Here is a 60,695-nt window from a genome sequence, read left to right on the forward strand (position 1 = left end):
CAGATAATTTACATGTAGCTTACCGGAAAAACGAAATAATGATACCGTCGATGGATGAACCGAATTTTCATCTAGAACCTAGAATAACATGTTAAACAAAAAAAAACATGAAAATATAAAACTTCAAACAAATATAAAACAATCATTGTTATATGTATAACACATAACCGGCAATACTTACCGGAAAAACGTAAATACGTATAAATATTAGCTTCATCGCCGTTTTTGATTTAGAACCTAAACTGATTTAAAAAAAATCAGTTAACAATGAAAATAAAGATAAAAATGTTATATCTACAATAACCGGAAGAAAATATGATGTTGCCGGAAAAAGATATAACCTTGCCGGAAGGTCATATAACATTGTTGGCCAGTAGAGTATAATATATAATCTTACCGGAAAACGATTAATCTCGATCCATATTACCGGAATATAGAAAATGGTGGAGTTAGTAAGCGCTGAGAGAGAGAGAGATTAAATGATTATGGTGGAAAAATCTTAAGGTTTTTTTGGTGTGTGGTGAATGACACGTGGCAGCATAATAGACACCATGAGAATGGAAACATGATGAGTTGGAGGCCTATGTGCACAACCTAGCAGAAGGACATGTGGAAGAATTGTATTGATTTAATAGATTGGTAAGATTTGCTTAAAATTTAAATAACTTTTATTTGCTCTACTATTTTTTTTTAAATCATATAAACAGAGAAATTTGTTATCTTTAATTTGAGTATGATATTAATATACAATTAAAAAACAACATTTCTATAGATTTAGTATGCATTGGGCTTATAACGACGCTTCTAAGCTATTTAAACAATGAATCACTACAAAAAAAAAATAAAAAAAAAATACATACAATCACTACAAATACGTAAAAGACACTACAACAATACTAAAAACACTACAATAATTGTAATAACATCTAAAACATACTTAAAAGACGTATAAATGTAAATCTTATAATACACGTTTTGCAACCTAAATACTTCATACACTTTGCATTCATTTTCAACTTATAAATAAAACAACTCACACATAAATATATGTTATCTTAAAACATATAGCATGATTCGCAAAACTTACCCATTAGTATTACTTCTCCATGAAGGCATGAACAATAATATGTTATCTAGCTAGAGCATGTAACAAACAATAAAAGAAAAATTGCACGATTTTGTATAACTTCCCACGTGGTTAGTTTTGTCAGGTCTTGCATCATATAAATTGAAAATCAAACAAAAATAAATATTTTTAAACACAAAAATTCATGTAAATATTTTATTTTTCTTAAAAGGGTTTTTATAATTTATTTGATTATAGTTTTAATCAAAACACAAATAATGAATTCTCTCTACAAATAAATTTTGGCGATGTTTCTTTCTTTTAATTTATACTATATATAAAGCATGAGTGATGGACAAAGTTAAGAACATTATTTTAAGAGTTTTACAACTCATAAAGCATGTAATACAACTTTAAATAGGGGTATTTTAATTTTTACAAACATAACATAAGGTTAAGCAATTTAGTTTCAAAATATACTTACAATAATAGTCCTTTAACTTTAACCAATTTGTGTAAACTTATTGTAATGTTACAAATTTACCCATTCTTCTAAACCAACTACCCCACGATTTGTTAACGGTCGTAACTTTTTCACACAGTAATACTTTTTATAAAAAAATTATGCCATAAAAATGAGCATTTTATTCTCTTTAATATGAGTATGATATTATTGTACTTTTTTATTTTAAAATGTTAACATATTACGTGATACCGGTAATGACCAAAAAAGATCAGGTCATGTGAGCTCGGATCATGTGTCGGACCGGATTAGGGTCGGTACAAAAAAAAGTTAATTTGGTTCAAGTCGGGTCGATACAGGTTTCAGGTTGAAAGTGGTCAACTCATAACCGGTTCGGGTTTGAACGATGTCACGACGGAACGAGATTCAGCTTGAAATAGGTTGGTTTAAGAAATGATTTTTAAATTGAAATTTTTGTATATTTCAATTTTGCTTCTTGATTTTCGGCACTGGTTACGTGCATTCAGGCATTAGTTACTCGGATGACATTGTTTACACATGCCACGACCGATCAACGCGTGTATTGTGCAACATAACGAGAGTAAGGCAACCGGTTACGCATTCGATTGTTTTTGTGCATGCACCCCGCTGCATCGCGCGGGCACCCATCTAGTTTCAAATTATATATAAGATACACCTTTTCGATTCATGCCCCCTATCATTTAATTTTAATGACATTAGGTGATGATAGGAGGTTAACGGAGTAGGGGCCACTCATTGTTTGAATCATTAACTGAACAAGTTTTATTTCAACACAGTTGTGGGCGTTGGCCTTAGGTGAAGGTTTCCCCCAGATCGAAAGGTGAATGCATCCCGATGTGATTTCAGATAGCAGTCATGCATACCATTCAATCAGAAATCCTAAGGCCTTTAAGGCTATGTGTCGTGGGCTAAGTAAAAGGTGTATAACACCCGTCATATAGACAATAAGTTATAACTAACACACCTTTTAATGACCCTTTTGCTTGGAGCGAGATGGTGTTCAGGATTTAACATGACGTGAAACGTCTTCGGCGGGAAATGAGGCAACATGCTAAGTTAACTACTGAACGAAAACATCTAAGAATGGTGATGTAAGGAAAACAAGCTTGAGGACATGACATTAGAGATGGCCAAAAAAACCGGTTGGGGAACCGGTTTAAACCGGAAACCGGTTTTTACGAAAACCGGTTTTTAACCGGTTTGACCGGTTTAGAAACCGCCGGTTCGTCTTTCGGTTACAAGTTCTAGATCCAAAACCGGTTAACGAACCGGTTAATGGAAAAACCGGTTTTTTTTATTAACCGGTTATGGAAAAACCGGTTAACCGGTTTATAAAAAAACCGGTTAACCGGTTTATAAAAAAACCGGTTTATAACGGCTATATGCCCGTTTTTTTTGTTTTTGGACCGTTTTTTTTTTTTTACCATTTTACCCCCACAAACATCTATATATAGTTTAGGTTGGGTATTGGTTAGATCACACTCGATTATACAACTCCAAACGCTCTAAACGTTTATTTCATACGCGATTATTTTGTTATCTCACGCTCAATTATACCACATTACCACTCCATACGCTCTTATTTCGTAGTCGTTTATTTCATACTCGAGTATACCACTCTTATTTCGTAGTCGATTATCATGGCCTCCCAAAGTGCTGCTTCATCCGTCAACATGGGTGCCTCGAACACGGGAGAAACGGTCGTTCGGGTCATCCCCACGAAACGAAACCATGATGTTTGGCAACATTTCGACCTATGCGAAATGTCTAACGGTAGCCAAAAAGCTCGATGCAAACATTGTTTGAAGTTTTATGGCAAAGATGCAAACTCCACTTTAAAAGCGCATGTACAAAGGCCCTTTTGCAAGGCCTTGAAGGACGAATCGGGAGAAACGGTCGTTCGGGATCGGGTAGCGAAGAAAATTAGTTAAAGAAACAGCAAACATGGAGGCAAATCATGAGTAAGAAACAGCAAGTTGTTCATGTAATCGTGTCTAAGCATTCTTTTTCCTAATATGTGCTCTTATTTACTTGTTGATTTGGATTTTTCTAATTTAGTTAAAGAAACAGCAAACATGGAGGCAAATCATGAACAAACTGCGATTGGGAACAACAGGAGCATCTGCTAGTTCACGATTTAATGTTTGTATTTTTGAGTTAAATCATGAACAACAGTTCTTGGCAGAGATTTCTTCAGTGTTAATGATTTAATGTTTGTATTTTTGAGTTACGAATATGCGATAACGATTTAATGTTTGTATTTTTAATGTAAAAACTATAAATGAAAGTTATGTGTTTTTAATCTTTGGTTTGTTGAAAACACATTCACCAACACACACTCATACTCATCTTCCAAGCAAAGAACCCTAACAACGAAAGCAAAGAATGGCTTCGGTCAGTCCGTTTTGCCTTGTAGTTACCGTTTTGCCTTGTAGTTACCGGTTTGTTTATACTGTGAAAAAATAATGGTCTTCATTAAGTACAAAATATAAAAAACAAATATTCGTATTTGAAACCGCGAAATTTAAAAAAAAAAAAAAAAAAAAAAACCGGTTAATAAAAAAAACCGGTTAATAAAAAAACCGGTTTATTAACCGGTCCTAACCGGTTTCTAAACCGGTCCTAACCGGTTAGACCGGTTAGGGTTTTGACAGCAAAAAACCGGTTATTAACCGAACCGGTTTTTTTCCGGGCCAAAAAAAACCGGTTTGTGCACCTCTACATGACATGGGTGCTACTATGAAGTATGAAGCACACTCAACATTTTCTTTTACTTTGATTTTTGGTAAATTTCTTTAGTTTTTTTTCTAAATAAACCAACTGCAATATATAGAAACATAGATATTACATCAATATAGCAGGTAGGCGGGCAACAAGCTGCGCCGCCACCCCTTTCTGAATTGCAAACCCTAACCTGCTAAAGACATACCCTTGCCCCTTTGGAGTCGACACATTGCTATGCACAACCTGTTGGACCCTGGTTAGGAAACGGATAGCTTCCGGTGCCAAGGAGCCAAATGTATCTTTAGTTGAAAAAGATATATAAATTTAAATATACTAATATGTATTTAAAAACGTAACAAAAAACTTTTGGATTAGCGATAGAAGGCTTGGGTTCTCTTATGGAAACTCAAGTTCGATTCCCACTGGTTGCACTTTGAGCATATATTGACAATAAATGATTTGAGTTAGCTTGCGAGGTTGTTAGTTCAAATCCCGAGCCCACCCGAGTTTTAGTCTCACCATGTGTTACGCCAGAGAGTTTTGCTATTGTGGTGACACGATTGTCAAGTGACAACCCGCATTATGGTTTCCCAAGAACGCCAACACAAACTCTAAAACCAACCTAAGCTCGGTTAAGACAAGATAGTTGAACCCAACCCGACACTGATGGCAATTAACCCGACCCGGATGATCCAGCGTTCTGAAGCAACACCGACTCAAGTGAGTCTGTATGTATATGTATATGTATATAAAGAAAACCCAGTCTAGTATATTCTTGTAATAATAATAACTTATAAATAAAATCTTCATCTTCTTCTTCTTCTTCTTTCATTTTATACACACGAATTGTCGGATTCAATCCACAGATATAAGATCCGATCATGGGACACGGTATATATACACTCCCAATTTCATTAATTCAACACCCGATTATTATTATTATTATTATTATTATTATTATTGTGATGAAATTGCAAAACGAACGATTGATTGTTGACAGGTGAACACAGTGGGAGACCTAACAAGAGGAATAAATCATCATACAAGGTTATTATTATTATTATTATTCACAACAAACCCTAGCATGTTAAATTAGGTTAATTATTGTATACCATTGACTGTTAATTCAATTAGGCCAAACAATACCAATGTATTTAGTGTGTTTATTTAATTGTAGTTTCTCAAATTAGAGGATATGGATACAGAGATTAGGGTTTAAACAGAAATGTGCATACAAAACAGGATAAGTTTGATTTAATAGGGGTGGTAAATGGGTCGGTTCGGGTCGAAACGGGTCATGGGTCGGAACGGGTTGGTTTCGGGTCTGAACAGAAATTAGGGCTGTGTTGTTATGCAGGAGGACCATAGGGCTCAAGCTTTTGAGGATGAAGATGCGTATTATATTGAAGAAGGCTTCAATGACGATGACCGTGATGGTACTTGTTTAACTAATTAGGAAATAGTACAGGGCGTGCGTTAATAGGGTTGTAAACGAAACGAAATGAATCGAACAGAACGAAGAAGTCTTGTTCATGTCCGTTCGTTTAAAGTTAAACTTGCTCATGAACGCTAACCGAACGGAAAGTCTTGTTTGGGTTTGTTCGTTAAGGAATTGAACTTGTTCATGAACATCTTATGTTTAAGGGAAAAAACAACATTCTTAATCCAAAACATTAGACATAATCATTAATCACCTTATTTAAATATAAAGTTAACGCTTCAGATAATAATAATCATAAACATAATCATCCACCGATTGGCGGTTTTATTCTGATAAGATCAACGAAACACAAGTTAGATTTGGTTAAAGCAAAACTTTATAAAATAAACAATTAACGAAACGAACTGAACATAAACAATAAAATTATAAAATTTAAATATTAGGTTGGTAATTACAAATAAAATATTATAAAAATATAAAACAAACCTCTAACTAACGAACATAAACGAACAACAAATGAACAAATTACCAAACGTTCACAAACATAAATGAACGAACACAACCTGAGCTCATGTTTGTTCGTTTATTAAACGAACGAACGTAAACGGACTTCCCTGTGAATGGTTCATGAACTGTTCGCTGAACGGTCGTTCGGTTCGTGGTTCGTTTACAGCCCTACGTGTACATATATGTTTCTTAGTTTTGACTTTTGGGTTGACCGAATGAACATTTTTGGATTTATTTAAGGTGATGGAGAGGGAAAGAAGAGAGATTTTACTAAGCTGGAACTTAAACCTGACCACGCCAATCGACCATTATGGGCCTGTGCAGATGGTCGAATCTTTCTTGAAACTTTCTCGCCATTGTATAAACAAGCATATGATTTTCTTATTGCTATAGCAGAACCTGTCTGCAGGTATACATGAGCAGGCTGCTGTGCATCTTAATAGTAGTTAATAACGCAATATTGATTTTGTTATTATATATTTGAGATGTTTTGTACTTGCAGGCCTGAATCAATGCATGAATACAACCTCACTCCACATTCACTTTACGCTGCTGTTTCCGTGGGTCTCGAAACTGAAACAATCATTGCTGTTTTGAACAAGCTTTCAAAAACCAAGCTTCCAAAAGAGATGATTGATTTCATTCACGAGTCTACTGCAAATTATGGAAAAGTAAAACTTGTACTTAAGAAGAATCGGTATCTAGTTGAATCTCCTTTCCCCGAGGCAAGATAGCTCATCCTTTTTCCTTTTTGTATCGAAATAATAGATGTTGGTATCTGGTTATTAATTTTTCATTTGATTTTCTTTGCAGGTATTGAAGAGATTGTTAAGTGATGAAGTGATATCGCGAGCGAGGGTTTTTAACGAGGTTTGTCTTGATGTTTCAGGGGAATAACTTGCCAAATGCTAAAATGTTACCATATTTTTAGTTCGTTGTGTGTTTTATGGCGTTAATGTTGACCTAAGTTTTCACATTCAGGGAGGAGATGGATTCACTGTTAGTAGATCAACTGGTGAACTTGAAGGTACACATGATGAGTTGCTAAATGAAGCACAGCTGGCAGCTGTAGCTGAAGAGAAAGAAGCTCATTCGTTTGAAATTGATTCTGCTCAGGTATACTTTCTCATCTGTTTGACCTGTCTTTTAATGACATATATTTAATCTGGTAAATGTGAATTAACAAACTTACTTGACAGGTGGAAAATGTAAAGCAGAGATGCTTGCCAAATGCTCTAAACTATCCCATGTTGGAAGAATATGATTTTCGCAATGATACTGTAAGTCTTTATTTGAGCTGACTGCTGACATGGCTTTTTTATTGACATGCTACTGGTTGAACTTTGCCTTGCAGATCAATCCAGACCTTGAGATGGAATTAAAACCTCAAGCACAACCGCGACCTTATCAAGAAAAGAGTCTCAGCAAGATGTTTGGAAACGGTATTGCAATAATATCCAAACCTTTGAACCCGTTGGACCCTTTAACCCGTTAACTTGTTTGACCCATTTGCAGGCAGAGCAAGATCTGGCATCATTGTCTTACCCTGTGGTGCTGGAAAGTCGTTAGTGGGAGTTTCTGCAGCTTGCAGAATTAAGAAAAGTTGCCTCTGTTTAGCAACAAATGCTGTTTCAGTTGATCAATGGGCTTTTCAATTCAAGCTTTGGTCAAACATCCGGGATGAACACATTTGTCGGTTTACATCAGATAGCAAAGAAAGATTCCGTGGAAATGCTGGAGTCGTGGTAACAACTTACAACATGGTTGCTTTTGGCGGGAAACGATCAGAAGAATCTGAAAAGATCATTGAGGAAATAAGAAACCGGGAATGGGGTTTGCTACTCATGGACGAGGCATGAACATTTCATGTGTGCTTTATCAACTTAACTATGTGAAACCGGACTGCTAATTTTTTTGTGTCGGTTGTTCAGGTGCACGTGGTTCCTGCACACATGTTTCGTAAAGTTATTAGCATCACTAAATCTCATTGCAAGCTTGGGCTTACTGGTATGCTTTCCATTAATTTAATAAGGTGTATATATGGAATTCTTTTATTACTTTTTGCCTGATTTGGAAATTAATATTCTTTTTAATCTTTCAGCTACACTTGTTAGAGAGGATGAAAGAATTACAGATTTAAATTTTCTAATTGGTCCAAAGTTGTATGAAGCAAATTGGTTGGATTTGGTTAAAGGTGGATTCATTGCAAATGTACAATGTGCTGAAGTGTGGTGTCCAATGACCAAAGAGTTTTTTGCTGAATATTTAAAGAAGGAAAATTCTAAGAAGAAACAGGTATTATGTTTTAAAAAGTGTATTGTTATGTTTATGTTTGAATTCGATCCTATTTGGCAGTTTAAAATCGGTTTGAGATTGATCAAAATGAACCAGATTAAAACCGGTTTCAAAACGATGAGATTATTTTTCTTTAATGGCAGGTTTTTAATCCTTAACGTTTGGAATGATCCATTCTTCATTTTCTTTCACCCAAAATCCAGTTTTGTGCACCTCCAAGCTTAGATTATGTGTGTTCAATTCTTTGATATAGTCATAATTAAAGCTCCAAAACTATTGATTTTTTGATATGTGGGATATCTTTGTAGTCATGCTAAAAAAAATCTATGCTAGAGTAATAATACGTGCATGTGTGTACTTTACTTTGCTCATCGCACGTTTATGCGAAATCATACATACGTGACACATGTGTCAAGACTTTGTTTGTCATTTTCTTTACATGACACAAGTATAAAATTACTAGTCTGTAAGACAAGCCATTATATTAATATTGTTTTTTATTATCGACTAAATTTTTGCACTTCATAGGGTTTGAACTAGGGCTGTCACTTTTACCGGAAACCCGAAACCCAACCCGAGAAAACACGTACCCGAACCCGAACTAACCCGACCCGAAAAATCAGAACCCAAGAAAAGATCAATCCGAACCCGAACCGAAGTAATTTGGGTGGGTTCTCGGGTTTGATTTATTAGTTTTGGGTCAACCCGAATAACCCGAATAAACTTTTAGTTTTGAAATTAAATATATATTTATGTATAATAGGCTTAGTATTAGCGACTAACGTTATCAGAATCTGGTCCTAATCGATTGTTTTCATCACAGCTATTATTGATCGATTGTTTATTGATAGTTTATGTTTTTCGTTTGTTACTAATAGCAACTTTAATCGAACAACCAAATCACACCCAATTGAAGACGATTATGGTTCGAGTTAGTTTTACTCTTCTTTTGGATTGTTTTATCAAGTTATGTTAGTTTATTAATTGATTATTTGCTTACGAGCAAAGAATAATATGTTGTTTTAATTTTAGCGTTGTAGGTTTTAATTTTTTTTTTGTTTTTTGTTTTGTTTTCTAGGATACTCGAAACCCGATTAACCCAACCCGAAAAAACCCGAACTCGAATTACCCGAACCGGAAAAACCCGTGAGAGATTCGGGTTGGGTTTCGGGTCAAGATTTAAAACTTTGAAACCCGAAAAACCCGAAACCTGAAAAACGAACCCGAAGAACACCCCTAGTTTGAACCAATGACATTAATATGGCTTACTAAAATTCTCACTTTCCTTCTTTGCTCACATTTTTTATGGATAAAGTATATTAATTTCAAAAGAAACTTAAAACACATATCTCACTTTCCTTCTACAGACTAATAAGTAAAACACAATGTCCAAGTAAAACAAAACTTCCTTCACCATAAACCCGTCCGTGACTGCAAAAAGACCTCACAATTGTTTTTGTTTTTCCTTGACTGCAGGCATTATATGTGATGAACCCTAACAAGTTTAGAGCTTGCGAGTTTCTTATTCGGTTTCATGAGCAGCAACGTGGTGATAAGATTATTGTTTTTGCGGACAATCTTTTTGCACTCACTGAGTATGCAATGAAACTTCGCAAGCCGATGATTTATGGTGCCACAAGGTTCTTTCCGGCTTTTAGTCAAAACAATAAAAATAGTTATTCTTCTTGCGTGTGTTATAAGTACGTATTGTATTTTGTTTGCAGCCATGTTGAAAGAACAAAGATATTAGAGGCTTTCAAAACCAGCAAGGATGTCAATACTGTGTTCCTCTCAAAGGTACAACTTCTAATAAGCCATTTTGATAAAGAAATGCATTGTATTATAATATTATTTGCGTGTATTATTAAATGTTGTAGGTTGGTGATAATTCGATCGATATACCTGAAGCAAATGTGATTATTCAAATTTCGTCACATGCTGGTTCGAGGCGTCAAGAAGCCCAACGTCTTGGACGTATTCTCAGGGCAAAGGTACTTTTAAGTTTTTATCACGCCTAACAATTTAAATGTTTTTCTATTTTTTGGTGAAAAAATTAATAATAAATGACCTTTTTATTTTGTTGGAATATAGGGTCGTCTACAGGATAGAATAGCGGGAGGAAAAGAGGAATACAACGCCTTTTTCTACTCTCTAGTATCTACAGATACGCAGGTAATATTATATTATTAGTATATTATTATGAAGTGTAATCTACCAAACACCTACGGATGAGTATATGTATATGCTAGCTAGGTTAGATACCCGTGTGATACACGGGTTGGAAAATTATAATTTTGTAAGTAAACTCTATAAATAATAAAAGAGTGATAAAGAAAGTTGTGTATTACAGTTATAATTCACAAACTTGCAACGGTAAAAATATCATCTATCACATGTCTATATGATGATCTCATGTTGTACAATATAACTTAAAATGCATGTATGTGTTTATACATAAAATGGGGAAGAGGGTACCTCCATTTGTCTATATAGTTCTTTCTTCCCTTAATATGTTTTTAGTGACCAGTCGTGACCCGAACTCGTACCGACCAAACCCGTTCTCAGTTATTGCTGTGCCCGACACAAACCGACCTGAACTATTTTTTTGCCTGTTATAAGAGAACATAAGTATCAATTCGGACACATTTACTTATAAACAGGGCAAATATACATCTTTTTGCTAAAAGTAACAGGTAAAATGGGTAAAACGGGTTGTGAATAGCTAAAGTTTGTTATTAGTTAAAAAACTAATTTTCTAAATTGTTTTACACTTTCATGATTTGGAAAATTGTTATTAAAATATTTCTATATTAGTTTTCTAAATCGTTTTATGATCTAGTGTCGTAGGTAAGGTTATTGTGGCTGTGTAACATATGTTTGGAGTGGCATATTGTGGGTCACATATTGATTTATGTAAATATTTTTTACATGTCAAAACGAAAATCCCAACTTCAAAAACCAATACAATTAAATAAATTTGACATTATTACGTCTTTCAAATATCACTCAACTATTCATGTAAAGTGAAAAGTTATCGAAATGTCAAAATAGTAAATAAATTTTTTATCATTCAACAGTTTTTCTATCAAGATATAATTTTAAAGAAGTTTGTAATTCTTTAATATGGTAGGTTACTAATATTTATTATTGTTTTAATTAGTCAATTAGGAGTTTAAAAGGTGAACGATAATGGTGCCACTTGGCACAAAAATGGGCCAAGTAAGTGCACAACTATTGTTTTTGATTATTATATTAAGGATTAATTAACCTTGATAATGCAGGAAATGTATTACTCAACTAAGAGGCAGCAATTTCTAATCGATCAAGGTTATAGCTTTAAGGTAGTAATATTTCATAGTTTCCATTATGAATAGACCCACTAAATATCAATAGAAATGTGAGTTGATTGTTTTTTGTGATTAACAGGTGATTACAGGCTTGCCTCCACCAGATACAGGGTCAGAGTTGAGCTATCATCGTCTAGAAGATCAACTCTCTCTCCTCGGGAAGGTTTTGTGTCTTTTCTCTTTTTATTATAACAATGGGTACGGGTCAAAGCGGATATTGACTGGTTGGTTTTTATGACAGGTGTTAAGTGCTGGAGATGATGCAGTAGGTTTGGAAATACTTGAAGACGATACAGATGACATAGCCCTTCAAAAGGCCCAAGCACGTCGCCGCTTGGGGTCCATGAGTGCCATGTCCGGAGCTAAAGGGATGGTTTATCACGAGTTCAGGTATGTGACGTATGACTTCAAGTAGGGATTGACGATAACTTATTAGGGAAATTTAGCGTAGAAATGGTAACATTGTTGACGTGTTGTTTCTGACAGGACTGGACAAAAAGGAATGGCTGCAAGGAGCAAGCCTAAGGATCCAGCAAAACGACATCAACTGTTCAAGAAACGTTTTGTATGAACATGTTACAATCAAATATGTCACGAGACTTCTTGGCATGGCGTGTCTTCAAGAGTGTTATGTTCTACAAAGCCGGTTTATCTGAGTTCATACATACATAAATATGAAACTTATACGCATGTAATGGTTATGTGGTATTTTGGTTTCTGACACAAGTATGTAACAAGTCCAATTTGTACCCAGACTGGGATTTCAAAGAACTATAATTATCAAAAACTATATATTTGTATTATGGATTTATGGGTGTCAAAACATGATTCATGACCCAGATGATTTGGATAAAAAGGATTTTGCTATCGGTTTATCCCGGTTAACTCAAATTATACAATGGGTCAATTTGGGTCGTCTCAAATTATGCTTATACAATAGGTCAACACAGGTTACTCATAAAGCTTTTGCTATTTTAAAATGAGTTCAAACTGATCAAGTGATTGACACCACCCCCAAAGCCAAGACCGCCGCCACCCTACCATTATAATCGCCTCCACTGCCAACACCACGGCACGGCCACTGCCTTGCCTCAATGTCGCTGTCCCCACTATTCTTCACAGTTATCAATGCCTCCACGACCACCGAAACTAAACGTCAGTTACTTTCTTTATCGTTTTTATAAAAACACTACAGATATTCTTTACACACTTTTTATGAAAAGTGAATATACAAGCTAAAGAAATATTATTAAAGTGATTTTTGAATTTTTATAGAGCGCCTTTTAAAGTTGACAAGTTTTAATTTTATTTTATTGGGGCAACTTCATATACATAATAGTAACCAAATTTCAAAAGTAATCCAATTAGGTCATTAACTTTAAAAATTGTTCTAATTAAGTCATTCAATTTTCATATTTTTTTATTAAATTGAAGGTTTTAACATGTTTTTTAGCGTTTTTCCTTTTTGTTTCACATAGGAAATCTTTTTATCTTTTTTTTATGTTGACGTTGAGTGGCACATAGATTTTTTATTTATTTATGAATTTTATAATAATTAACGTTTTTCTAATTTTTTTAAGTATAACTACATATGTTGCAAATTCCGACCCCCACATCTTATCCTCCATTTTCTTTCTTGACGCACACAAAAATCGGTGAGACTCGATTGAAAATTTAGTGACCCAATTTGAGAAAAATATGCATGAGTGACCTAATCAAGAAGGTGTATATTATTAGCCTTACCCTTCTTAATTGTGTCGGTTTGAATCCTTCTGTTTTCTAAAGAAACACATTTATTATAAGATATCAAATGTTCATTCCTTTAGTGGCGCTATCACCACGGTCGCCGCGACCTCTCCTCCCTTTCCACCAATTGTTATCGTCTTTTCCACTGCCACCGTTCTCGCAACCCACTACTACCTCCCCTTTGTAACCGCAATGAAAAATAATATCGGACAAACTCATTTCAACCAAAGTCCATTCCGGTTATAACCCATTCTAACCTGAATCAAAATATTACTTGTTAATATATTTTCTTAAAAAAAAGAGACAGATTTTAAAAATATATACTATTATTTTGGTATCATCTAAAATACAATAGTGGGTGCCATTCCATCGGAGTGGTCATTTCACATGGCAAATGATGGATGACCCGGCCCTTGGCCTGGGTTTGAATCCGGATGCCGTCTGGATTTTACCGTTTGTTTCCAGACTCGCTCTGGTTAACTCGACTGTTGTGCCTTCGGGCGGGTTGTGGCTGTCGGGTTTTACCAAGAACGCCCAAGTCAAACTCGGATGCCAGCGTGGATCCGGATAAGACAACATAGTCTGGCCCGAATGGGATGAGGGGCTCCTCTATCAATCCCACCATATATTATTAATTAATATTAGTTTGTATAATACAATCTCCCGCCTATTTCTTTAACAACACAATCAATCACACATAATAATAACTAAATGGGACACGGTATCTATACTCTCAATTTGATTGAATAAATCAACTAATAATAATAATAATTATTATTATTATTCTGATCACAATTATTATTATTATTATTATTATTATTCTGATCACAATTGCCTCCCAATGGTGAATGATTCTGACTGTTCTCGCAGTTGCGGATACAAGCCATCAGGGAAGGCCACCCGCGCAGCAAGGCTACACGCACAAGACACTTAGCTCTCAATCACTCAGTGTCACCTGAAGGAATGAGCAAAGCCGGGAACAATCCCGCACAAGGGCGGGAGGGGGAATACTCCCGCCCAAATAAGCCAGTCCGTACGATACGGGAAGATCTTCTGTACTGTACCTGACGAGGTATGGGCAAAAGATCTGACTAAAGATACGACAGCTTATTGACAACAGTATGGCGAGCAGCATGCTCCTGTACTGTATGTCACTATTAGCCGCTGCCTACTCACCAACTCCTGTCATACCACGTGCATAGCCGGCAGTTGGTGGAAAAGGAATAGTACACAGCAGGCCTGGTCACTATCAGCCGCTGCCTACCCACCAACTACCAGCAGGGCACGTGCGTAGGCCACTGTTGGTGGAACAGGAATACTATTGCAGCCGGCCACACCTCCCTGGAAACCTACCTTCGGCTATAAATACCACAAATGGTATGACCATCATATCTTATCATATTATCATCATATTATACCTGATATCTGCTCTAGCAATCTCTTAATATACATTTATATTTAAAGAGCAATCTAGTCTGATTCTCACGCCGGAGGGTGGTCACAAGGAGGAACCCCCCCCCCCTTCTCAGTGACAAGCTCACGGTGTCTGTTTTGCAGGTTATCAGAAGAACCATCTTTACCGGGTCTAACCCCTCGTGGGAAACATCTATCTAACCCCCAGGTTACCCGTAATCTGCCCAGGGTTCACTTAGTGTTTCTTCATTGGCGCCATCCGTGGGACAAAGCTAGAACTTCATTTTTCTCCAGTTTTTTCAAACTTCTGGAAAGATGGTTAAAGAAACTCCGGTAACCACAACCCCAGCTACTGGGGGGAATACCGGCTACACAGTTTTTACAAACACTACCCCGGTTACCCAAGCCGGGGCAAGTGAAGTAAATTTTACGAACACTACCCCAGCTGGGGCAAGTGCAGTAAATAATCGCTCACTGGGATTCACCGATACCCAGTTAGAGAAACGAACAAGACTCCCCCGCCAAACACTCGATGAAGTTAAGGCATGGGCGGAGGCACGTCAGAAGGAATTCCAAGCTGAGTTGGACGAACGCTTGCGTTCCGTCCAACAGGCTGACGAATTCGAAGAATACTTGGATGATGACTCGGAGGAATCCGACTACGACGCGAACCCTCGCCATAGGGCAAAAGGGAAGCGTAAGGAAACGGACTCCCAACCGAGAAGGCATTTTGGAGAAGCCTTCAAACCAAAAAACACAGGTGGAAGTCCACGTGACTTCTCCAAAACATTCAGACCAAACGTTGCAAATGCGGGAACGTCCAAATTTGCAAGGGACATTGCGGAAGCAATTGCCCCAAAAAGTGCCAAACAAATGTCCAGCATAGGCACATATGATGGTATATCTGACCCAGATGATCATTTGAACAGATTCATAGCGGGGGCAACCATCAGTAGTTGGACGGAACCTACGTGGTGTTACATGTTCCAAATGACGCTTGTTGGGGCTGCTAGAGCGTGGTTCGATCGTCTACCGGTCAACCACATCTACGACTGGGCAGACTTCCAACAGAAGTTTAGCCAACACTTCAGCCAGCAAAGAAAGTATACCGAGGAGCAATGGACAATCCTCAATGCATTCGAGAGGAAGATGAATCTTTGCTAGACTTCATCACTCGCTTCAACTCGAAGAAGCTAAGTCTGGGTAACATTAGCGAAGATCTTGTTCGCGCTGCCTTTATCCAGGGCGCGAACGACCCAGAGCTCATCCGCACCTTAACGGGTAAAGATGGCATGCCATCCACATGGGATGCCATCATGACAGCAGCTAAACGCTTTGCGGAAACGGAGAAGCAACTGGGTAGAGATCTCCCACAGAGCACAAACCTCTACACCCAGAAAACAAGAGAAGACAACGTCCTTACCGCCCGATTAAACAAAAAGCGGAAGCTAGGCATTTGGCAGTCAAGGGTAAACTTTGACACCTCATCCGGCTTGCAACATCGGTTAGGCGGAAGGGATAATGTACAGTCAAACCAGAACTCCAGATGGACGCCGCTCACCAAAAGCGTCACCGAGATATTCGCCACTGAGGAGCTCCCATGGCCAAAGCCTCCAATAATCCGACATCGTCACAATGCCGATCGGAGCAAATACTGTGACTTTCACAGGACAAAAGGCCACAACACTGAAGAATGCATAGACGTAAAAGACATGGTCGAAGCATTTGTCAGAGATGGGACGCTCGCACACCTCGTGGCGCAATGAACGCTGAGCAGGCTGATGCGTGTAGAACCCCAGCTGGGGAAAACACGAATAAAAATTCCAGCTTCAATGTGGAGACTACATGCTGCGTAAAGAACGAGATCCCGAACCAGGTGCGTATCGGCTCGATGGCACTCCCATCCCAACAACATGGAAGGGAGCTCCATTACACAGTTTGCATGTAAATCAATTCCAAATTTGTAAAGAAAAGGCCAAGAGCCACTTCTAATGGAAATGATTCTCCTTAGAACATCGACGCTGATGATTTTACATTTATATTTATGAACTATCAACACTGATGCCGGTTTTCACCGCATACATAAGTGTGAGTCGTTGCATGGGGAAGGCGGCAAAACCCGCATAAACCCAAAAAACTGCAAACCTTCACGCAGGTCAGTTGAAGGGGAAAAGTTCAGTCATCCCACTAAATGAAAGTGCCGGTCTATCCGCATGAATCATGATAGAGGAAACTGAACACTAACCTATTAACAACCGCGCGTCGAACGGTTAATTTATTTAACACTAATATGCCGGTTTTCACCGCATAATTACGTGGAAAGTCGTTGCATGGGGAAGGCGGCAAAACCCGCATAAACCCAAAAAATGGCAAACCTTCACGCAGGTCAGTTGAAGGGGAAAAGTTCAGTCATCCCATTAAATGAAAGTGCCGGTCTATCCACATGAATCATGATAGAGGAAACTGAACACTAACCTATTAACAACCGCGCGTCGAACGGTTAATTTATTCAACACTAATATGCCGGTTTTCACCGCATAATTACGTGGAAAGTCGTTGGTTGGGGAAGGCGGCAAAACCCGCATAAACTCAAAAAACGGCAAACCTTCACGCAGGTCAGTTGAAGGGGAAAAGTTCAGTCATTCCACTAAATGAAAGTGCCGGTCTATCCGCATGAATCATGATAGAGGAAACTGAACACTAACCTATTGACAACCGCGCGTCGAACGGTTAACTTATTTAAGAGAATTTCTAACAAAAGGATGAGAAAACCTACACGCAGGTCAGATATAGGTAAAATTTAGCCATCCTACTAAGTGCAAGTGACGGTCCTACCCGCACAATCACGAAAGAGGAAGCAAAACTTCAACCTATTATCTACCACGTTCAAAGGTTAACTTATCCTAAATACTTAGAAATTTCAAAAAGATAAGGAAAACCTCCACGCAGGTCAGACGTAGGTAAAGTTTAGCCATCCTACTAAGTGCAAGTGACGGTCCTACCCGCACAATCACGAAAGAGGAAGCAAAACTTCAACCTATTATCTACCACGTTCAAAGGTTAACTTATTCTACACTTGGAAAATTGCTAATTTAAACTAAAGTATGCAAGTCATATAACGTTTATAAAGCAAGGAATCCAGAGAAAGTAGCGGTCTTACCCGCAGAAAGATTTATATTTCACAATGATTCATTACAAGAATGGCCGGGTAACTACCCGCCTACAAGAAAATAAATCTATACAAGCTAAATCTATCCTAGCAGTGGGAAGGGATCTTCAGGATCAGGCTTCAGGGCCACTTCCACTTGGACCCGCACCATCAGTAGAACGTGGCGGTTCAAGGAAAGCTTTAAGGATAGCTAGCCCATCATCAGCAGCAGCAACTTGGTTCACCTTCTCCACCACCGGATGCGGGAAGGCGGCATACTGATTCACTGCTTGGTCGTAAACAGCTTCAGTATCAACATTATACAAAAGGAAGTTGGAAGGCGGGATGCCTTTCTCAACGAACCCTAGACCAAGCAGGAAGCCGGCCTTTTCCCCATCCTCGTGAGAAGCGTTGAGGGCTGCGCTCATTGCATCATCATAAGACGTCTCTGAGAAGACCCGATGCACAACCTACAAGAAAATATACAAGTATCAGAACCTTTTCTATTTACAAAGAAAAGCGTAAAGAAATAAAAAGCATACCTGAGACAACGCTTCTCGAAGAAGCCATTCATTGGCAACCAGAGCTTATTGGAGGGCAGCTTGAGCTTCGTTACGGGCGCGTTCGGCTTCACTCTTGTTAAGGTTGGCAAGCAACACTTCTTTAGCCGCAGCCTCTTCGACGCCCTTTAGCTTCCGCTCAGTATGGTCAAGCACCCCCCTCTGGTCCAAGATCTCCTGGAGCTTTTTGGCGTCTTCCATCGCCAAGGCATCATGAGCCTGCTGGAGAGCCTCTAATTTGGCTTTAAGCTCTTCATTCTCCACGCGTAGAGGCTCAGCAACAGCTTCAGCCTTGGTGGCCCTCTCAGTTGCGTTCCTTGCAGTTTCCTTAGCCAGCCGAAGCTGTTCATTAACAGCTTGGGCAGCCTTGGAACGGGCCTCGAGCCGGGCCTGAACTTCAACCTCGAGGGCCTTGAAGGCCTTCTCCTTTTCCGCAGCAGCTGCGGTAAGCCTTTGGTTCTCCTCCCGGACAGCCCGCGCCTGAGCCACTTCTTTAATGCGAGCTGCTTTCAACTTGTCGTTTTCACGACAAAGCAGCTCGACGCGCGGCTGCATCCGGGCCAGGAGAACCCGAAGCTCATTGCTTAGCCTACTCTCTTGGTAGCTAGCCATGGCTTCCCCCAACGCACCACTAGGAGCAGCGTGACGAGCCCACTCCACGCACTCCACAGGGGTGCAAAGGGTTGTGCCTCGGCGAATGTTCCATCGTGGAACATACACTTCATTGGAATCCGACACTGCAAAAAACATAAAGCAGTTAGGAAAAGATGATAAAAAAAAATAATAATAATAATATATAAAATGGGCCAAAAGAACCCTACGCACCTGTAGGGTCAATAACAGGCCGATAGCCGCCAAACCCATCACCTGAACCCAAGGGAAATCCATCCAAAAGGTCAGGCAGATGGGAAGGAGGCAGAGGTTGGCGATAAGCCCCATTCATACCTGAAGGTTCGGCCGTCGTTGCCGATGACGGAGGCATGGTAGAAGCCGCCGCGGTCGCCGCCGCGGAATTCGCAGCAAAAGTAACCGCCGGCTCGGTGAAAGATGTGGTAAAAACAGCACTCACAGCCGGCGGTGACGTCATCACAGCTGGAACGGTCGGCTCAAAGGAGTGAGCAACTGAACCATCGGAGGCAGGCGCAGGCGCCTGGGTCGTCGCCTCAGGTAGGCTGACCAAGCCTACCGTCATTGGCGGAGAGGTACTCCTCTGCGCTCCACCCTGGAATGCGTCAACATCCACGCCTGCGTAAAGAAGATAAGTGTTAATGATAAGAGCTATGAAGTTAAAAGTAAAATTCGTACTTACGGGTTTTCTTGAGCCTGAAAGTACGGACGGGCGGGGATGAACCCGATGGAGCCGGCCTCTTCACGCCGGTCACCGTTGTCATCCTGGCCTCCCCGGAGGTGACAATCGTCGCAGCCTCCGGAGCGGTGGTCTTACCACCACCGGGATTCCCCGCCACCTCTTCGCTCTCGGTCTCCGAATCAGACCGAGGCACCGGATCGGCAGTGGAGGCCACCTTCTCCTTTCCCTTCCCGCCGACAGCCTTCTTCTTCCGCACCAACGGAGGACCATCTGCGGATTCCTCATCAGAACATACGATTAAAGGAATTCCAGCAGAGGTTTCAACATTGAGGGGTCGAGGGTTGAATAGCGCCTTACCTGGCCGCCTGGCGCTAAGGATCTCGTGGCCTAGCGGGTAGACCTCCACGAACCGATCCGCCGTTTGTTGTAGGATGGGCAACTCGTTCTCGTCTAGAGCACGAGTACCCATCCGAGCGGGACCGTCAGCCTCCCGCGGGTTCAGGAGCGACTGCAAGTCGTTCCCCTCTGAAATAAACAGGAAAAAAGTTAGAAGAGATTCTAAATCAACAAAAAGAAACAGAGCATACCGTAAGGAACAGAGTTCGAACCGTATTCAAGGACGATTGGGATCTTTTGCGCATCCGCCTCCTTCCACACCCGGCTCATCCCCAGCATCACCATCCCGGACACCGCAAACCGGCAAACCGGAGATTGGACTCGGGATATCTTCGAAAACCATTCCGCCTCCTCGTAGTTGGAGGCGTGAAGGCTGGGAAGTGCTTGCCCGTTCTTGAATTTCATGGCAAGGGGGATGGCGCGAGCGGAGATGAAGAAGAACTCCCGCTTCCATGAGCGAAGACTGCGCTCGGTTGCGCAGATCTTCAAACCCTTAATCCGGGTTATCAATGTATACCACCCCTGGATGCACCTCCAAGAGTAGAAGGTCATCAGGCGGTCAACATAGGGCTCAATGCCCAGGATCCGGCACACCCACTCGAAGTGCCGAATCTTGGCAATCGCCATCGGGTGCACCTCGGTCAGGTGCACACCGTGCCTCTCAAGGACACGGTAAACAAACTTTGTCAATGGGAACCTAAGATTCCCATAAACAAAGAATGCAGCATAAACCCCGATCTTGCCTCTGGGGGCATCATACACCGTCTGGTGGGGTTCAGGAAACTCAGGCTCGAGAGACTCGAGCATGAACTTCCTGACGATGTACTGATACAGATCACCGGGCAGAGCACACTGGCACTCGCCAGCAGTACTCTTGTCATCGGCTGTAGACTCAAGATCACGAGACGACATCTTGCAAAAGAAAGAAGAAAACGATTTCAAGAGAATGCTCGACTGAAAGATGAGTATTCGCCGGAAATCGTTCTAAAGATGAAGAGAAGAGTGAAAGTGTGGATTACAAAGAACCCTCTCCCCCTTTATATACTAATCGCAATTAATGCGATGAATTTAATGCGGAAGAGAGAGAAATCGAAGGTGCAATGAAACTATGACACGTGGCAAAAAGCAGGCTGTCAACAGCTGTTGACAGGACGCATACCATTAAATTCGCGGCCACGCGCCCGAAAAATCGCACCCACGCGCCTGAAAAAGCGTCTGGAATGACCATGTACTGTCACGTCACCATAACTTCCTTCACGTCCTGACACAGTCAGAAGAAACCGTCGCACGACGTTTCAGAGGTTTGGATTGTTCTTATCCTTTCACCAACCTTTCGAATTTCAAAATTCAAAAATATTCAAAAGTAAGCGGGAAAATACCCCTTACCTTGGCAACCAAGTAACCGTAAGACGGATGCGGGTACAGTGTTAAGGCAAAACCCTTCACATACCTAGCACCCGCAGGGAATTGAAGCCAAGAATAACTTGGCAACCAAGTAACCGTAAGACGGATGCGGGTACAGTGTTAAGGCAAAACCCTTCACATACCTAGCACCCGCAGGGAATTGAAGCCAAGAATATCCCGGCAACAAAGTAACTATAAGACGGGTGCGGGTACAGTGTTAAGGCAAAACCCTTCACATACCTAGCACCCGCAGGGAATTGACGCCAGGAATACCTTGGAAGTAAAGTAACCGTAAGACGAGCGCGGGTACAGTGTTAAGGCAAAACCCTTCACATACCTAGCGCTCCGCAGGGAATTGAAACCAAGAAGGATCTTCTGGGCAATGCTTACGGAAACGGAAATAACATCCCCGCATAGCGGGAACGTCGAGAACTACATTGTTTGAGGCTCCAGGATGGAATTGGTGGTTTTAACATAATTGATCACTATGTTCAAAACTACCAAAACCTCAGGGAGAATCCACACAAGTGGGACTCAACGCTCCTGACTTGCGAGGAGGTTACAGACCTACCCGCATCATACCCAAAGATCAAGCAGGAAAGTCGGGAATTTCTGCAAGTGACAAGGACTTCCGCGGGAAGAATCCCCATGGAAAACCTTAAAAAACCCTTTTCAAAACCCTTTGCTTAAGTCCAAAAGTTCACCTCACTTTATTAAACATTCATGAGAAGAACATTGGACTGGGGGGACTTGAAGAGGTAGGTCCCAGCAGAGCCCAGTTGGACCCGCAAGACTCACCTTGAAAAGGGATGTCTGCGCAGAAACCAACTGGATCGCAGGACCAACCATGCTCAGAGACGTGACGTCCTTACGCGCAGTACGCAAGCTGTTCCCGCAGGAAATGCCTCCCAATGGTGAAGGATTCTGCCTGTTCCCGCAGTTGCGGATACAAGCCATCAGGGAAGGCCACCCGCGCAGCAAGGCTACACGCACAAGGCATTTAGCTCTCAATCACTCAGTGTCACCTGAAGGAATGAGCAAAGCCGGGAACAATCCCGCACAAGGGCGGGAGGGGGAATACTCCCGCCCAAATAAGCCAGTCCGTACGATACGGGAAGATCTTCTGTACTGTACCTGACGAGGTATGGGCAAAAGATCTGACTAAAGATACGACAACTTATTGACAACAGTATGGCGAGCAGCATGCTCCTGTACTGTATGTCACTATTAGCCGCTGCCTACTCACCAACTCCTGTCATACCACGTGCATAGCCGGCAGTTGGTGGAAAATGAATAGTACACAGCAGGCCTGGTCACTATCAGCCGCTGCCTACCCACCAACTACCAGCAGGGCACGTGCGTAGGCCACTGTTGGTGGAACAGGAATACTATTGCAGCCGGCCACACCTCCTTGGAAACCTACCTTCGGCTATAAATACCACAAATGGTATGACCATCATATCTTATCATATTATCATCATATTATACCTGATATCTGCTCTAGCAATCTCTTAATATACATTTATATTTAAAGAGCAATCTAGTCTGATTCTCACGCCGGAGGGTGGTCACAAGGAGGAACCCCCCCTTCTCAGTGACAAGCTCACGGTGTCTGTTTTGCAGGTTATCAGAAGAACCATCTTTACCGGGTCTAACCCCTCGTGGGAAACATCTATCTAACCCCCAGGTTACCCGTAATCTGCCCAAGGTTCACTTAGTGTTTCTTCAAAAACAATTGTATTGTATGGAATGTAACTCGTTACGTCATTGATTGACAGGTGAGACCAGCAGTAGACCTAACAAGAGGATCAAATCCTCATCATCAAAGGTTATTATTATTTATTATTACTATTATTATTATTATTATTATTAAACCCTAGCATGCTAAATTAGGCGCCATTGTTTAATTGTTAATTGAATTAGGGCTAATAATAATAATATACATGAATGACGTCATTGTTTCAAATAGTTTTATTAACGTGCTAACTGTGCGTATCAAATTGCGTAATTATATTATATACTAGTGTCATTATGTAATTACATGGTAGTTTAATTTAATTACACCATGTTATATATATAATTAGACTATATGATACGTTTTCTTTAGTTTGTACGTTAACTTTCCCCTAAACTTAATAATGTTGTTATCATTATACAGGAGGACCGTAGGGCTCAATCTTTTGAGGATGAAGATGTATATTATGTTGAAAACCACTTCAATGATGATGATGACCGCGACGGTATATGCTTAACTAATTACTAAACAATATGGCCGTGTGTATTCAGTATATATATATAGGATTGATTTCTTTTGAGAACCACTTTGAGTTTTAAGAACTCGAAAGAACTCAATGTAACAATTTTTTTTTCGAATTTTTTTTTACACATGTGTAATACGTAAGTGTAAGTGATGTACAAAAAATTACGGTACTTTTTTACACACCGAATCGACTTTTTACACATGTGTAACTAACGTTTAAACTTGTGTAATTATCAAAAATACTTATTCTCTCTCCTGCTTCATGTTTTTATTAAATTTAATCTCAACCACATATTTCATATCATTTAATTAAATGTGTGGTTCAAAATTGAGTTCTTAAAGTTCATAAAACTCACCATGGTTCTCAAAATAACCCTCCCATATATATATATATATATATATGTTTCTTAGTTTTGACTTATGATTTGACCGAATGAATGTTTAAGGTGATGGAGAGGAAAAGAGAGATTTTACCAAACTGGAACTTAAACCGGACCACGCCAATCGACCGTTATGGGCCTGCGCAGACGGTCGCATCTTTCTAGAGACTTTCTCCCCATTGTATAAACAAGCATATGATTTTCTTATTGCTATTGCAGAACCGGTCTGCAGGTATACATGTTCACAAAACAATAATAATAATAGTTAATAACTTAGTATGGAGTATTTAATTTGTTGTTAATATAAGATTTGATATATTGTTTATACTTGCAGGCCTGCATCAATGCATGAATACGACCTTACTCCACATTCGCTTTACGCTGCTGTTTCCGTAGGTCTAGAAACTGAAACGATCATTTCGGTGTTGAATAAGCTTTCAAAAACCAAGCTTCCGAAAGAGATAATTGATTTTATTCACGAGTCTACTGCAAATTATGGGAAAGTAAAACTGGTACTTAAGAAGAATCGGTATCTGGTCGAATCTCCTTTCCCCAAGGCAAGATAGTTAAAATATTCTTTTGTCGAAGTAAAGGCATTCGTTGTTGATATATTTTATATTAATCTGTGTTTTTGAGGCTTGTTTCCAGGTATTGAAGAGATTGTTAAATGATCCAGTGATATCACGAGCGAGGATTTTTAACGAGGTATGTGTTTATGTTTCATGGTGGATTAATTGCCAAATGTTAGAATTATATGCATGATTATAAAGTTCCGTTTTTTATATCGTTCAGGGAGGAGACGGTTTCACTGTTAGTAGATCAGTTGGTGAGCTTGAAGGTACACATGATGAGTTGCTAAATGAAGCGCAGCTGGCGGCTGCAACCGAAGAGAAAGAAGCTCATTCGTTTGAAATTGATCCTGCAAGTATACTTTCTCTCATCTCTTTGACTTTAGAATTTTGATTTGACCCGTCTTTTAATAATATATGTTTAATCTGTAAAGTTGATTTAACAAACTTACTTGGCAGGAGGAAAATGTAAAGCAACAATGCTTGCCAAGAGCTCTAAACTATCCGATGTTGGAAGAATATGATTTTCGGAATGATACCGTAAGTCTTCATTTGTTTTGACTGCTGACATGGCTTTTCATTGACATATTATTGGTTGAATCTTACATTGCAGATCAATCCGGACCTTGAGATGGAATTAAAACCTCAAGCACAACCACGGCCTTATCAAGAGAAGAGTCTCAGCAAGATGTTTGGAAATGGTATTGCAATAATATCCAAACCTTTGAACCTGTTCGACCCTTTGACCCGTTAGCACATTTAACCCATTTGCAGGCAGAGCAAGATCTGGCATCATTGTCTTACCCTGTGGTGCTGGAAAGTCATTAGTGGGAGTTTCTGCAGCCTGCAGAATAAAGAAAAGTTGTCTCTGTTTAGCAACAAATGCTGTTTCGGTTGACCAGTGGGCTTTTCAGTTCAAACTATGGTCAAACATACGGGACGAGCATATTTGTCGGTTTACATCGAATAGCAAAGAAAGATTCCATGGAAACGCTGGAGTCGTTGTGACAACTTACAACATGATTGCTTTTAACGGGAAACGATCAGAAGAATCTGAAAAGATCATTGAGGAAATAAGAAACCGAGAATGGGGTTTGCTACTCATGGACGAGGCATGATAATTTCTTGTGTGTTTTTTTTTACCTAAAATGCGTGAAACCAGACCGTTAATTTGGTTGTGTGATCGGTTGTTCAGGTGCACGTGGTTCCTGCACAAATGTTTCGTAAAGTCATTAGCATCACTAAATCTCATTGCAAGCTTGGACTTACTGGTATGCTTTTCAATAGTTTAATAATCCGTATTATTTTTGTCTAATGCAGAAATTATTAATCTTTATAATCTTATAATCTTTCAGCTACACTTGTTAGCGAGGATGAAAAAATTTCAGATTTGAATTTTCTAATTGGTCCAAAGTTGTATGAAGCAAATTGGTTGGATTTGGTCAAAGGTGGATTTATTGCAAATGTCCAATGTGCTGAAGTGTGGTGTCCAATGACCAAAGAGTTTTTTGCTGAATATCTAAAGAAGGAAAATTCTAAGAAGAAACAGGTATTATGTTTTAGAAAGTTTATTATTGTTATTAAACCTATATTTAACAATTGTTGATGTGTTGCCTTGACTGCAGGCACTATATGCGATGAACCCTAATAAGTTTAGAGCTTGCGAGTTTCTTATTCGGTTTCATGAACAGCAACGTGGCGATAAGATAATTGTATTTGCTGATAATCTTTTTGCGCTCACTGAATATGCGATGAAACTTTGCAAGCCGATGATTTATGGTGCCACAAGGTTCTTTCCTGCTTTTAGAAAAAATAATAATCGTTTATTCGTCTTGCGCGTTTAAGTATTGTATTTTGTTTGCAGCCATGTTGAAAGAACAAAGATATTAGAGTCTTTCAAAACCAGCAAGACACTCAATACTGTGTTCCTCTCAAAGGTACAACTTCTAAAAAGCCATTTTGGTATACAAACGCGTTGTATTGTAATGTTATTTGCGTGTATTATTAAATGTTATAGGTTGGTGATAATTCGATCGATATACCTGAAGCATATGTGATTATTCAAATTTCGTCTCATGCTGGTTCGAGGCGTTAGGAAGCCCAACGTCTTGGACGTATTCTCAGGGCAAAGGTACTTTTTAAGTTATTATCGCGCTTAATAACTTACATGGTTTTCTATATTTTATGGAAAAAATCTTATAATTAGTGTCGTTTTCATCCTGTTATTTGAGTATAGGGTCGTCTACAGGATAGAATGGCGGGAGGAAAAGAGGAACACAACGCCTTTTTCTACTCTCTAGTATCTACAGATACACAGGTAATATTATATCATTAGTATTATCATTAAGTGTTAACTATCGAACACCGAGTATATGTATATGCTAATTAATTAACCTTGATAATGCAGGAAATGTATTACTCAACTAAGAGGCAGCAATTTCTAGTTGATCAAGGTTATAGCTTTAAGGTAATAATATTTCATAGTTTCCATTATGAATAGACCCACAAAATGTCAATAGAAATGGGAGTTGATCTTTTTTTGTGATTTAACAGGTGATTACGGGCCTGCCTCCACCGGATGCAGGGTCAGAGTTGAGCTATCATCGTCTAGAAGATCAACTTTCTCTCCTCGGGAAGGTTTTGTGTCTTTCTCTCTACGATAACGTTTGTGTGCAGTTAAAACGGGTGCTGACTGATTGGTTTTATGACAGGTGTTAAGTGCTGGAGATGATGCACTAGGTTTGGAAATACTGGAAGCCGATACAGATGATATAGCACTTCAAAAGGGTCAAGTAAGTTGCCGCGTGGGGTCCATGAGTGCCATGTCAGGAGCTAAAGAGATCGTTTATCACGAGTTTGGGACCGGACAAAAAGGAGGCGTTGCAAAGAGCAAGCCTAAGAATCCAGCAAAACGACATCAACTGTTCAAGCAACGTTATGTACGAACATAGTTATGACAGTTGGATATGTCCCGAGACTTGTACAGAAAAGTGAAAGTTCTAAGAATATAAATCCACAAATTATCAGCATACAAATTAATTCTTAATAACATCAATTCCATATTGAGAAACAATCAGCATAAGAATAGGTTTAAATATGACAATTCAGTCCATCAACGATCCCTAGCTACTCGCGTTTTGTGTTATAGTGGCATTGGATGAATCCTTCTTATCATCTCTCCAAACCGCCCACACTTCATCAGTCCTAAACCTCTGAGTAAAAGTCGATTCTTCAAACGGAGTCGTGTTTCCATGCGCATATTCAAGAAGACCCGTATACGCAATCATTGCCCCGTTATCAATACAGTACCTATCATCAGTGGCAAACAGTTTCCCGCCCCTTTCACCACACATAACTTTCATCATCTCTTGCAACCGCACATTGCACCCGACCCCACCAACAATCAACACATCTTTCTTGTCACAGTGAGCCATCGCTCGTTCGGTAATCTCAACAAGCATAGCAAATAACGTTTCCTAAAACCAAAAAAATGAAATTAGCTCATTAACATTTAAATATCATAGTTTGTGTAACCATATAGATTATTCGTTTACCTGCAACGAGTAGCATAAATCTGCAGGGGTACACTCGTCATTTTTAAGCTTTTGTTCAGCCTCTGCTTCAATATAGCTTAATATTCCACTAAAAGACACATCCATTCCTTTTACGACGTAAGGAAGATCTATAAACTTTTCTCCTTTTTTAGCAAGCTGAATAAAGTTAGATTTATCTTCAATACATAAATCTAAACAAGAGTATTGAAAACACAAATTCATACCTGCTCGATGTTGTACCCTGGACTTGGATCATTTGACAACATTAAAACCCTAGCAAATCGGTCCAAGCAGTTACCAATTGCTATATCAATCGTCTCACCGAAAATACGGTATCTGCCCTCGCTGTATGCAATTACCTAATAATAAAAAGCAAAACAAAAAAATCAATAATGATAATAAGTTAATAATAATAATACTGGTGAAGTTACCTGCGTGTTTCCACCACTAACGTAAAGAACAACAGGATCATCCGCACCGGTGACAACCCGTCCCATTTCAATATGAGCAACACAATGATTCACACCCACAATAGGAATCTTCCATAACTGCGAAAGAACGCGTACAACAATGGCGGCAACCTGCAACGGCGCACCCATTCCGGGACCTTTAGTGTAACAAAGACAGTTAACATCTTTCAACGTGATTTGAGCGGTTTCAAGAGCTTCTTTGACTAACGGAAGAACGTGTTCGAGATGGTGATGCGCGGTTTCCCGAGGGAGAAATCCTTGACCGGGAGGAGTGATGTAAGTATGACGTGGGTTCGATAAGATTGTACCGTCTAAAGTCACGACACCGACACCGATCTTGTTGGCTGATCCTTCAAACCCTAATGCTATCATTCTCTTCATCTCTATAAAAATAAAAAATAAATAATAAATAAATAAAAAAAACCTGGGTCAAATTCTATCAAAAAAAGCATAAAAATCAAGTCTTGTACATGTATGAGAAAACAGGTGTTTTCTCTAGGGGTGAGCACGGTTCGGTTATTAGGCAAAACCAAAACCAAAGTCATCGCTTTTTTGAATATACAAATAGTTCGGTTTTCAGATTTTCGGTTTCGGTTCGGTTATAGTCGGTTTTTTTTCAATTCTATTAGACATTGCAAAAATATTTTAAAAATAAAAATGATTAATTTAAGCTTGTAAAAGCGTATTAGAGTACCACATGTATATTGAATTAATAAAAACATAGGCTCGTGTTACGTTGAGCCATACCATAGTTACCTAATTCGCGGTTCGTTCCGGTACGGGTACGCAGTTCGGGTACGCAATTCGCTAAAGGTAACGTATTCGGTTCGAAAGGGGGTAGGCTCATTTCGGTACGAACCGGTACGGTGTACCATGTAGTTCGGTTCGATATACCCAAATCAAAAAATAGTTATTTATAATTTATACATATATAATGTTATAATTTTACACTTTTTAATAGTTCTTTTGTAAAAACTAAAAAATTATAAACTAGGACTAAATCAGAAAAGTGAAAGAGTGGGAGGGTTAAATATCAAAAACCCAAAGTTAATAAGCCCTAAAAAGCTAAAATAACAAAACGCACAGTCGCCATTTCTTCTTCTTCTTCCGTCTTTCCGGCCACTCTCTTCTTCTTCTTCGTATTTCCGGCATAAAATGAACCACCTTTTTGCTCCGTATATCTCTAAAAATTAGTCTATTTCGATCGATTAAAAGCGATTGGATTTGGAACAGCGATTTCAATTGCGTAGGTTCGGTGCATGATGTGGATTTGGATCGCCGAATCGGGCTTAATCGGAACGTCAAATTGACCGAAATCGGAACGCCGAACCAAAGCGATTGAATTCGCTTTCGAATTCCGATTCGGTACGAACCGATCCAATACGAAATTCGCGGCTAGGGTAGCGAATTAGGTAACTATGAGCCATACAAATACAAAGTTGCTAGAAGTAGAGAGTTTAAAGTTCAGCACAGTTTTTAATCAAAAAACACCAAAAGTTTAGTCGCAATCCTTATACATCATCATGTTCATCTTCAAAGTTTAGTCTTAGTCTTCATCATTTTCATAATCTTTATCACCATAAACCGGTTCGGTTCGGTTTTTTTCGGGTTTTTAAAGATGAAAAACCGAACCGAAACCAAAAATTCAGTTTTTCAAAAAAAAAAAACTAAAAAATTAACCATCAGTTAATGCTTCGGTTTGGTTTTTTCGGTTTTCTGCTCAACCCTAATTTACACATTGTGGAATTTTATCAAACAGTTGGTGTGCACCTTTAAACTTATCTACAGTTCATTATAAAAAGGTTTATAATTTTCACCATGTGTGATGTGGGTAATTAAGGTTTGATTTTAACTTCAAGTAATATGATTTTGCTTGGGAAAAAACAGTGTAAAAGACCTAGGGTTTGGATGCAAGTAGCATATGAAGTTAAGAATCAATTAGTGACATAATATTGTGAATAATTGAATAATATGAAGCTGGAATATGGAAGGTAAGAAGTAGAAGGAAGTACCTGAACAGTTTCCGGCAAAGAACAGCTCGCCGGCGGTTGACTGGCGGCGGGATTAGTAGCAGTTGAAAGAAAGAGAGATAATATGTGATAAGAGGCTCGCCAGTCAGCCCTGGAATCTTAATTAAAGTATTTTGGTCGGGCCGACTAGATTCTTAGAGTGTGACGATTATTATATAAAATTAATTGGTACGTCTATTGGACGAGTCGTACACTCATTTTACAAGTGAGAGGTAGGGGGTTTCAATCTCACTATCACCAATTTATATGAGAGATATGAGGGATGACCTTGGCCTGCCTGGGTTCGAGTCTTGATCTCACCCGGTTTTACCGGCTCCTCGCTGTCGTGCCATTTGGCGGGCGTGGGGGTCGGTTTTATCCGGTGAATCCCTCAATAGGTGGACCGCTAGGGGCTCCGTCCGTCCGGGCTAGTGGCCGGCTCGGGCTACCTTTAGCCAATAGGGGCCGCGTACGGAGTACCCGACGTTACTTAGTTGGTTCGTTCAAAAAAAAATTGGACGAGGCACTAAACTGGTTGGAACAATTTTTTATGAAAATTTTGGTACTTTTCTTATACATTATTATATTTTAATTTTACTTATAATTAGTTTTTCGTTTATAAGTTTTAAAAATACAAAGTTTTACAAAATTCTGAATACTCTTTATCTGCGTGCCGATATAAATTTTATTAAAAACCAAGTGGCTAAAATTTATATCGAAGTTTTTTGACACCGCTTGGTTTTGAATAAATTTATGTGAGCTTGTAGATAAAAAAAACACGTCTTAACGGTGTATTCGAGATTTTGTAAAAAAATTATACTGCAAAAAGTTATAAGAGAAAAACTAACTATGAGTAAAATTAAGTGTAATCTATAATATATATAAACGAAGATCCAAAAATCCTATGTGTCGCGATGTGGTCGCTCCCCCCTTTTTTTGGAGTCATCAGATTTGCTTGATTTTTAAATGGAGTCTTATCATGCATTTGACCCGAATTCATGGGTATGGATCTTACCAAACCCAGATATTCCTTAAACGGGTTATAACATCTCATTAAATAAAAAATTATTCTCACCAAATTAATGATGTAAAAATCCTATAAAATAGGATATACTAAAAATTAATATCTTATTTATTTTAAAAAAAGATATATATTATTTAAATTAAAAAACCAATTTTATAGTAAAAAAATAAACGGGTCATGGGTCTCATTAAACCATAGGTATATTATTAACTTTCATAAATATTATTTATAATTAAAAAAAACAATTTTATAGTAAAAAAAATAAACGGGTCTTGGGTCTCATAAAAAACATATAGATTTTAAACCGGGTTATAACATCTCATGTGAAACAATTTATCATCAAACCATAAGTATATTATTAACTTTGATACAATAAAAAAATATAAATTCAAAAAATAAATAAATATTAAAACAAACAATATAAAACAACCCCGTAATACAGGGGATAAAAACTAGTACTATAATATTTGAAAAAGTAAAAAAGTTGTAAAAATGAAAACAATTGTGTCTACTAATTTCCCCGATCTATCTGTTCCTCACATTTTATTCATTAAATAATTCGTCTCGGCATTTTCTATTCCTTAATTATTCATCCCTTATAGTTTGGTGTCATACGTCTTCTTCTAAATGGCCAATAAAAATACTCATTAGTGGTTGTGTTTTACTCATCCTAAGTAGATTGTGGTGGACATTTGAAGAAATACTCGTAACTCTCTTTTGAAAATGGACAATTTCAAAATTTCCCTTACAATTACTACCCCTAAACTCTCATAAAATAACATAAACAAACCATAGTTGAAATGTTATGTAGGGTAAAATTATTGAATTACCCAACATATATTATTTTTTATGATTATAAAATATATGTTATGTTATATGCTGGAAATGTTATTGTTATAATCTTTGTAAATGGCGTATTAAAGCTTCTACATTGGGAATTTCGGATGAACAAGTCGAGCTTAGGCCGCATCTGCTTACTGACAAACCCATTGGACTATTGGAGCGAGTCTTTTAACCTCGGTCCAGATTTTCAAACGCAAACAAAAAGGCTGGTAATGGTAATGATAATGAGGATACCAACTAGCTTCAATCTTAGCCCACAACCGAACATCCAGCCCAAAGCCATTATTCTCATTTCTAAATACAACACGAAACATAAAAAAAAATGTATAATTTCAATGGTTCTAATTAGTGATATAGATATCGTTGGTTGCTAGTCGGACGGTGAAGTGAGGACTGACGATTAATCTGTTATAAGCATGATTAATCGGATCAAACTTTAATGTATAATTTTAAGTTATATATATACACGAGCACATTTTTACTTGTAACTTTCAGTTTTATATATACACAAACACATTTTTGCCGAAAATTAGGTAGGATCTTACTAGAAATCACTGCTTTTAGTGGAACCTTGTCGGAAAACGTCGATTAAGTCTGATTAATCCTTATTTTGGCAAGATTTGACCATCAGTCGATTAACTAACATATTAGCCCAAAATTAATCATTGTGAATGGGGACTAGTGATTAATCGACATCTAGTTGGGTTTTTCACAACACTGGTTCTAATAGCCACCTTCTCTTTTAATACTAGCCACCATAAAAATAAATATCACCAGTGAAACTATTTTGGTATTTATTCTTCCAATACGACTAATTTCAACATACGACACTTTAACCAAAACCGGTTTTAATACGCTTAAAACACGAGATATTTGACTAAAACTCATTTTACTTAGCACCCGTTACCCATGTTATACCAAAAAGAAATTAGGAAAGCCTTGTATAAAAACTTATAATTGTCAAAGGACTAATTTGCAATACGAGAATAATACGGGGGCATCTTTGCAAATTCCAAATTTCCAAATTCATGCATTCATTTCATTCTCATAATTTCATCAAATCAACAATTTCCAATTTATTACCATTTTCAAAACCAATCTTAAAAATTGAAATCAGAAGCTAATAACACCTTTCCAATTCTATAGATCAACTGTAACAAATCGAACGATTCGATACGATACGATTTGGTTTATGATCGTTTGATAATTTGTACGTGCACGTAACATAACAACTCGATACAATGAGTAAGGCCGCTCAGGATCAAGTGGACAAAATGAAGTACCGGAAGAGCTACCGGAACGTATGGCACACCGATCTCATCAGCACCATGGCTGCCGATACTCCTTGTAATTAATATCCAATATATTTTGTTTCATTTTGGTTAAATCCATTCTAATTTTTTCGTATTGTACGTGTTTGTTGTTGTAGATTGCTGCTTCGCGTTCTTCTGGTAATTAATCGCCTTCGTCATATCCAATCGGTTTGATTCTATCATGTTTATCATCCAGATCGAGTATGATGTGTTTGAAATTAACCTAACACGGTTCTAACCGAACCTAACTGAATTTCAACTAATAGTGTTTCTTTTTAGTCCCTATAGTCCTATACTATATATAAATGTGGGCCATCGGGTGGACAAAAGTGATACTGAACTAATTTTGACGTTATTTTACTAATTTCGTGAAACTAACATTAAAAGTGACGGAAGGTTAATCATGTATCATGTGGTGGCGTTGATAGCCGAAAGACAAGGGTACATGTACCAATCAGCCAGAGGGTTCTGATGGTTGAGTGTTAATGTGCCTTATGTCAAAGGCTTGATGAACTATCGAGCTGGGTGGGGGGGGGGGAGGGTTTCTCACTAGAAGCAGCATTTGTATTCTTGCGGGGCAGTGGTAAGGCTGTCTAAGTCTTACCCTCCTCAGACCCTACCATAGCTTTGCTATTGGTTGGATTTACTGAGTAAGATTTTCACTTGGTCGGATTAGGAATTTTCAAAGCGTATCGAATGGTTTGGTTACAATTCTTACTCGAAACTGGCCTGAAAAAACTTGATAACTGGACTGTAAGCTGGTTTTTTAAAATTTATTTTTAAGAATATACAACATAGTAATACGACACAGTTCGGTTTTGATTTTTAACAATCGAAACATTATCATTATCATTTCTTTATTGTTATCATATATTTTATGTTTCTCTTTTTTATTATTATAAAGCCCAAACCGTGAACCCAAACGAAGTCAGATCAATGACTTAGTTTTGTCAGGTTTTAATTATCAATGATTTGATTTTCGTTACTAGTGATTTGACTCACGACTTGATCCAAAAATAGCCAAAACCAAACTATGAACACTCGTTTTTGTAATGCTTATGGTTCTATGCTCATCTTCTTATTTGTTAATACTTGTGATGACAATTCTTGGCTAGACTTTTCTTTAGCCAACTAATTTCTTAAACATATCAATTATACAGTGGACCATGCGCGTCGTACATGCTTCGTAAGCGAGCCCTCTATGGTGACATGTCAAGGTAAATTACTAATTTTTAACCATCATTCAAACATCAGTAACTATGGAGATTATTCATATCAAACATTATTAATCATCTGATACAGGTACACATGCTGCGGTGGATATATGCCTTGCAGCGGAAAGTGTGGAGAACGAAAATGCCCTGCATTTTGCCTTTGCACAGAGGTATATAAACTACAATTGCTGTTTAAAAAGAAATATATAAACTATAATCATTTTGTTAACTATTGTTTTTATTTTATGTTTATTATGTAATTTTTAGGTGTTCTTCTGCTTTGGAAACTCGGTAGCATCCACACGATTCATGCTGCAAGACGAGTTTAACATACAAACAACAAAATGCGATAACTGTATCATTGTAATCTTTCCTTTCTTTGGTCTTTTGCATTATTAGTTGACCAATATCTTGACCATCTTGATTATATTGCATTTAGGGCTTCATGGTTTGCCTCCAACAAGTCGCGTGCATATTCTCCATTATCGCGTGCATTGTTGGAAGTGAAGAGCTCAATGAAGCATCCCAGTTGCTGAATTGCTTGGCCGATCTGGTTTTTTGCTCGTAAGCGGATTTTTAACTTTTATATATCTGGTTAAAACAAATCAGGCGTGGGATTTGATACAAATGAAATTAACCTGCTAAACTTACAAATAACCAGAGTGATTATTATTACTCTATAGTTTTAAACTAGCTAGTAATTACGATTCAAAACATAAGTAGAGTAGTTACAATTACTCTAGTTAAAATAACTGTAATAATAGTTCAGAAACATTACTCTAGTTATTTGTACGTTTTTCGCTTTAAATATGTTATAAGTTATACATTATATGCTAAATGTTGTCACTCTTGTGATTTGCTTTTGTAGGGTCTGCAGTTGCATGCAGGTATGCTAATATGTTGTTCTCTATTGGATTTTCATTATTATTATTATTATTTTAAATAATTGTATGAACTTATTATATACATTTGGTAATAATAATTTAACAGACACAACACAAAGTTGAAATGGACAAAAGAGATGGGAAATCTCAAATCCGTCCAATGGATGTGCCACCTATCCAAGAAATGTCAAGGATTGACCAGTCATATCATGGCGGACCGCCACATATGCAATATGGTCAACCACATTATGGTCAAGGGTACTCGTCTGCCGGCTATCCTCAACAACCTCAAGGATACCCGCCAATGTATCCTCCAGCAGGGTACCCGCCTCAACATCAAGGGTACCCTCCGGTGGTGTATCCTCCACCACATCAAGGGTACCCTTCTCCAGCATATCATTCTCAACCTCCTCCTCCGCCTCCGCCTCATGATGGTCAAGGCCACCCGCCACCACCGCCAAATCAACAAAAATAAATTGTTACAATGTCGTTATTCTGCAAGAAAATATGGTAACATTTTCTTGATTATTTCTGCTTATACTGAAATTTTATGTGACATGTTAGTCAAATTCAACGTTGTTTGTTTAGTATGAGAGATATTGGTTAGTATCGTTAACGTGTTTTGGGTGTTTGTGGTTGTAGATGAGAGAAGAACTGCACCGTCAGTTGTGTTTTGGTGAGAGATATCTAACGATGAGCAAACACTATGGGAAATTTCCGTTCACGGCGACTAAAAATAAAGTTTTAAGAGTTCTTGATGAATAAAACAATCAATATTGATTGTTACAAGGGATTAGATGCTAGACATTGGTTGTAACTTCTTCATATTTGATACTTGTTACTATTCCTAATAATATATCCTAGTTATTACAGTGACATATTTGTCAATAAGATGATAAACATAAGAAAAGATAAAATTATTTAACAAATAATAATTATATTGGAAGATGCTATTAAAACACCTATATTTGTTTAAAGAGAGGTATGTGTAAGAGAGAAAGTGTATGCAAAAAGATTGTCTGGATAGCCAATGCCATAATCATGTTTTTATAGAAAACAAATTATTCTCATAACCGAATCGATACATTTAATGAAAAAAATATATAGCTAATAGCTAAGCCTTTACAAAGTTTATTATTTTAACACATGAATAATTCGTGTAATCAATTCGAATGTAATAATTGTTGTATATGGCACTATATGAGTTACCGGGTAATCATGTAAAAGAAAAGCAAAAATAACAAATTCTACAAAATCAGCTCTACTCAATGCGACACGATGAAGCTAGTTGCATAGCAGTGGATTCGTTTTCTCATTCTTGATGGTAACATTAAGAAAAACAGAAGGCATAAACTTACAAGTGAAGAAAAAGAAAATGTGACAGGGCGTTGGTGTTGGAGATCAAGCCTCGGACATAAAACAAATGAAATACAATGATTATATACGCATTTATATATACTAGTTGTAACTTGTTTTCTACTCTAACTCTAATTCCTATTAATACTTAAACACATAATGAATAAACTTTGAACTCTATCTCTAACTCGGACAATTATATCCTAACAACAAATTAACCATTTAATTTATTTAATTTTTATCTTTTTTATCTTTAAAGATTAAACTATTTATTTGATTCACTCATTCTACTTCTTAGCTAGTTATTCATGCTTAATCATCATTCACATGTAGTGGCGAAGCTTTGACTAAGATACTCAGGGGGGATCAAAATAAATTAAACAAATTCACAAGCGAGGGGGGTAGACTCAAATTTTCGATCGAAACGACTAAATTTACACTACATATACAAATTTCGAACAAGGACATATAAATTTACACTAAGGCGTAAAAAAAGGCGGGGCCGGGCCCACCCGTGTTCACATGTTAAATTAAGATTATATCATTAAGTTGGAAGTTGATTATTGATGGTAGCATCAACTCATTAGTTTAGAATAATAAAAGCCAATATATGGATCGTTAACATGTGTCACTTTCAAAAAAAATAATGTTTTTACCTTTACTTGTTATATTCTTTCAAAAATTGAATAAGCAAAATGCAACACTTCTAGAATGATATTATTAAATAAACAAATAGAACATTAGAACTTAGAACATCAAAAGTAAACCATAGGCCGACTCTTCTTTATTACAATAAATAAATAAAATGCTTTTGCTTTAGACCAAAAGGTTTTTGTGGGTATCTTTAACTTTTTCAATGATTAGGATTTTCGTTTTGTTCTTGTGTGCAACATTAAACATTGAGAGGTGCTAGTGACTCGTGTTTTGGCTTCGTGTATGATATGAAAGAAATCGCTTCTTTAATTTCAAGGATATATGATCGATTTGCCTCTAACTATCTTTCCTTTCACTGGAAGCTCCATCTTGCCAATATTTGATAATGTAACGAATCTGATTTATTCGTTTGCTTGTAGATAGTTTTTAATCAATCATATTTGTCATCTGGTGTAACTAAAACGACTTAGTGAGCCTGCTTTGTGTATGAAGGAAGGATGTAAAACAAAGGACTTGATGACATTAACTAGTTCACAATAAGGTGTATTTGTGTTACAAGAGCAACATATTTCACTAACATAATCATTTGTTTCAGTGCATATATTTTCCTAAAGTGACCTACATTTTAACATGCTAAATTGCTAATGCATATTTGTTAATAACTGAGTTTTTTCCCCTTAAAAGATACTTATTAATTGACACTTACATGACTATATTTGAACAAAGCTTCATGCCACATTTAACTAGATTAAAATTGTAACTCTTTCACTCTCACTCCCACTCCCACTCCCACGCAAACATGTAACTATTCAATTTTTTTCCTTGAGAGAAACTTATGACTACACACTTACATGACTATATTTGAGTAAAGCTTCATAAAGTCACATGACAACATTTAATCAGACTAAAACAACACTTTCTTAAACTCTCTCTCACGAGAACATGCAGTTAGTTAAATAAAAATTCCTATTATTTTTCAAAATACAGGCGACACATATAAAAGAACGGTTGTTGTTGTATATAAAAGATATTATAAAGAACTCTATACGTTTAAACTTATAAAAGAGTCCATAGTCGATTGAATTGAGCGTTGGAGCATGATGCAAATCCTACAAACCCCGTGTAAAGTAGGAGAAACCATTTTCATAGTAATGAGTTCTCCTTGACGTTCTCGATTAGTTAGATCATCAACATCAAAATCAGTATTTTGATTATTGATATATTTTCTCAAGGACTCACTAAATAAAAAACGTTACATGCAGCATTCAAAGTACATAAAATTATACTATATAAATTTGTTTGCCAACACCAAAATGATCGTTACCTTGGCTTCATGGTATCACCCGCTACCCCTTAACTTCTCTTATGGTATCCGGGGTATTTCACAATGCTATTAAAAAAATAACAGTAAAAGAAATAGTGGATTTGTTTTTCATTTCCTTGTTGCTACTAAAATCTATACATACACTATACAAATTTATATAATAAAATATCATCACCACTACTCAAATATTTTAATTTTATCCACCGGAGACTCGCCGTAATAATAATCTCCGACACTGGAAGCAGCCCACAACCGTTCATTAAACGACTCCTGCAACTCATCACCAACGAACGGCGTCCGACACAACGGACACGTCTTCATACTATGGTCCATCCACCGGTCCAAACAACTCCGGTGAAACACATGCCGGCAATTCACCAGCTGCCGGATCTCATCTCCGGCGACAAACTCATACAAACACACCGCACAGTTCTCCGGTGGGTCTTTAATATCTTCGTACTTCATCACCGGAAGAAGCTCACGGATGAGTAGAGTGGATACTGATTGAACCCGGTTGATCAGTTCGGGTCGGGTCGGGTGAGGTATCCGGGTCGAGCAGATCGCCGATACCCAGTAACCGGAAAATGACGGAATTGAGGTTGCGAATGAAACCCAGAAGTGATATTACGTGGATTAAGATGTTGGGTACGAAGAACTCGGTGTACCCGATTGGAAAACCCATGGGTTCAAGATTTTGACCCGAGTTACCAAATTGGGTTTGAGTTTATAGAAATTGAATGTGTGGGTGTTGGAATTGAGGTCCAATTGAGGTTGAATTTGACGGAATTGAGGTCAGATTAATGGCTGCGTGCCGTGAAATGTGGACTGGTGAAGTGTTGTATATATAGTGGATGAAGAAGAAGGGGTGGAAGTGAAGAAAGTGAAACATGAGGGGGTGAAATGGAAATTATCGGAAAGTAATAATAATAATAATAATAATAATAATAATATAATCGGGTAAATGAGTTAATGTTATCGGATAATCGGGTCGTTTTACTGGGTATTTTAGAAACAAACCCACGAAATATTTCAACCAAACCCTAATGGGACGGGTTCTACCGGTCCCATTTATGTCAGGTTTCATATATTTTTATGGCGTTCGGGTTTCATTTTCCATTACTCATAAGTATTGTTTTGTGATTGGTCCACTGCCACGTAGGCTGAAAGATTGATAACACGTTATGTTGATACTATTTGTAATTTTGTATATACTGCCAATCTTATATAATATCGTGATATGGTTAAAAAAATCAATTTAATTTGTCTTGTATGTTATTGTGACAGAAGTTGATTTTTAAATGTGTTAAATAAATGTGATGTTTTGGTTATTATTGTCTCATAAGATTTTAGGTTATAATTTCATGTGCATAGAATGTTAGGTAATGTGAATAACTTAATATTTAAATATTAACGATCTGTTTAAAGTTTTGCTGAGAAAAAGACTGAGTTAGTTAACAAAAAGTTAAATTTGTTACACGTATCAAGACAAGGGTCACGACTAAAAATATTTAGTGACTCACGAGACTTCCACCTTAGGGACCGGATGAACCTTCAAAAACTTTATCAAAATCGTATATTAGTTTATGTAAATTTGAGTAGCTTTCCCTCTAAAAACCACTTATTTGAATACGCTACTAAAAAATATAGTGAATTATATGGGACGGGATGCTAAGATGCATACCCGAGCCCGATCTGCCACCTTTTGGCTTTATGGATCAACGAGGCCTATGATGCGGCACAAGCTATTCTGGTTATGTTGTGACAATTGATAACCCATGTACCATGTAACCTTTAGCCATACCATGTACAACCAATGTCTGAAGGTGGATCTCAAACTAAGAAAGACATGAACATTAAAGGCATTTAATGACAGTAACAACTATAATCTTCTACTATAATAATTCTATAAACATGCCACAAGAGCCACAAAAATAGCATTCAATTATCGTTCTTAATTAGTTACTATCTACATGCTTATTATCACGCTCAGACTTGATTACCTGATAACATCACCATTTATGAGGCTAACGAGTCGTTCTATTTTGTGCCATTCGAGGGGAAGTTCATCCATACGATAATATTTAGCAGATATGAGCCTTTAAGAAAGACCATATGTACATTTACCAAAAATGATATAATATTAAGATTTTTAACGATGATCTAAAGGGTAACGTCATATAGTATCTATTACGAGTACATTTTAATGACATGTTCTCAAATGTATTGAAGTGACCATGTTTAAAGTACAATGACTTGAACTTATCTTCATCTTTTAACCACATCATTTAGGGAAATTTATTTATTTCGTTTTCCTTGATCGACAGGTTGAGAACTTTCGATGATTTTATTAATGACAGTCTAATTGTTTAAATAGATTAAAAAGGAGTTAATAAAAAGCTCACACAAGATATTATATTCTGAGTTCTACATATTTAACAGTTAACCACATAACTTTTTAATACGCTAATCTCATGTTACACTAAGTCATACAAATAACCCCACAAGTTTTTAATATGGTATGAACCAATACTGTCACGACCAGAACCAATACCGACTGTGTTCTCGCCGCATCCTAGCTGTAGTGCGCAAGTTTAAAGCATCTAGTTTGTCATTAAAATTGTTAAGTTTTTTTTGTTTCAGTTAAATAGTGAGTTGATGGGCCAATGCAAAGTGGTGGCAATTTGCAACCTAAAATGGTGATTCAGTCATTTTCCAAATAAAAAAAAATTGTCCTATAAATTTCTTCAACATGGTAAATATTAAGATAATATAATGTAATATATTTACTTTCAAATATAATGAAAATTGTATGATTAAAAAAAACAAATGAAATGCGGTGTAACATAAGAGTTATAGAAAATATTGAGTTTTCAAGACCAACAAAATCAATTACGTAACGTTTGTTATGTTTTGTCATGTTTAAGACATGTGTTTATAAGATGTTTCAATTATTATGGTGAAGCATACAACATGAGTATGACAACGAAGTGTTTTTTGTTTTTGTTTTTTTTTTCTATTTTGAGACTAGCGGACAAACCAACAACACCCTAAACTATTTCATATCAATTTATTTGAAAAAAAAAACAAAAGTAAAAAAAATGTCATATTAGAAAGAAAAGTAATATAAGACTATTCGAGACACTCATGAGTTATTTTACAAGTTTAAACTTGACTCGGATACTAGTTTGTTATTCAATATTACAAAAAATTGATAAATGCTGTCTCTACTTATCTTAAAGAAAAAGATGCTTTCAAGATTAAGTATCAATTATCATGAGACTCGACTCAACCTGATACAGAAACTTCGATGACCACACAAGCCACTAAAGGTGTTTCAATACCGGCCCAACAATAACTCCCCTTAATTAAACATACAAACATAAAAATTTCCGACACTAACGAATAAAAAAATTCATGAATTCATCACTATACACATACTATGATCACCTATCAGTCTATCACATGTATTTAAGTCGATATTGCCAAAAGATTTTTGAATAGCGAGTATAAAAATGGTTTCATAGATGTATATTAGGGTAAAATTATTCTAAGTAACTTTAGGTGTAGAATATGCTATTTTAATTATTTTTTACCCTAAAATTAAATGCTTATGGCCTCATTTGGTGCTTTGATACAATGACATTATCATCATATTTATTAACTAGCAATCTAAATCTAAATATCGTTGCAAGTCTTCTTTTACATTTCTTGGAACCATATTTGTGAAACTTCTATATTTGTTTAATAGTACCTAATCTAAAATCCTTTAGTAAATAAAAGTTGATTATTTTAAGAATATAAATAACGGTTTGTAACATGTTTTCTGATGTTCTCACTAAAAGAGGCCTATGGAACATTATTAACGGTATGTTTTTTGTGATGTGAACTCCCTTGATTGCTACAAGTTCCAGCTTTCGTTTCAACTAACTTCCAATAGGTAACTTGCCAACAATGGTCTAAAAATAAAAAAAATAAAAATTACATGAATGGTTCAAACATAGATCAATCATCAAAGGATGTATTTTAGAAAGAGGTTACGACTCACAAAAAAGTTAGTAAAGGTAAAGAATATGAGAACGGCAAAAATACAAATCGCGTAATTGTAGTAACTATATGAGTTGTCGATTTTTTTAGTTAAGGATATACTTAAGATCAAGACGTTTATTATTTTTTAGTTAAGTATAATATTGATGAATTTAAAAAAAAAGAAATACAATGTTTTTTTTTAAATGTTTAGATTTATTTAATAAAAAGATGTGTTTAAACTGGATACAACAAAAAGTCTAAGTTGCCACATTTACAATTTATCGTTGAAATAGTTAAAATTGTGGGTTGAAAGTAGTTATAACAATGTGTCTAAACTAGCTACTCGTGTTTAACATTATAGTATTACATCTAACCATCCAACGACACTTTCTTGTTGTACATTTGTGGTTATAATAGTTAATCAAGACATTATAACAATGTGTCTAAAACTACTAGCTAGTTTGTGTCGTATAAGGAACTGTAAGATTATAATAGCGCATGCAGACAATATGTTATTCGACGTATGCCCTTTTATTATATGTTTTCAATCTATTGCGTATGCTTTCTTTCTTTTTCGATATGTTGTTAACTTTGATCCAAATTTCCTTCATCCTTCAGTAACGTCTAACGACCAAAGATTTTTTAATGGAGGGACGATCAAGGGGAGGGCAACTGCCACTTTTATCTGCGTGTAGGTCCACCGGTGATTTTCTTAGCGATATTTGGTTTGAAACAAGGTTTGACTTTTTTTTTATTATACTTGTTTTCTTTAATTTATTTTTAGTTAATTTTGTTCTCATTGTTTGAATTATATCATAGTTCTATTTGGTGGATACAATGATGTGAAGTAAAAGTCAATTTTTTTCTATAGTGTTACAACATTCCTATTAGGTTCTTTATCTTCATCTTTGATATATAACTAAAAAAATACAATTTCTTTAATTTATACATCATTTTCTAAAAACTTCCCCAAACCCATTTTCCATTCCCATCTCTCTCTATATATTTTTTTCTCTTTCTTCCATTTATAATCTAATCGGTTTATACAAAGGCCCATGAGTCGTTGCGAGCCCCGTTCAATAAAAACAGAAGCGACACTTTTCAAACGAACAAATAAATGCCCTAACGAACAAATGATAACCACGTCGAGTAAATGAAGACTTGAAAGGGGAACTCAACCCCTTAATCATCCCACGAAACCATAACATACCCTATAACTGAAAACAAAGGCCCACGAGTCGTTGCGAGCCACGTTCTTTGAAAACAGAAGCAACACTTTTCAAACGAACAAATGAATGCCCTAACGAACAAATGATGACCGCGACGAGTAAATGGGGACTTGAATGGGAAATCAACCCCTTAATCATCCCACGAGACCATAACATACCCGTTCAGTGAAAACAAAGGCCCACGAGTCGTTGCGAGCCCCGTTCAGTGAAAACAGAAGCGACACTTTTCAAACTAACAAATGAATGACCTAACGAACAAATGATGACCACGGCGAGTAAATGAAGACTTGAATGAGGAACTCAACCCATTAATCATCCCACGAGACCATAATATACCCTTTCAGTGAAAATAAAGACCCATGAGTCGTTGCGAGCCTCATTCAATAAAAACAGAAGCGACACTTTTCATACGAACAAATAAATGCCCTAACAAACAAATGATGACCGTGGCGAGTAAATGAAGACTTGAATAAAGAACTCAACCCCTTAATCATCACACAAGACCATAACATACCCTATCACTGAAAACAAAGGCCCACGAGTCGTTACGAGCCCCGTTCAGTGAAAACAGAAACGACATTTTTTCAAACGAACAAACGAATGCCCTAAAGAGCATATGATGACCGCGACGAGTAAATGGAGACTTTAATGGAGAAATCAACCCCTTAGTCATCCCACGAGACCATAATATCCCCGTTCAGTGAAAACAAAGGCCCATGAGTCGTTGCGAGCCTCGTTCAGTGAAAACAGAAGCGACACTTTTCAAACGAACAAATGAATGCCCTAATGAACAAGTGATGACCACTGCGAGTAAAAGAATACTTGAATGGGGAACTCAACCCCTTAATCATCTCACGATACTATAATATCCTCTTTCAGTGAAACAAAGACCATGTTAATGATAACATTTGAAATTATATTTTTTTCAATCTTTAACAAACATGATTTGTTGTTTATTTTTTTTTATTTCACCAAGTATTTTGAAATATATAGTAACATACATAATATGTTAATATTTATTTTTATAAAAATGTATAAACATAATATAAATAGGGCGTAAAAGGAAAACGAATAATTATTGATTTATGACATATATCATTGTCTATTAATATTTTAGTTTTTGAGGAAAAAGAGATATGAGATTTAATCACAAAACGAGACGTGTCACAATTATTTTTTCCTTTATTAGAAAAGTAGTATTTTTTTCTTTGAGAACAAATATCTATGAGTTCATTGGGCTTGGTTAATAGATTTATGAAGTAATTGAGCTTTAAAAGGCCAATTGTAACTTAAAACTTGAGCTTAGAAGTTAGACGTAACTTTACTAGGCTTTAAAAGCCCAACAATGTTTTTAGCAGACAAACACGAAACACTATTCAACTATTTTTTTCTCTTTTAACTAAATTAAAGTTCTGCCTTTCAAAAACTGGTTTCAACGTTTGAGTTCCCAACCTAATTACAATTCGGGGGTCGGGTTTAGTTCCAAACAAAAATTGTCGAACCGGTTTTGGTTTTGGTTTTGGTTTCGGTTTCGGAACTGATTTTCTTAGAACATTTACATCACATCCCTTTTCAAAACCTTATTCTTAAATTCCTTTGGTAACCAGTACATTGAAAATGGAGTTGAAATCCAATAATATTTAATTACGTGAGCTAAACACGCTAAAAGAGAGGATTTAAATTTCAATACCATCGATTTCTTTTAAATTCTGTAAACTAAACACGCCCTTAAAAAAAATAATATGTACGTTTTATTTATATGTACCAAATATATATCTAACCATTTCTTTGATACCTACTTTTAAATAAGAGGTATGTGGGAGGTCTAAATAAGAGGAGGATAGAGAAGAAAATGACTTATTGTTTTATTTATTGGAAAATGAAGAAAGAGAAAGAGACATGTATGTGAAGTGTGAACGAATTAAAGGCTACTGCTACATGGCCTTAAAAGAATTTTATCTCATTAAAAAAAACATTGCTACAAATAAATAAAAGAGTAAATTGTATTTTTGTCTACGTAGTTTGGGACGGAGCATTTTGCTTTTTTCTTGTTAAATTTGAACTGTTTGAGTCTATGTATTCTTCTACAGACTAATTCTCTCTATCTATTTTCTGTCTGAGAGTGCAAAAAGTTCTTTCGATGAGTTTTAGACGGGAAATAAACAAAGTGATTCATAGTGATCATGCCCCAAATACACGGGGACTCAAGAAGTTCAAATTTTGCGTGAGCGATGCAAGTTGCTCCCATCCTCAAACCATGGGACTATTGGCCTTGGTAGTTTTATAATGGACTTACGAATTCAAATTGAGTCGAATTTTGAATTTTTATAATTCGAATTAAATTTTGAACACAAACACCCCTGGCCTTGGGTTCAATAAAATACTATAATAGTATATAGTATTTAGTTTCAAGAAAACAACAAACCACAATTAATATGTTATTAAAAAATGATTTAAGGTTGATTTAACGTCGATTCATTTAATTTGATTATTTATACGCATCTTTAACCGAACTGAATCGTAAAAATTAGTTATTAAAAAACCATAACCGAATCATACAAATAAACTATCATTAGAATCATAACTAAAACCATTTGAACAACCGATTTTCAGTTGGTTCGTTATTTTAATTCATTTTTTTTCAATTTTCAGCCAGTTCGTTATGTTTAGTAATCAAACTCATATTTTATTTAAAAACAGTTAAAATGATGTAAATAATTCATAAGCCAATTATTGCGTGGAAATGGACTAAATAAACAATTTTCCAACGTGTAACATCCCGAATTTTGTAACGATAAATAAAAGAGGCCTATGATTTAAAAACGAGTGTTAATATTTAATTAATATTAAATGAAGAAAGATCATGGACTTGGATTAACTATGGTGGATTAAAGGGTAATGGGCCTTAGGTCCACGGGCTTTAAGGATATAAATATCCTCTTAAACCATCCTAAAACCCTAACTATCATTTCCATCTTTCATAAATATCTACACACCTTAAAACACACACAAAACCCCCATATACATTTACGGCCGAGAAGAAGAAGATCCGAGGTCTAGGGCACGTTGAATATTAATAGATCCTTGATAAGCAAAATAGATACAAGCTTTAAAGATCGTGGTCAAGCTAAGCGAGGTCCAAACGAAGGTATGTTTTGATCTTAAAGTTTACATTTCTATTAACGTATACTCTTGAAACTTAAAGCGAGAATAGATCGGGGATAAACGAAAAGTAAAGTTGTAAACTTGATGCTAAAACGAACATAATGGACCTGCAAACAAGGTACGACTCGTTTAAAATGAACCCTGGATCTAGTATTAAACGTTTAGCCTTAAAGGCTCATACTTTATGTTACAAAGGGGTCAAGTTTGCACCGCAAACGGACAAGGGAACGCTTGTGGTTAAGGCCGAACTATAATAAGGGGATTTAGGGTCGCTAAACGTGCGTTTTGGACCGATAAACGAACCTGCACAGCAATAGTTCGCTGCGATAAGTTCACCTACCAGCAAGTTCGCCGGCCAGCATGTTCGCCAAAGCAACTTCGTTGCGACAAGTTCGCCTGCCAGCAAGTTCGCCGGCCAGCATGTTCGCCAAAGCAACTTCGCTTGCAGCCAAGTTCGGCGAGATAACTTCGCCATATATAAGTTCGCTCAATGCTAAGTTCGCTTAAGTTAAGTTCGCTTACACGTATGTTCGCTTACATTTATGACCGCTCGCAAATACAGGAGAGTTAAAATAATAATTTAAAATCCTAATGCAAAATGCGTTAAGACAGTTAACGAAAATAAAATTTTTCCAAGATGACCTGGTAGCTTAACCCCAGCCAGGGGCTCTGCCCCTTGGACCCTGCTAGGGGCTGCCGCCCCTAGAACCCCACTGCCAGGGGCGCTGCCCCCGGACCCCCGTTCGTTGTGGGTAATAATTGAACTAGAAAAACGATATGGGTAGTGATAGTTAATTGATACGTGTAATTGTTATACAGTTAATCGTGCGCTACTCAAGAAAGAAGTGACCATTAACGGAAGAAGTAACCGGGTTCAGGTGAGTTTCTAGCTCCATTCCTTGTTATGTTTTCGGGGCTGTGTGCATACTCGATGTGTTTGTTAATACATTTATCCTAAGTGATAAATGTATGCCATATGTGATAGATATGAATGATTGCTTGTCGGTACGTGAACGATCTTCGGATATTGCGCGCACGGTCAGGTTATAAGTAAAGGTATGAATATTATATATGGAAGATGTATGAAAATTACAAATGAACACTTGTTGGGGCGTGAACGATCTTCGGATATTGCACGTATCGACAAGGGGTATGGTTGTTAAATGAATGATGTAAAGAACGCCTAGAGTGTTTTTATGCTATAAATTGTGTATGTGAAGATGTGTATGCAGGTACAGGAATGGTATGGTAGTTCTACGTCCGACGTAGCAAGTTAGGACGGCAAACTCCTCTAACTTCGGTTGGACATAGACTTGGCAGGTTATGGCGTAGTTAAAGACTGTGGGCCTTATACGTGATATAGATGATAATTATAACGTAGATAGGGACAGTGGGCCTTATACGTGTTGCAGGTATAGACGCCAACGTAGATAAGGACTGCGGACCTTATAAGTATTGTAGATAGGTGTCAGCACAGTAAAGGACTGTGGATCTTATACGTGCTATATTTGTGTTATGGTAGCATAGGGGAGGACTGCGGACCTCGTACGTGCTATGGTTTAGGATTGCAACATAGGGAAGGACTGAGGACCTTGTACGTGTTGTTAATATAGGATGGTATAGGGAAGGACTGCGGATCTTGCACGTACCATAATTTGTGAACATAGGTAAGGACTGCGGACCTTTTACGTGTTCACGACCTTGAGTACAGGTATAGACGGCGGACTATGAACGTACTCTCGGTAGTCTGAGGTTAGTGATTGTAGATATGTATGTATGTATGGTAGTAGGGTAATTGATTAAGTATGGATATGTATCTTCGGATATGTATGTATGTATGATATACGTATGTATTGTGTGTCGCCTGATTAACTAGAACTCACTCAGCGTAGCTGACTTTTAGTATGCACTCAGGTATACATGTTTATCGAGATGGCATGAGGATGACACATGGCATGGATTGAACGGCTGGCATCTGAAGAAAGAAGAAATGATGTTTTAAATATGATGTTTTATGTTATGGTTTTAAAATAAAGATTAAATGTTTTGTAACAGATGATTGATGTTTTATATTCCGCGAAAGTTTTAATAAACTCTGATTTGTAGAACTGTGTTTATGAGTAAATCCGACGCTAAAGTAGGGCTACCAGGAACGGGGCCTTACACAACGTGACCTAACAAGATTTAAGGGAAAAAAATAAAAATAAACAGCAATGTTAATAGTCCTACATGAGATTTGGTACCTTAATCGTAGGGGCTAATATAATATTCCTTCCTAAGGCTGAGGGGTGTGGGGGGGCGCGAGAGGGGGCGTGAGTGGGGGCGCCATCCAATAATATTGTGACGTGTGGCAGAGAGAGAAACTTGATAAGATGGGTATTGGTAGTGGTGATAGCGCCCCGGGGCATGGTGTGGAGGGGCGCGAGAGGGGGCGCGAGCGGTTTATTTTTTTATTTTTTTATAAATGTATTAAAAAAACGTATTATTAAAAAAACAAGTAATTATTTAAACAAACACACATTAATTAAAAAAACACATTAATATATAAAAAAAATTAAAGTACTAAAAAATTAAAAAAACACATTAATTAAAAAAAATTAAAAAAACACATTAACATTATTCTTATTCTTCGGCTTCGTCTTCTTCGATCAACCTCTTCCGGATACGTTCCTTTTGTTTTTCCATCAGCATTTGGTCGACCGGATTTAGGTGGCTGAAGTCTCTTGCAAGGAAGTCCAAATCTCTCATTCTTTTTTTTTCCTTTTTGTCAACAGAGACCACCTCCAGGGTTTTGTTGAATTTATTGAGGGATTCAACAAGATCGTTGATGTTTACGGCTTCCCCCTCAGCCGGTTTTTTCCCCCTGGCGTCCCTTCCCAATGGCCGCCTCCTCGGCGGTGAAGACGTTTCCTCCCCCGCAACGTTTAGGTCGAATCCAACCCGGCAATCCGACCCGTCCGTTGTGCTGTACGCTCCAGACGAACTAGTTTTAGTCCGTTTCGGCCCTACTTCCGCATCAAGGTCCGGCGCCACCAGCTCAACCCACTTGGCACACCTTCTCAACCTCTCCCACAACTTTACACCGTCCCACGTCTTCACCGCCCCATACCTCCGCAGGCACTCCTGCTTCCACTCTTCGACAGTGAAATTATAGACCGCCAAATCGTCACTGCCACTTGGTCTCATACGACCGGCGTTCCTGTTGAACAGATTAGTAAACAAGCCGACAAATTTTCTAATTTCGGTCCACCGACCCGAAATCATATCGGGATTCCGCTCTGTACTCCCAACGAGCGAATAGAACGTCTCCCTAACCTTTGTCCAAAAGACCTTGCTCTTTTGGTAGTCGGCTGCAAAATTATGTAAATAAATTTGTAAGCCATTTAACTTTTTTATTTAACTTTTTATTTACAATCATTTTTAAAAACGTTAAAACAATTACCGCAACGCCGATCCTCAGAAATGGCTATCCAAGCCCGACACAGGGCTTCCTTCTCATCCGATGACCACGGAGTGATTTTCCGTTTCGCCCTTCCGGTCGAAGCCGAACCCGACCCGTCCGTTGCAAGTTGTTTTTTCCGGTGGACGCGTCTTCTTTGTCCCGCAGCTTCACCTTCTGGTTCCGGTTCTTGTGTCTCCGGAACTACAAAGTTAGGAGACGGTTGCATGTTGGATGGTTGAAAGCCGGATGATTGTTGCGACCCCGAATAAAACATCGGTTGTTCCGGTGCCGACCATAAATCGTCGTAAGGGTAATCTGAATCTAGGTTTGGGTACCAATTTCCAGACATGTTTTTAAAAAGAGGTTTCGAAGATAGGGTGATTTTGGGTTTTGGGTGTGGTGTGTGATATTCGTTTTGGTTGTAGTATGTGAGAATGGTTGTGTTTGATATGTATTGTGATATATGTATTGTGATATATATAGATGATTTTGTTAAAAAAAAAAAAATATTTTTATTCATTATTAAAGCCTTCCAACGGCTCTTTCCCATTTCCCACAGCCACTCACGCGCGCGAGCCTCCTGGCGCCTGCCTCGTTTTCCGCTCTCGCGCCCCTCTCGCGCCCCTCTCGCGCCCCGGTGGTGTGGCTCTCGCGCCCCGGGGCGCTATCGAAGTCCCTCACGCGCCCTGACTAGCGCTCCGCACCCCTCAGCCTAAGTATAAAAATGAATACAACACATGTCCACCATGACATGATAAGACATGTTGGCAAGATTCATGGCCTTTTACTCATCTATTAATCATTACATGTAAATTAATCTTTCATAAAATATAGTGTTAAAATAGTGTTATTGATTATAGAAAAATAATTTATTAAAAAAAACTATGTTAAAAAAATCAATTCCTTTTTATTGTTCTATCATGGGAGCTAGACGGTTCGGGCAAATTCTCAGTGAGCTATCATGTTCAACTTCGACTCATTCTTATATGTGAAACAACTTGGTACCTAAGAAAGTTGTTTGATAGTAGTTTTATTTGAAAGTGTACTCTTATTTTGGCCTTCTCGTGGCTTGCAAGCGGTCCCATTTTCTTGTATCAAATTGGCCAATTTAAAAATAAAAGTTGGTAATTTAGCGGGGAGGGTGGAGTTGGAGTGCCTTCCATCATTTGTTGAGTTGGCTAGACGTAATATTAACGTTGGTTTGGTAATGTGCCCGGTGCATGACCAAAGTTGAAGAGGTATGTACCCGCCTCAACACCGAGCGAGGCGGGTCAACCCACAAGATATAGACAAGAGGCTTGAAATCAAGATATTATGAAGGCACAAAGCCAAAACCTATGCGCATGGCGCATATCACGTATGCTCACGCATATCACATATGCTCATGCATCACATGCTCAGGCATCACATATGCTCACGCATCACATATGCTCACGCGTATCACATCTGCGCGTGGCGCATCCGCGCGTGGCGCATATCACATGCTTGTGCATGTCACATCTGCGCATGAAACATCTGCGCGTGAGAATAAAGAGAAGACCTCGCGCATCCTCAGGATAGGCGCATATCACACATGCACATAATCAACCTCGTCCTTATCCAAATCAGGATTAGGGCAACCTTGATTGTGTACGTCAGACAACCTTCCAGAAGGTATCTTTTTAAGGAATAAGAATATGCTGATGTTGACAGCTGCCAATGAAAGGTGGACAACTCAGCAAAACCCATGTGCTACCACGTGATTATAACCAATGAAAAAGCACCAGGTGTCTCAAGGACACGTGGCGCAAAGCAATTGGAGGAGGCCAAAAAGGCCCTAATTGGGTCTGAGCCCAATCATTGGAAACCCTAGCACTATAAATACCACATCAACTCCACAAGGAGAGACACACCCTATTACGCAGTATTCAGCTATATTAAGCAATACACTCCAATTTCCTTACTCTCATATTATTATCTTCTCCTACAAATTCTTATTCTCACACCGGAGGTTTACCCCAAAGAGGACCCCTCTGTCCCTTTCTGAGGGGTAAGTTTACGGTGCTGTTCATTTTGTAGGTGGAAGAATCCAGATTCCAGAGAACCATCGGTGAGATAGCATAATCACACCCGAGGAAAGTTGATCGTCTACCAGTGAGTCGATCCACGTTTCTTCATTGGCGCCATCACCTGTTACAACGGCAACAAAATCTCATCAGATCTCTAAAAAAAATTTCACCATGGTTTCTGGTGTTCGTAACGTCGATCAAGTTCTGGAGGATATTGAGCGTGAGGATGTTAATGAAGGACAACAGTTTATGAGGGTGCCGCGTGATTCTACGCGCACCACCAGTAGCCATCCCTTCATCACAACTCCTCATGGCCAGACTGAAACTCCTCCAGACGATCTCACGTTCCAAAATCTTACCGGCGCGAAACAAAAAGGACCAATGGGTCCAGAAGATGAAACCAATGACCCTAAAGAATGGCTCATAAACGAGCAACGACGTCTAATGGACAAGTACAATGAGATGGTCAAACAGAAAAAGTTAGCCGACTTAACACAAAGGCTAGCGTTTGACAAGCAAACCATTCAAGGAACAAAAAGGGCGCGCGCGCCGGAAGAGGGTCACTCTGTTCACACTGAACACACTGAGTTTAGTAATGAAGAAGTGCACAGCATGAGGAAGACGCGAGATACTCATGCAGGAGGCTCACAGCTCCGCGCGCACGTGAACATGGCGCCTGGAGCCAAAGCCGATCTGGATCTGTACACACCATACAGCCCACCAGTGAGAGGGCAAGTGGACGTCACCACACCGTACAGGCCAGCCATCTTGGTGAAACATTCAAAATTCACTGAGCGCATCGCGAGGGCCCCCATTCAGCACAAAACCAAGATGCCAAGTGGTTTGGGCAAATATGACGGCACAACAGATCCAGACGATTTCTTACAAGGTTTTTACAACACTGGAAACCTAGAAAGCTGGACGATGCCAACATGGTGTCACATGTTTGCTCGTTGCCTCACGGGCGCGGCGCGTGTCTGGTTCGAAAGCTTGCCTACTGAGCAAATCGATGGGTTCGAGGAACTATTTGAAAAGTTCCAAGCTCACTTCGTACAACAGCGCAGACACACGCGCGACCCTGATGACATCATGCACTGCGTGCGCAGGAATGATGAAACGATTGAAGACTACATAACTCGTTTCAATCAGGAGTCTCTGGCAATCGGAGGTATCACTGAGCAACTATTGCGCGTGGCCTTTATACAAGGCTGCGCGCAGTGATCAACTCCGCCGAGCTCTCGTAAGCAGAGATGGCATGCCAACCACTTGGGCCAAGCTAATGGAAGCATCACGAGTCTTCGCGAGAAATGAAAAGCAAATTGCCCAAGATAGAGCGAGAGAAAGAGGGCATCAAACAGAGGCACCGCGCAGCAACGAAAGAAGGGGCAAACAGAACACAGTATGGTCCAGGTTGCAACCAACCAGTTTTTCTCCCGCAGAAAAACAGGCGCAACCAAGCTCACCTCAACCCCAAAAAGACATTCGTAATCGCGGAGAAGGTGATAAGAGGGAAGGCGGCAGAGATCCTAACAGACCTCTGCCAAGAATATGGACTCCCCTCACTAAAACGCCTTCACAAATGTTGAGCACTGAGAATGTCCAGTTCAAAAGCCCCAAGCCACTACACTACAAGGGACCATCAAACAGTGGCAAGTACTGTGAGTTTCACAAGTCCACAGGACACAACACTGATGCATGCCATCACTTGAAGGATGCAATTGAAAAAGATGTGAAATCAGGCAAACTGGCTCACCTGGTGAAAAACCCAAGACCAGAAAATGAACAACCAGAAGGAGCCTCTGCCAGCAAAAAGTTCAAAAGAATCTGTGTAGCCGAGGGAGGAAGGCAAGGGCAAACATCAAGAAAGAGAAGCGCGCAAATCCAAGGAGATTGGCGCGAGCAACAAGTAATCTTCCCAAGAATCAGGGGAGGCCCTTCTATCAGCAGTCCTCTTGTCATCACTACACACATTGCTCATTACGAAGTGTCAAAAGTCCTGGTGGACACTGGTAGCGAATCAGACATCATGTATGAGCAATGTTTCAGAAAACTGGATCCGGCAGACCAAGCAAGGCTTGAAATTGTGAATGCACTAATATCTGGTGTTTCAAATGAAATCATTCATCCCCTAGGTCAAATACAATTTGAGCTAACTATGGGGGATGAGAAACACAAGCGAGCCGAAGTTGTCAACTTCTTGGTCTTGCCCACCACTTCTTGCCACAATATGATCTTGGGTAGAGGAACGATTGCCCAATTTAACGCCATACCGTCGCCAGCGCACGGCGCGTTGGGGTTCCCAACACCAACATGTGTAACTTTTGTATACCGAGATCATTTGTGTGCAGTGACAAATACTCCGCGGGAAGGGAGAATGAAACTTCCAATGGCAGACAACGCGCCAGAGGAATGGATTCTCAACCCGAAATTCCCGGAGCAAACAATCACAATTGGCGCTACGATATCAGACGACACGAGGTTGAGAATGAAAAGATTGCTCACGGCATATATGTCGGTCTTCGCGTGGCAACACTCCGATATGACTGGGGTTCCGCGAGACCTGGCGCAACATTCTCTCAACACGTTCAAGTCTGTAGAGCCAATTGCTCAAAAGAAGAGAGTCATGGGGGATGAGAAGGCGAAGGCCATGAATGAGCAGGTTGAGGATCTACTGCGCGCAAACATCATCCGCCCGATACGATACCAGACATGGGTAGCTAATCCTGTGATGGTAAAGAAAAGTAACGGGTCGTGGAGGATGTGCATTGACTTCAAGGACCTCAACAAAGCATGCCCAAAAGATTGTTACCCCCTCCCAAACATCGACGCAAAGGTGGACTCCGTGGCGCCATTCAAGCTCAAATGTTTCTTGGATGCCTACAAGGGCTATCACCAGATTCAAATGGCACCACAAGACGAGGACAAGACTGCCTTCAGAACCGACAAGGGAGTTTTTTGTTACCGTTAGAACATTTATTTGCCTCGTATAGCATTCCATGACTCGTGGAAAGTGATTTCGTTATGGTGCAAGGCCATGTCGATTTATGCATTTAGCATGAGGGGTGTATTGGAACTATACAAGTTCACTAGATTCTTCAAAGAAAAAAGCCAAAGCGTTCCATGGCATTTGCCTCATTGCATTGTGGTGCTTGTGGAAGCTTGAAATGATATGGTGTTTATTAATTAACTGGCTCTTGCTAACAAGTTGGCGAGTGACATTAATTAATGATCTCGGATACCTATGGATGAACAATCATTCAAAATTTTAACAATCTCTCGTTGAAAGAGTGGCAAAGATTCAACTTATAAGGTTAAATTCAACGTGATATAATTGTGTAAAGGTGATTGTAATATTTGTGTACGCTTTGTGCCATGTTTTATATTCAATTGGAATTTAACCATGCATGAAAAAGTTTTATAATGGTGAAACAATACGGTTATTATTATTATTATTATTATTATTATTATTATTATTATTATTATCTAATATAAGTAAAAGAGAGTGTCGGCGTCACAATGAAGAATTTTAAGTTTTTTATTTTTTTTTTGGCAAATTAACCTTTTTATTGTTTTTTTCACTTTCTGTATATATATTTATATTGATTAAACGAGACATCCGCAAATCAATTTTAAGTTTTTTTATTGTATTTTTTTATTTCTGTAATTTGACTTTGTGATTGTATTTTTTTTTACCGATCGATATTATGAAACTAATAGCCTTAATGTCTCGTCCCGAAAATGCTCGGGTTTCATTAACACTATATTTTTTGTTTTTTTAGTTCTAGCACTACAACTAATGTAATGGCAACTGACCGATGTCACGTAGCCTCATCGCCTCAACGCCCGGGTTCAACGATGCTCGGGTTTTACTAACACCAGAGTTTCATTGAGTGATGTCACCCTGTTGGTCACCTCAAATTTTTTTTCTAGTTTTAGTTCCGAAAAGTAACGAACGTTATCAAATCGACTGACCATGTCAGCACCCAAGAACCACAAAGCTTTGTTTTACCAACACGACAACGTCACACCCATGTTTTATCGTTCAAATAATCGTCTATTTAAAGTTTTATTTTTTATAACTTAATTTGATGAATTTTTTGGGTTTTTACTTTCGGTTTAACCAACATTGTTTATACCATAACGAACGTAACCGAAACCGAATAAATTCACGTCGACTATCCGTCATAACACTTGGGTTTTACCAATGGTGACGTTTTACCAATGCCCCGGTTTCAATGCTCGAGTTTTATCAACTACTATGCTTAGGTTTTCCGGGCCTTATTATCTCCTTCTCACCTTCAAGAAATCGTCGCATACTGTGAATTTTCCTGAACTTCTCTGCAAATAAAAACCAACCCGTTAAGCACAAAACGAGTTTATAATTTGTGAAAACGTAAATAAAAACTGTAAAAAGTAATGTAAAAACTATTATACACAAGGGCACCCACAATTTATTTCTTTTTTCGCTTAAACTTTAAAAATAATTTATGTAAATTAACAGTTAAAAAACTTAATCGGGCCCAACGAATAAAACCTACTTAAACACTACACTTAGCTATATAAGATTAACAGACATTAATCTAGCAATTTAAAAGGTCATAAACTATTTCGACTCGTTTGAATAGTTTCATTTTTAACTAAAGTTTTAACGGGTCAAACGGGTCAAAAGAAATAATATAATTTTAAGAAAGAAAACATTCTTGCAAGATCTCTTATTATTACTTGGTTGCCGAGGTATACTTGGCTTCAATTCCCTGCGAGTGCTAGGTATGTGAAGGGTTTTGCCTTAACACTGTACCCGCATCCGTCTTACGGTTACTTGTTTACCAAGGTTTTCTTGGCTTCAATTCCCTGCGGGTGCTAGGTATGTGAAGGGTTTTGCCTTAACACTGTACCCGCATCCGTCTTACGGTTACTTGTTTGCCAAGGTTTTCTTGGCTTCAATTCCCTGCGGGTGCTAGGTATGTGAAGGGTTTTGCCTTAACACTGTACCCGCATCCGTCTTACGGTTATTTGTTTGCCAAGGTTTTCTTGGCTTCAATTCCCTGCGGGTGCTAGGTATGTGAAGGGTTTTGCCTTAACACTGTACCCGCATCCGTCTTACGGTTACTTGTTTGCCAAGGTTTTCTTGGCTTCAATTCCCTGCGGGTGCTAGGTATGTGAAGGGTTTTGCCTTAACACTGTACCCGCATCCGTCTTACGGTTATTTGTTTGCCAAGGTTTTCTTGGCTTCAATTCCCTGCGGGTGCTAGGTATGTGAAGGGTTTTGCCTTAAAACTGTACCCGCATCCGTCTTACGGTTACTTGTTTGCCAAGGTAAGGGGTATTTTCCCGCTTACTTTTGAATCTTTTTGAATTTTGAATTTCGAAATTCGAAGAGTTGGTGGAAAGATAAGAACAGTCCAAACATCTGAAACGTCGTGCGACGGTTTCTTCTGACTGTGTCAGGACGTGCAGGAAGTTATGGTGACGTGACAATACATGGTCATTCCAGACGCTTTTTCAGGCGCGTGGGCGCGATTTTTCGGGCGCGTGGCCGCGAAATTAATGGTATGCGTCCTGTCAACAGCTGTTGCCAGCTTGCTTTTCGCCACGTGTCATAGTTTCATTGCACCTTCGATTTCTCTCTCCTCCGCATTAAATTCATCGCATTAATTGCGATTAGTATATAAAGGGGGAGAGGGTTCTTTGTAATCCACACTTTCACTCTTCTCTTCATCTTTTAAGCGATTTCCGGCGAATACTCCCCTTTTCAGGCAAGCATTCTCTCGAAATCTCTTTCTTCTTTCCTTTGCAAGATGTCGTCTCGTGATCTCGATTCTACAGCCGATGACAAGAGTACTGCTGGCGAGTGCCAGTGTGCTCTGCCTGGCGATCTGTATCATTACATCGTCAGGAAGTTCATGCTCGAGTCCCTCGAGCCTGAGTTTCCTGAACCCCACCAGACGGTGTATGATGCCCCCAGAGGCAAGATCGGGGTTTATGCTGCATTCTTTGTTTATGGGAATCTTAGGTTCCCATTGACAAAGTTTGTTTACCGTGTCCTTGAGAGGCACGGTGTGCACCTGACCGAGGTGCACCCGATGGCGATTGCCAAGATTCGGCACTTCGAGTGGGTGTGCCGGATTCTGGGCATTGAGCCCTATGTTGACCGCCTGATGACCTTCTACACTTGGAGGTGCATCCAGGGGTGGTACACGTTGATAACCCGGATTAAGGGTTTGAAGATTTGCGCAACCGAGCGCAGTCTTCGCGCGTGGAAGCGGGAGTTCTTCTTCATATCCGCTCGCGCCATCCCCCTTGCCATGAAGTTTAAGAACGGGCAAGCTCTTCCCAGCCTTCACGCCTCCAACTACGAGGAGGCGGAATGGTTTTCGAGGATTTCCCGGGTCCAATCTCCGGTTTACCGGTTTGCGGAGTCCGGGATGGTGATGTTGGGGATGAGCCGGGTGTGGAAGGCGGCGGATGCGCAAAAGGTTCCGATCGTCCTCGAATACGGTTCGAACTCTGTTCCTTACGGTATGCTTTGTTTCTTTTTGTTGATTCTGAATTTCTTCTAACTTTTTTCCTGTTTATTTCAGAGGGGAACGACCTGCAGTCGCTCCTGAACCCGCGGGAGGCTGACGGTCCCGCTCGGATGGGTACTCGCGCTCTAGACGAGAACGAGTTGCCCATCCTAGAACAAACTGCGGATCGGTTCGTGGAGGTCTACCCGCTAAGCCACGAGATCCTGAGCGCCAGGCGGCCAGGTAAGGCGCTCTTCAACCCTCGACCCCTCAATGTTGAAACCTCTGCTGGAATTCCTCTAATCGTATGTTCTGATGAGGAATCCGCAGATGGTCCTCCGTTGGTGCGGAAGAAGAAGGCTGCCGGCGGGAAGGGAAAGGAGAAGGTGGCCTCCACTGCCGATCCGGCGCCTCGGTCTGATTCGGAGACCGAGAGCGAAGAGGTGGCGGGGAATCCCGGTGGTGATAAGACCACCGCTCCGGAGGCTGCGACTGTCACCTCTGGAGAGCCCAAGAAGACGACGGTAACCGGCGCAAAGAGGCCGGCTCCATCGGATTCGTCCC

General features: G+C 38.6%; 3 protein-coding genes and 2 pseudogenes across 6 annotated transcripts; 3 read left to right on the forward strand and 2 right to left on the reverse strand.

Moving 5' to 3' along the window:
- Positions 1-5,103: 5,103 nt before the first annotated feature.
- Positions 5,104-12,688, forward strand: LOC143543211 (general transcription and DNA repair factor IIH helicase/translocase subunit XPB1). 3 transcript variants are annotated; one of them, XM_077035580.1, is made up of 20 exons: positions 5,104-5,186; positions 5,296-5,342; positions 5,653-5,731; positions 6,484-6,652; positions 6,746-6,968; positions 7,057-7,113; positions 7,225-7,359; positions 7,443-7,523; positions 7,598-7,685; positions 7,759-8,096; positions 8,175-8,250; positions 8,345-8,538; positions 10,015-10,178; positions 10,263-10,335; positions 10,416-10,529; positions 10,630-10,710; positions 11,820-11,879; positions 11,965-12,048; positions 12,127-12,275; positions 12,372-12,688. In XM_077035580.1, the coding sequence occupies exons 1-20, from the start codon at positions 5,177-5,179 to the stop codon at positions 12,454-12,456; spliced, it is 2,307 nt and encodes a 768-aa protein (XP_076891695.1). In that variant the 5' UTR covers positions 5,104-5,176; the 3' UTR covers positions 12,457-12,688. The 3 variants fall into 3 exon arrangements, with proteins under 3 accessions (XP_076891695.1, XP_076891696.1, XP_076891697.1); XM_077035581.1 differs by having other exon boundaries at positions 6,484-6,646; positions 6,740-6,968; XM_077035582.1 differs by having other exon boundaries at positions 5,656-5,731.
- Positions 12,689-23,995: 11,307 nt separating this feature from the next.
- Positions 23,996-28,021, forward strand: LOC143543183 (general transcription and DNA repair factor IIH helicase/translocase subunit XPB1-like; annotated as a pseudogene). The gene is made up of 17 exons (XR_013137032.1): positions 23,996-24,101; positions 24,568-24,733; positions 24,836-25,058; positions 25,150-25,206; positions 25,294-25,431; positions 25,533-25,610; positions 25,684-25,771; positions 25,845-26,182; positions 26,266-26,341; positions 26,426-26,619; positions 26,696-26,859; positions 26,935-27,007; positions 27,088-27,201; positions 27,307-27,387; positions 27,478-27,537; positions 27,624-27,707; positions 27,782-28,021. The product of XR_013137032.1 is annotated as a general transcription and DNA repair factor IIH helicase/translocase subunit XPB1-like (transcript).
- A 34-nt stretch (positions 28,022-28,055) lies between these two features.
- Positions 28,056-31,183, reverse strand: LOC143543212 (uncharacterized). Its single transcript, XM_077035583.1, has 5 exons — positions 31,107-31,183; positions 29,056-29,477; positions 28,849-28,983; positions 28,625-28,780; positions 28,056-28,546 (listed from the first exon to the last, which is right to left on the reverse strand). Exons 2-5 carry the CDS (start codon positions 29,473-29,475, stop codon positions 28,193-28,195), a joined length of 1,065 nt encoding a protein of 354 aa, XP_076891698.1. The 5' UTR covers positions 29,476-29,477; positions 31,107-31,183; the 3' UTR covers positions 28,056-28,192.
- Positions 31,184-34,142: 2,959 nt separating this feature from the next.
- On the forward strand, positions 34,143-36,856 carry LOC143543185 (uncharacterized). The gene is made up of 8 exons (XM_077035556.1): positions 34,143-34,317; positions 34,400-34,421; positions 35,444-35,500; positions 35,586-35,667; positions 35,765-35,860; positions 35,937-36,061; positions 36,366-36,384; positions 36,488-36,856. Exons 1-8 carry the CDS (start codon positions 34,212-34,214, stop codon positions 36,854-36,856), a joined length of 876 nt encoding a protein of 291 aa, XP_076891671.1. The 5' UTR covers positions 34,143-34,211.
- A 3,036-nt stretch (positions 36,857-39,892) lies between these two features.
- On the reverse strand, positions 39,893-40,626 carry LOC143543186 (brassinosteroid-responsive RING protein 1 pseudogene; annotated as a pseudogene).
- Between the last annotated feature and the right edge of the window lie 20,069 nt (positions 40,627-60,695).

The sequence above is a fragment of the Bidens hawaiensis genome, unplaced genomic scaffold (genome assembly GCF_021521415.1).
Source record: "Bidens hawaiensis isolate Kalapana, Puna unplaced genomic scaffold, B.hawaiensis_p1.1 tig00013078_1, whole genome shotgun sequence".
Taxonomy (NCBI): domain Eukaryota; kingdom Viridiplantae; phylum Streptophyta; class Magnoliopsida; order Asterales; family Asteraceae; genus Bidens; species Bidens hawaiensis.

Bases quoted from the DNA above. Each gene is read 5' to 3' on its own strand.
- LOC143543211 (XM_077035580.1), top strand. The intron at 6,653-6,745 runs GTATACATGAGC...TTGTACTTGCAG, and splicing joins ATAGCAGAACCTGTCTGCAG to GCCTGAATCAATGCATGAAT. The intron at 10,179-10,262 runs GTTCTTTCCGGC...TTTTGTTTGCAG, and splicing joins ATGATTTATGGTGCCACAAG to CCATGTTGAAAGAACAAAGA.
- LOC143543212 (XM_077035583.1), bottom strand. From the start codon at position 29,475: ATGAAGAGAATGATAGCATTAGGGTTTGAAGGATCAGCCAACAAGATC. The intron at 28,781-28,848 runs GTATGAATTTGT...AACTTTATTCAG, and splicing joins CAGGGTACAACATCGAGCAG to CTTGCTAAAAAAGGAGAAAA. The intron at 28,547-28,624 runs GTAAACGAATAA...TTTTGGTTTTAG, and splicing joins ATTTATGCTACTCGTTGCAG to GAAACGTTATTTGCTATGCT.
- LOC143543185 (XM_077035556.1), top strand. From the start codon at position 34,212: ATGAGTAAGGCCGCTCAGGATCAAGTGGACAAAATGAAGTACCGGAAG. The intron at 35,668-35,764 runs GTATATAAACTA...TGTAATTTTTAG, and splicing joins CATTTTGCCTTTGCACAGAG to GTGTTCTTCTGCTTTGGAAA. The intron at 35,861-35,936 runs GTAATCTTTCCT...TATTGCATTTAG, and splicing joins AATGCGATAACTGTATCATT to GGCTTCATGGTTTGCCTCCA.